Source organism: Papaver somniferum, chromosome 7 (genome assembly GCF_003573695.1).
Source record: "Papaver somniferum cultivar HN1 chromosome 7, ASM357369v1, whole genome shotgun sequence".
NCBI classification, from domain to species: Eukaryota; Viridiplantae; Streptophyta; class Magnoliopsida; order Ranunculales; family Papaveraceae; genus Papaver; species Papaver somniferum.
The window spans coordinates 58,236,315-58,307,588 of NC_039364.1; the positions used below are offsets into that span (position 1 = coordinate 58,236,315).

Sequence of the window (71,274 nt, forward strand, 5' to 3'; positions counted from 1 at the left end):
TCATAAACCTTGCAAACATTGATTGTATTCTTGGATTAGAAAATTAATATTTCGTTGATACTTCGATAACCCCTAAATTTTGTTAATGAGTTAAGTATTTTCTCCAACTCGGACAATGTGATTCTGGGATATCTAAAAAATTTAAGAGGAGTCCCATGTTTATGGCATTCCTCGTCTTTTCTTCTTCGTATTCTTTCTTTTCCTCTTTTCGTCTTGTCTGAGGCTATAAACCTGAGATTTTAATCGTTTTTTATGTATTCTCTCTGTAATGGTAGCTAAAGAAACGGTAAAAGAAAAAGTCTACAACCGAAACAAGGGAGAATAACTTTGGTTGGCAAAGAGTTTGCTGACGCCAAAAATAGACAATGTCTGGTGTACATGCTGCTAAATCAAATATGATCTAGTAGTGCGATAACAAAATATTTTCCAAATAAAATCGATTCTAAAAAACTTAGGTTAAAATATTATTGTTGGACATCGGAAAAAAGAAATCTTAAAGTTAATCATAGAAAAAAAGCGTTCATATCGGGCATGATAATATAAAAACTATTTTTAAGTTCTCGAAATCATACCAAACAATCAAGATCTAACGGATTCTACGATTCTAGAAATATCCCAAACCGTAGAATAAAGGGAGTCGACTACGGTACAAATAGACGAATAAAATGTGATGATAACTTATAGAAATGCCCCTCCCTATGATAAAAGTTAAATGGAAAGATTGATCAAGTAGATCGGTTTTACCTATTTTCTATCCCCATTTTCCCTAATTCCCATCCCACACACACCAACAGTTTGGTAACTCTTAAATTGGGTTAACAAAACTCACTCTCCTATTTTTCATTATTAGAGATCAGGCTGGAATATAATTGTCAAATCACGAACCCATCAGGTTTGAAAATTAAACCAGTTTTATTTCCGTAAATAATATGATGGTATGTGGACATCAAAATAATCCATTAGCAAAAATTATTAAAATTGGGGATAATGATTACAATAAAACCTAACTGAATATATGTTTCAATCGCATTTCTCAGTGAATATATGTTTCCATTGCATCAACAGGAAAGTAAGATAATGAAAGACAAGATTGATTAATATTGTCCGTGTGTGATAGAGATGTAATAGAATAACACAAATATACCAGTAATAGAGATGTAACGTATAAGGTGTCTGTGTGTTGTTGGCATAGGCTATAGAGGTTGGTAATGATATATAGGTTAGATAGATTTAGAGATTCGAGAGAGAAGAGGGAAGAAGATGACGGTGGTGGATGAGGTGGGATTTAGGGTGAGTTTTGTTTACCTAATAAATTATACAAAATCTGGTTTGTGTAGTCGAGATGGGATCTAAGGAAAGTGGGGATGAGAAATAGGTTAAGACAACACCAAAATAGAAGATGATGAAAGAAAGAATTGGTATTAAAAAAAAAAAAAACCTACTAAGATTTAGCTGACAAGAGTTGGCAGAGGACCGAGAGAAAATGTGATGATAACTTGAATTTTAAATCAGGGACCAATTTTTCCATTAGAAAAATAAATTATGGACAAGGACTGACCCGTTACAAAAGTATGGTAATTGGACCTCCGGGTATGTAAATTGATGTGTAGGACTATAGCTTTCACTTACACATAATGATTTTGCACGATTTATAAAAGGGGATACCAGTCCTACTAAGTGCTGGGACCAATTTTTTCATTTCATCGATCCAACGGCCAGGATCGGCGGGATTTTTTTGTCCTATATGAAACGGTATCAGCACTTAATAGAACTGGTATCCCCTTTATAAATCATGTGATTTTGGGACCAATCTTTCATCCCTACAAACACCTATACACAGAAATTAAGCTCAACTCCAAGAGTACCCATAACTTTCATATACTTCAGGATTTCTGCACAATTATTTTTCCTGAATGGATGAACACCAAAGATTGTTACCAGCATGCACCCTAAGGAAAATGGGGTAAAAACAGGGACAACTCCCTACCAGAATTTACAATAAACACAGAAAAGGGGAAAACAAATGCTTTTATATTTCAAATCCCGTTTTCAGGGGCTGAAATTCCTTCAGTGAATCTGAATTGGTTGGCTACGCCGAAAGTGTGAGCAATTTGTAGAATTGCAGTTTGAGAAGCCTTGGTCATTGGTAGGACGGAATCAGGAAGGTGAGGTAAACAGTCTGGAACGAATTCCTTGTTGTTGAAAGTTGGTGCATAAAGTGCAAGTACAGCTCGGCAAAATGTGAACCTGTTAAGGTTAAGTGTAAGTTAACACTGCAACTCGAATTTCTGTTTTGATCTCTAAAAACCTTGAGATATTAGGCAACTAAAAATAACTCGTTACCTCACAAGAATTCTCCTGAGGAAGGGATCACATAAGATTTGAGCCCAAACTGGATCAAGTGTGTCCGATGTTGCCAAGGTTGATCCCCATGCACTCAATGATAACGTGAGCAACTTATCTGCCTCGTTATACGCATCCTGATATATATGTCAATCCATATAGACATCTCAGCCACAATGTCAACAAACTTTTTAACACTAGAGAGAGAAATGAAGTTAAAGTTACCATGTCAATATTAGACCCAGAAAGACCAACCAACCGGCAAAATGCTTGAAGAGGGGCAGTTAAGAACATAGTGAACTGATTTCCACCTGAGTGCCCAGAGGAATCAAATGGCACAGTGGTAGCTGGAGATGGAGAAATTGGGGAAAGAAGCAGTGCAGATGGCTCTCCCATTTCTGCCCCTCGCAAAGTCTACATTTATTGGATTCACGTGTCAATATTAGCAACTAAGCGAGACTGAAATATTAATACTAGAATAAAAGATCAAAGTTAAGTCTTAAGTTATTAACTACGAAAATCAGTTTATCAGGATTGCCAGGAAAGGATGTTTAGGCCTTACATCTACTTGCTAGAAAAGGCTAAGTAATGCTCAGCATATTTCTTTAATGATAAGAAATTCTTAACTCGGGCATCCTTAACTTTATATTCATGTCAGAGTTATTGTTTGTGGGAGCAAATTTATAAGTTATAACTCACAGCCTACGCCTTCATTTTAATTTAATTGGTCACAGATACTTGTGATGCACAAAAGTCTATACTTACTATACTATGATAATACTTTTAAGCACAAGATCACGAGAAAGATAACATCGACCGCTCATATTAGAGTTGACAAACCTGCCTTGAAAGAGTGACTGCTATCGCTGTCAATAATTAAAAAAAGAGGCCTTCTTGTGAAAGGAATTAAGTCAGATGGGCATATGCAGTTTGAACCTGAAAAAGATGGTTTAGGTTTCAAAAATAACACATTTATATAAAGCTCTTGAAGAAAAAAATGTGAGTAGTAAGACACACAAATCATATAAGCTGACAAACAGTACCTATCTGCAGAATTCTATTTTTATTTCCCTTGTTGATGAATCCCCAATATTAACATCTACAAGTTAAAAAGGTGCAATAAGGGATATCTTATCCCTGAGAGGAGACAATACCTCCAGTTCCACGAGAACCCATCCATAGGCAACCTGGATGATTGTGTTTGTTATTGTCATTGCATTGGCTATAAGAGTGGGTTGGAATGTTGTGCTGAGAGGTTGATGTAGAACTGCACTGTATATCAGAGGCCATGTCATGAGATTGGAAATTCTTCACAGTGCTTTCAGAAGCATTCTCAATAGCTCCCGCGCTTAGTGGTGAAGAAACACCCTGTCCACGTTTTCCTGTAGTGTTTCCAGTGACACAGAGATGCCAACATCGTAAGCAGAACGTAGATAAGACTGAATAAAAAATAGGAGATGGGAGAAACCACATTAAAATCATTTAACCTGATGCTGATAGATAGATCAAAAGGATGCCATCAGGAGGAAGGTCCTCGATTATTGTAGCCAGGACCTGTCCAAAGGAAAATACGTCAAAACTGACGGGCACTTTGTAGAGCTAACATCAGTAGTCCAAAAAGATAACAGCAGTAATCTTAAAAATAAATACAAATTACAGAACATGGCATACTGCCAGACTCACAGCAATAAAATGTGTAACTGCAGGATGATACAGGATCGCTTTCCGTGGATTTGGTGGCAACAGTGGATCTGTAATGTCTTGTGAGTAATTAGGACGGTTAGAACCTTGTCCATTTTGACCACTGCTGATGCCATTCCCTCCAGTAGATGCCCCTGCCTGGTAAAAGGACCCACTAGGTTCCCACTCGAGACACTGAAGCATCCTGAAAGTATCCAACGTGAGTTCGGTGAACTTGACCTGAAGTAAGTCAGACGAATTGCATAAAAAAAGAAAAAGGTCAGCAATATGAATCCATTTAAGTAAATAAGGTGAGTGATCTAAGTATTATTGAAAGAAAAGTTCAAGTTAGAGCAAAAAAAATAAAATGAAATGGAATAAAATAAAATAAAATAAAACAATATGACCATAATGATGATATCAGTGAAGACAGTGTGACGTCATCTTATGGGGATAAAGTAGTTATCCTACAGCACAACCCACTTCACGAGCTACTGTTTTCACCTAAGGTGATTCATTGGCTGAAGGCAGTATCATCTTTTGCCTTATAACTAACTACGGAATCCAAATTTTGTACTTGGCTGATATACTTAACCAGATAAATAAAAGTAATAATAAGAAACAAGTGCAAACAATCAATATAATCACACAAATTTTGTACTAGCAGCTACCTCGTTATGATGGTAGCTGCTAACTATTGCTTCTCGTAGTCTGAGATTTCGTCTACCTTCCCATGAAGTTACATGTGGTAAAGAATCAGGATTTGGATCAAGGATCATACTGTATCTTAAAGGCCTGATATTCAAAAATGGCGTATCATACTTTAAAAACCTAGCAATTTCGTGAAGCACCTGCCTCCACTCTTTGAAGTCAGATTCCTGGAAACACAATCACACCAATTTTATCATCAGTCCTGATCATAAATACACACCCTGGTAGAAATGTTTTATCGGAATTCATATATACTATAGGAGCAAGCAGTATGACTTTGAGAAATGGTTATGGAATCATCAAAATATGATTATGTACAGTAACATATTCCTTCCTGCATTTTATCCATACTGTAAACGTAAAATTAACAGTCAGCCTGTGTATGGAGAGATCTCTCGTTATCCCTAACCACTATCTCTCTAACTAATCAAATTTTCCCTTTGCACGCAGACTGCAGCATACTTTGAGCTTTGGACCATTGGGTCCGAGTCCCAGTGGCCTCACATAGTAACATCACCACATGCTTTAACATTTAAGGTAAGTATTTCACTACGCATGGTTTCATCAGAGGCAAGGAGTTTTACGATCATATAGACACTCAACAACAGCACAGATATGAACAACCATCTATATTCTACTTACTAGATGAATATTCAAAAGCAATAAATTTGAAAGGATTTAAGAATTTAAAGATAAAATGATTACCTGAAAAGTTCTTTTGCACTCCTCAACCAATAATTTAAGCTGATTAACAAGATGATTAACCATCTCCCTCCGATTCAAAACCAAAGAAACAATCAAAAACCTAGCTAAACATCTGAATTGTTTATTAACTAAATTAGTATCCTGCGACGACAATGGTCCATCTTTAAAATATTCTCTACTCACAATAGCTTCATAAAAAATATATGATTCAGATAAATAATTAGCTTCACTTGATCGAAGATATTGTCCATAATATAACTGAGCTATCCGAGAAGCTATTTCTCCTATTTCCCATCTTTTCAATCCTGCTTCAACTAGTTTTTGCCTATTCTCCTGTTGAAATTTCCATAGTTGTGTATATACTTTGAATACTTTGTGAAAATATGAATCATACCTAGAAACAACAAGATTCAAACTTTTAATACACAAATTAAATGAAAAAAAAAAATCAAACAAAAATAAATAAAAATACAAAAACAAGGGTTTTACTTTACCTGGTTCCACCATAGAAAGGTAAATCTCTAATCATAGAGAATTTTCTATCAGCTTTATCAACTAGTGCCCAGTACACTTCACTAATTGGAATGTTGTTTTGCGCCATTAAAATTGATTTTTTTCCCGATGAAAAATGAATTTTTAATTGCCGAGAAAATTGCCTTAGGGTTAGATTGAATGGAATTGGAATAACTCAATTCGAACTACCACGGACGATCTACTGAAATGGAGTGTTTTGTGATTTATGGAGTTGGATTGGACAAGGAAAGTATGAGAAATATTGGATTCGGTGTCAAATTACAAAGAATCGAGTTTCTTTTTCTTGAAATAGCGGATCCGCATGACCGAGTTAACCCTTTTCTCTTAAACGTGATGAAGGGTATCCACACACCACACACCGTTCTCGCCCTCGCTTTCAGTTTCTAACCGGTCCATAATTTGACTAATTCCCGAATGTTTGACCTCTTGCAACACAACCAATGTGGTTAATCTCGGCGGAAATGACCGAGATTCCGCAGGAAATTCCAATTTCGGCGTTTAAGGAATATTTAAGTTTGCCGGGACGGAATTTGGCCGGAGTTATCCGGGATTTTTGGTTGAATTTCGGTTGATTCTCCTGGAATTGATCAGAAATCTCGGCTGAAGTATTTGAAATTGGTATGGATTTTGGTTTTTTACTATTTCAAATGACGATTTGTTTTTCTTTTTTATAAAAATTGATGGTATTTTATTATATTTATATGTGAAAAATGTTTGATATACATATTTTAGGTATAAATTCAAAAATGAAATTTCGGTAGTTACTCTGAGATTTCAACCGAGAATCTTTCTGAGATAAAGTTGTCCGAATGTCTCGGTCCCAACCTAGACAGACCGAAATCTGGAATTGACTACATTGAACACAACAAACAATTTCCTAATGCCAAATTTTTTGGTAGCCGAAATCTATTGTTAATCACTCTAAATGGATTCCAGAAGTGGATAGGAATAATAAGATTTTCCACTTTGTTTATCCAATAGAGAAGGAGGAAGAATTACGTATCTGCTTTAAAACGGGATAATGATGGGTGGACAACTAATGAGGAGGTGGTTGCTCAAGATCCCACTTCTCACTTCAAAATGATGTTTCAGCAAGACCCAAACATCCCATTTGCACCAGATTTTTTTCCTGTTAACAACAACATCTTTGCTAAAGAAATGGAGCAGTTATAGAGAGTGCCCACTGAAGAGGATATCTACAATACTCTCAATCACATTGGCGATCTGAGTGCACCTGGACCCGACGACTACCAGACTATCTTTTTTCCAGAAGATGTTGGATATAGTTGGAAATGAGGTAATCTCTCTCATAAAAAATTGTTTTACTTCTGGCACTCTCCCAAAAGGCGTGAACCACACCAACTTAGTTTTCATCTCAAAACGTAAACACCCTAGCACTCCAGTAGACTTTAGACCCATTGCTCCATGCAATGTGTTGTATAAAATTGTTACTGAACTGATTGCTAAGAGAATTGGGACCCTCGTGGATAAAATGGTAGCTAAAAACCAATCCGTCATCAACCCCGGAAGGTACTGCGAAGGAGCTTGTCCACGCCATGAAGTACTCTCACTCTTTCATAGGCCCTTTTGCACTCAAACTTGACATAAGTAAAGCTTATGACATAGTAGATTGAAACTTTCTCAGACATATGCTCATGGGAGTGAGTATAAATGGACCTTTGCTAATTCTTTACATGAATTGTGCCAGTTCTGCCTCGTTTTCTGTCCTAGTGAATGGGCATCCGGAAGACTTCTTCTATGCTAAAAGAGGGATTAGACAAGGTTCCCCCTTCCCCGTATTTGTTTATTTTACTTTCCCAAGGTCTGTCTTGGCTTATGAAAAAATGGAAGAGGCCAATTTGTATAATAGCTATAAAATTAACAAATTTGCACCTGTTGTTAGGCACCTTATGTTTTTGGATGATCGTATGTTCTTTGGGGTCCTTAATAAAAATACCTTCAACACTCTGCAAGATGTACTATTTTTCTACTCAAGTTGGTCTGGGTAGAAACAAATTTCCAAAAGTTTTCCATTCATTTCAGCAAAGGTGTCAACTCAGAGGATCAAAGAAAGTATGTCGATATGCTCGGCCTCAAGATCATGCATGGGAATGAAAAATACCTTGGTGTTTATCTTCTTAAATTCGACAAGGTTGCTGCTTCTTTCAATTTTTTGGAGGAAAAAATAAAGACCAAGATGACTGGATGGAAAAGGCAAGTTTCCTAAATTACGCAAGATGAATAATGTTTATTCAAGGTATGTTGGCCCTCATCTCTCCCTATTACGTATGGCTACTTTCTTAAATCCTAAGAATATGTTGGCTAAGATGACCAGGATTATAAGTTTTTTTGATGGGGTCACAATAAGGATCAACAGAAGTAGCACTTCATTCTCTGGAATAAACTCAATCTTCACAAATAAAATGGTGGTTTAGGACTGGGAAACCTAGATGATATTAATAAGGCGCAAATAAGCAAACTGGTGTGGAGGTTCTTATCTTAAAAAGATGGCATGTGGACTATTATTCTAGAAGATAAATATCTTAAAGGTAACAGTGTTTGGGGATGCAAACAACCCAATTTATGTTCATAAACATGAAGTGATATGTTGTCCATTAGACACCTCATGAAGCTAAACCTGTCCAAACCGGTGGATCCATTCAGAATACTACTAAAGGGGGAGTTGGTAGGCCTCAAAGATATTATATTTAAATGCAAAATGTTCCCCGGCAACGGCACCAAAAACTTGGTGGGCCCGGAGATGTGTATAAAATTAAGCGTAATAAAACGCGGGCCTACAGTAATACCGCAAGTGCACGGTCGTCAGTTGTAGCTCGTGCAAGTACGGGTCGATCCACAGAGACTGGGTGTGTTTTGGAGTGTTTAGCTATTTTGGGTTCTAGTTGCTATTGTTGGGCTTTGGGTACCAATGGATTTTGGTAACCAATGGGTTATGATTGTGCTTTGGGCCTTTGAGTTCTTGAATTAGGCTTTTGATTAAGCCTGAATTGGATTGGGCCTTTAATTGAGTTCAGGCTTTTGGATTAAGCCCACAGTTGACTGAATTGGGCTTTGAGCCTTAACCTAAACTGTGGCTGGGCCTTAATGAACTGGGCTGTGAGCCTTAATGAACTGGGCTTCAGTTTGTACAAACAATGGACAGTGGGCTTCAACTTTTGGTTCAAACCTGGGCTTGGTCTTGAACTGAGAACTGAGCCTTTAGTGGACTGAACTTGAGCTTTGAAGAGGAAGCAGCAGCAGCAGTAGGACTTAGGCCTTAACCAGCTGCAGCAACAGCAGCTGCAGCAACAGCAGCAACAGCAGGGGAAGCAACAGCAGTGGAAGGGATGGCAGTGAAGTAATGGTGGCACTAATCCAAGGTAACAGTGGCAATGAGGCACAAAGGCAGTTAACAGGAAACAATGGAAGGTGACAGACAGCACAAAAGCAAGGGAAACTACAAGCAATGAACAATGGAACCAAGACCTAAGCCAAGGGCAGGGAAGATGGTGAAGCTAACAGTGATGACAATGCAAGGCCAAGGCAGTGGCTCTAGGCATACAAATGGAATGGAAAGGGAATTAGCTTGCTATGAGCACTAATTTCTCCCATTGCTCAATCAAAACAATGCATCCTAAGCATACAAATGGAATGGAAAGATAATCAGCTTGCTATGAGCACTGATTTCTTCCATTACTCAATCAATTCAGTGCTTCAAAGGTTTCTAGCCTAGCATTCTATCACTTCACATGTATCACAAAACGGGTATATTAACATTACATGGAACTAAACATGCATTAACATTAAACAGGACACATGTAAACAACATCTAACAGTAACAACACACATTAACAGAACACATGATTAAACAGGAGCAACAATTTTAACAGGAGCACATTTAACAGGAGACAAACAGGATATGAAAACAGGAAATTAAAACATGAAATTAAAACAAGCACATTAACAGGAACTTAAAATTAAAACACAAATTGCAATAAAAAGTGACAGAATTTAACAGAACTTGAAATTAAAATTGAAACCCTAAATTGAAATCTAATTGAAATTTAAGAACTGAAATTAAACCTAAACTAACCCAATTTTGGGGGAATCTCGGCTAGCCCAAGAACACCCTTAAATTGCTCTACACACTCTCTATTTATAACATACAAAATACCCAATTTTTGTGAACCCTAATTTTGAAATTAGGGTTTTGAAAATCCGAAATTTAATCACCAAATCCGCTGAATTGGTGGTGACCCATGCCTCTTCTCTTCTCTCTCGATCCTTCTCTGCCCTCAATTTCAATCTATAGCCTCATCTATCTCATCAACTCTTCACGCCTAGGGTTCCAGCGAGAAAGAGGGGTGATGGGCTGATGTAATAGATGGCTAGAGAGTAGGGGGATGTATAGGTGATTGAGACAGAGGAGTTGGTGGTAGAAATGGTGGTGACAGGAGCGATGGATGATGGAAGTAGCAGGTGAGGTATGGTGGTGGTGGTAGTTTCTCTGCAGAGGGATGGAGAAGAAGGAGGAAGTCGATAGAATGGGAAGAAGGGGCTGTTTGGCTAGGTCATAGGGTTCGGTCACTATGGTGTGTAGCGAGATCATCGAGTTCGATGTTCGGCGAATCTGAGCGGTGGATGGTGGAATTTGGAAGGAATCGAACGGCGTCAAGGATACTGGATTAAGCGACCGTTGGATTGCGAGATACAACGAATTTAACGGCACCAGATGGAGTTAGGTGCTGTAGTGTGAAGCAGGATCTTCAGACCTCGATGCACTGACGATGCTGCGACCATTGGATGTAGATGGATCCAATCTGACGGCTACAGGAGAATGGGCTTTGGGTCTTGTTATTTGGCTTGGGAGATAAGTTGGGCTTGGGATAATTCTGAGCCCATTTCTTCTTGTGAGAACAATCTCTTCCTTGTTAAGCCCATTGCTAGCCTTTTGGTCTTGTGCACAACATTCTTCGCGGCTTCCTTGCGTAATTTCTCCCGGCTTTTCACTACTTTTCTGCTCTTTTCCGCTCTGCTATTCATCCAAACTTTATTTATTACCTAAAAATGCAAAATTAAGTAAGAAAAATATTTATTCTTGAAAACAAAGAAAATACAGAATATGGGATAAAATGTAGAATTAATGCACAAAAGATGAGTTAAATACCAAGAAAAATATATAGAAATATGCACTTTTTAGCACTCATCAGGAGTCTAATTGATACTCAAGGAAATAGTTGAAATATGGATCTTATGCATTCTCAGTTATTTTACATGGAAAATCAGTGCATCAAATACATCTACATTCCTAAAGAGCTAGGCGAAGGCAAGATTTTGTGGATTCTCAACAAGAAAGGCATATTCACTATTAAAAGTTGTCACAAGCTCCTAAGTGATTATAGAGGTACAAGCTCGACTGACCGTAACAACTTTTTTGAGTGGAAAAGGTTTTGGAATGTCAAAGTTATTCCTCCAAAAGTGCAGTTCTTTATCTGGAGACTCTTTCACAATGGGCTAGAAGTACTTATTAAGATTGGTAAATTTATCATCAACTTCGACAAAACTTGCAGAATGTGTGGTGAATCTGATGAGACTATTAATCACTTATTCTTTGATTTCCCCACAATCCAAACCTTTTTGTTGCGTTTTCTCTGGGAAGTAAAACTCATGAGCTTAACATTCAAAACATTAACAAGATGTTGCTCAATTTATTATATGGTAAAGACAGGGGATTGAGCTTCAACAAGTGTGATGCCTTCTTTGGTGTTGGTGGTAAAATAGAAACAAACTTATGTTTGAAGGAATTAAGCTCTACATCCCAATCATCATCCATGAAGTTGCCAGCATTTTTGGGAAGTTTGTTCAAGCTCTAAACAAGGATTCGTTTTCCGCACTTGGCAACCACCCTGAAAATGGGATTGCCAAGCTTAATATTGATGTCGGGTGTCGAGATGGAAAAAGTGTGTTACTGAAGTTGTGGATAGAAACAGTTCCAAAAGTTTCGTGAGTTGCGCCATTGTACATTTCAGAGAAGATAATCCTTTGGCAGCGTAAACCATGGTCTTTTTTCATGGCACACAGTTTACTCTGGACAATCATTTGAATAAATGTGTTATTGAAGGTGATGCCCAGCTAGTAGTTGTTGCTATAAAGGACCATTCCAAGATCCACACTGGTAACACAGACCAATCCTAGATGATAGAAATAGACTCACTATTAATTTCGCAAGTACATATTTATGTTTCATCAAACGAGAGGGTAGCGACGTTGCTTATTTTCTGGCTCAATATTCTCTCACAAACAAGGTTTCAAGTTGTTGAATATCTTCTCCTCCCTCTTGCATCGTGGATGTTTTGGCATCTGAGATGGCTTCTTAGTTCTTCGTTTTTCCTTGTAATCCGTGAAAAGAAAAATAATATTTACGAGGTGTAATCTTAACCATCTTATGCTTGTAAGTGACTTACTTGTCATCCTGAAAGATATTGTTTATCAGGTCTCTAAGGCCATCTTCTATGGTAATGGGAAAAAGTTTTTTTTCTTCAGTGCACATGAATGATCAAACCAGTTTTTCCACTATGAAAACAGAGGTTAAAATGAACAAAAATGGATGAGTGGTTACATCTGGCTTCACTAGATATACACTAACAAACAAAATCAATTAATATAATATATCAGAATCATTAAAGTTTATTATATATACAATAGAAACTCCATTAATTAATACTCAATTATTTAATAAACTCCCTTAAATAATATTTTTAACCGGTCCCGAGTTAGGGACAACATGCCAAATTAATAATCCGTTAAAATTATAAAATCATATATTTTTTATTACCTATGTAGACCCGGCCCATATGAAAAATAAATTAATAATTCACTATATATATATCCAATTTTATTTATTTATTATTTATTTATTTTGATAATCAAACTATTAGTATTTCATTCCATTAAGAAACGTTTACATGATGGTTTTTAAGAAGAAGCAAGTACATCATAAACATGAAAACAATACAATGAAAGGTGCAAAACGCAAATAAATCGCAAAGAGAAAAAGCGATCCACAACGGTAACGCCCAAATCTTGTATGTAAAGATTGAAGAATGAATGGTATTCGAAATCATAATTCGACCATATTTATTGATTTTCTTCTAGAAAAGATATCCTTCTATGAGAGAGGAGTGATTTGCCCAAAAACTGATGCGTAGCGAGAAGCCTGGAAACCTTAGATCTATTATTTTGTTGAAGAAGAACTTGATCTTGCCTCCACAAATCGCTGATGTACTTGTATCCAAAACCCAAATCACGAACAAATCTATACAAAACACTATCAAAGTGCGGATAAAATCACTCTAATAACGAAAAAAAAAATAATCGCCCTAATAACGATTTTTTTATTAAAAACAACGAAATAGATCATAAAAACAAACAATTTTTGCTCGGATCTAGACCCAAAAGGACTAGATCTTAGCAAATGAGGAAGAAGACGATGGGTTTTTCTAGATTTTTGAGAAGGAGGTGAGAGAAGAAAGAGAAACTAGTTTTCTTCCTTTTTAATGAATTAGTTAGTAATACCTATATCCAATGTTAAAATGATACAATTGTCTTCATTTTTTTTTATTAAATCAATACCACATTGAATTTCATCTGTAATATTACCTCCGTTTTTAAAAAAGAAATACTATCACTTTTTCATTTCAGCCTAAAAATAGGCTAAATTGAAAAGTGATATTATCTTTTTATTTAAAATAGAGGGAGTATTTTTTATTATCGTAAGAATTTATAGTGTTGTTTTCTCATAGCTCAACAAGAAATTATTTAATCCTATTGTAAAACTTTCATCACCTTCTTACCCATCTTTATTAGTTCCCTTAACATTTTTCAATTATTTCTTCATCAGTCAACAAGTAACTTCATTTTCTTCTGGATATTCAGGACATCTTGACATTTATTGAATTGTGATAACCCAACTTTTTGATCAAATTTAATTTGTAAGTCTTGAGTGATATCACTATCTAACTATTCATCCGAATTGTATAAATTTGTGTTATCCGTTGATCGAAGTTTCAGTGAAGCAAAGTCGGAGATTGGAGGATACTTTGAAGAATTTAATATTTATTATAATTTGATTATTTAGCAGAAAAAATAAGAACGGTAAAGTAGTGGGCATTAAGGGGATGGAACGTTTGCGGTTGAAGGTCAATTACATATATCCAGTACGTCAAGAAGTAAACTGTAACAAGAAAAACATACTTAAAGTAGTACATATTTGAATAATCCGACAAGGTAAAGAGAAAGGAAAAATCAGAAGAACTACATAAAACAAGCATGATGGAACCAATTAAATCTGACACGGGATGGTGTTCAAGGGAGACGACCATTTGATAGATTTTTTTTCTTCATTAAGAGTTGCTACATATCTTAACCGAAGATTTGAAGATCCGGTGACCAGAGATCGTCGTCGTACTTGAAAAACTCATGAAATGAATATAACGAAAGTAAAATAAAATCATTGTTAAGGCGAAGGAGAGAATCATCATTAATGGTGAAGGCTAAAAGCACTTAAAATGCAAACAATAAAAGTAAACCCTAAAATCTACTCAAAAGAAATAACTAAATAAAGTAAATGTAAATATTAAAACCCAAAGAACTAAAAATCCTTGCTTAGAGTTAAAGAATATTAGTTTTTCTTTTTCCTTTCGAGGAAAGCGGAGAGAGGGGACCTAGAAAAGTAAAAATCTAAATAAATGTTTTCATTTTCTTGTTAAAAAGTGAATTACTCCATGCATTGGACATTTTATGTAGATGAATAATACTCGAGAGTTTTCCCACGATTATAAAGGGGATACCAATATTAACGGGGGTAATACTATATAGAACAAAAAGATATTAACAAATCCTAACGTCGGATCACTTAATTGGTATCACTCGCTAATAGTGATATTGGTAGTGGTTTTTTTGACAAGGGAAAAACTTGTAAAATCGCCTCTGAACCTGCATCAGAGACATATCTATATAAATATATATGTGTTAAGAATTCACCCAGCTGAACTCTTAGTATTCTATATATGTTTATAAATATGTATATATTCCTGACCCAACATCATAGTTATAGATTCATACTTCTACTTTATATTCCGCAAGAGAATTGAGAATGCGTTTCCAGCTAATGGCAACATTGACCTTGTAACTCTCCCGTATATATATATATATATACTTGCAAGAGTTCAGAGCTTCACCCAACATGAACTCTCGTTATTTTATGCATGGTCATACCGATTATCATGTATTAATCAGAGTATACTGATGATATGAATTATAAATGTTCATATAATGAGCTTATATGTTATTCTTAGATAAAAGTATTACTAAAAGCATACTATTTAATATACGAAGTTACATTGAAAATCACTTCTAGTAGAGGAACTCACAAGACAAATTACTTGAATGTGTTTTATGTGTACTCCAGAGTACTAACAAAGTACCAACGCCAATTATGCATGGCATGGTAGACGAGTTTCCAAGTTGTCAGGCCAACTAGCCAAGTCAACTTGGCCAGCGTCCCGTGTCATATTTGTTAGAGCATTGCTCTGTCGAACTCACAAGTGTTGCTATCTCAAGCTTGTTGTTAAATTTAGTTGTCAATACTATATCTTGATTTCTAGTCTACAATTAGTTAAGTCTCGGATTAGGATAAAAGTGTAGTTGAGAAACAGACATCACGACAGTCATCATTGCGTTCTAAAGTTTGAAGGCAAAGATCAACCGAAGCTTTGGAGAATTTCTTCAACAAAAGGTAAGTGAAGACTGAACCACCTATTTCTCAAGTTATATTCATCTTTCTACATATGAAACGATGTCGCGTAACTAATTAGACTATCGTAAGCATATTAAGAATTTCGAGTCGAGAGCTAATTACCAAGTTAAGGAACTTCTCGAAATATGACTAAGCTTAATGAACATTTATTCGGGAATGTTTCGAATTGATTTAGAGAAATATATAACTACTGCAGATTCGGATATAAGACAGTGTATATACCAGTCTTACAAACTTGGAAAATTGTTGTTAGAGCACTGCTCGGTCGAACTCGCAAGCGTTTATATCTCAAGCTTGTTTGTCAAGTTTACGTGATCAAAACTATTAGTCTTGATTACTAGTCTACTTATAACTATGTCTCCGACTAGGATATAATGTGTAGTTGAGCTTTAAACTTCACGGCGTTCATCGATTGAAGATGAAGATCTACTGAGGAGAGCTTGGAGAAACTTCACCAACAAAAGGTATGTGGAGACTAAAACTTATCTATCACTCAGAAGTCCATTCTATTCTATCTCCTATGGAGACTAAGTCGTATAGCTATATAGACTTTCACATTATACACATTTGATATTTCGAGCTGAGTTTAACTCGCTTATATCTTTCTCGAAATATGTGTTCGAATGTTTTTGCTTTAGCTATATTCATCATTATTCTTGACGAGTTTAGTTGGAATCAATTTGTTTGTTGGAAACTAAATAATGAGTCAAAAGATGATCATGTGAAAATTTCCTTGAAAAATCTTACATGATTTGTGTGAGACAGTCATTTGATGTAGACTTGGAATATTTCGTATTGATCATTTGATCACTTGAATATTACTATAAGCTAATAGTTTGTGTGAGACAGATGTTGTCGTCTTATAAGGATGTTTCAATGATTGAAGTGGGAGTTTAGAAAAATTAACCATTGTCTGGATGTAGCACAGTATGCTGACCGGTTGTCAGCCGTGCAAATATAAATTACTTTCTCACTACTCAAAATATATAATATAGCAAGGGTAAGAAAGGATCGTTCCGACAGAGAGGATCTAGGTTGTCAAATTGTTTCGGTTTCCTATACAAACAAGGGAGGATTTCTGATTTTTATATAAAGGAAAATAAACTAAGAGAAAATAATGAAATAAACAAGCAAATCAATAAGATGAAGATATTGGTCAAGGATTAGTTTTCATTCACAAACATGAATTTGTAACAATAACTAGAATTGATATTTAATCTCAATTTTTATCAAAAGTCCTAGGATACCTTGATCACAAGAATATCCCGCTAATTTTCTCTTGTCATCAACAAACACATTAAAAGATGTGAATGTGAATTCTACCTAGAAAGCAACCTAAAGTGTAAAAGTACAATTAAGTTTAACTCCCTAAGAGCACTAAGTTCTATGAAATAAGCTAATCAATGCAAACGAACGTGTAAAAGCACTAATCCGTTTTAACAAAGGTTATGACTCACATGTGACTACGAGGATGTATCACTACAAGCAATAATCACAATCATGCTACTTGTAATCAGGATTCTATCACTTTTGCGTATAATAAATCCTAATCTAGTAATAGAGATGAAAACTAATTCAACCGATTCGCGACTCGACTAAACATGCATTCAAATCATATAACAATATTAATAGTGAATCATAAGCAACAAAATATGGAGACAAAACTAATTCATTGCATAAATATCATGGTTGGAATTCCAACTTATTCCTTAACCAAAAGAGAGTTATCTAATCATATCCATGGAGTTCATAAACAAGAAGAAGCAATAAAACTATCATGTTCAAACCCTAGGCAAAAATAGAAGAGAAGCTCTCCTCCCATATAGGGAAATTCTCGCTTTTATATCCTTTATGTTCACTTCCAGTTCAATTCCCGTAACTAGCTTAGCACACTGCGAAAACTAAATCTCAGCCACCCATTAGCCTGGTCCAACTCCATCTGAGACATACCTCGGTGAGTCAACTCGGTCACAACCGATCCGGTGGATTTCTGCCTGTATTCTGGCTCATTTCCAACCATATCTCAGGCCATTCTGTAACTCATACTTCCTGCAATCAATAACTCTTACCAGCTCACAACCCGTAGTTATTCATCTCTACAACATAACTAGAACCATTGTCTTGCTCAGCTCCAACTTGTACTGCATATATTTAAGAGCTTGTACCCAAATCCCTGGCAGAAAAAACACAACTGATTGAGAAACAACACCACCTGCAATCAGTTGTAGCATTCCTCTATCCAAGGCAACAACTTGATCTTCCATTACAGTAACAAACCAACTCAGATGCCAGCCTTTGCACACTTCTCCACCTTAAGCCAACTGCACCTTTACAATTCAGTTCCTCCACGTCTCAAGATATATTCACAGCAACAACTTCTCACTTGGTCTCAATTCCATGTTCTCGCCGTCAGCAGTAGCTTATCTTCTTCTGCGCCACCAGTGCCTTCATATCTGATATAAACCCGTTGTACTCAACCATAGCTTCACTGCACCTGTAGCTCTATCTGCAACTCTTTCTCAGCTCAAACTCTCACCGGAACAGCATTACCAGCTCTGAGTCACAGCTGCACTACCTGCAAGTTCATTCATTCAACACAATTCAAGGCCATTAGCTGCTACCAGTATCACCAACACAGCTCAGGAAAGCCAATCTTGCTATCTTGGTACCAACATCACCAGGTGCAACTGCAATCATCTCCAGCACATCACCGCCAATTCAATACATTCCTTGTGACTCATTCTGCTATTGTATTAGCTCCAACTTATAACAATCACCAAACTCCCGCCACACAACCTTCAAACCAACAACACCAGATGCTCTTACTTCCCTGTAAGTCTCAATCCTTATACTAGCATCATTTGCAGTTCAGTTCACTGCATCAATTACTCAGCTGCACCCTCCTTTACAGTACCAGACTCAAGCCTTCATACTTAATCCATCTACGAACACTGCCAACAGTTCATCCATTCAGATCCTTGTTCTTCCTTGTCATGCCTGAGTTCTTCATCACTAATCCCAGCAACCTACTGCCTTCAATTCAACTATTCAGTTTCAGGAACCCCAATCTCCATATTCTCCATCAAAGCTCCAACACAGATTTAACTCACAACCCATTTCAGTAACAATCGACTTGCAGCAACACAACCATCAACTCCATCGATCTCAGACAAACCCCGATCTCTGAAATCCGTCGAAATCATCACCAGATCCTTCAATCGATTTTACTGAAATGCAAACCCTAGCTTCTTCTCGAACTCTGTCATCAACTGAGCAACAAAAACACAATTTATACATTATTCTGAACTCAGAGTCTCTCTTCATAATTTCTCGATCTCTCCCTTCTTCTGAATTTGTGTAATCTTTCAGACAGCAGCCATTTTTCTCAGAAGTTTAGGTTGTTGTACTGAGAAGGGCTTTTCTAGATGCCTAGGATAATAAGATTAATCCAGCCACCCTACACCTTTAGATAAGGGTTACCTGAATGATTATAGGCATTCATCGCACAGATAAGGGCCACCCACTGAAGCAGCAACCCCTGAGTAATTTCAGTTCAATTGTCAGTCCTGAAACACTGACAATTCAGTTAGCAAACTCCATTCTGATATGCTTCAAATGCTCGCAGATCCTTCATACGATGTGGGAATGATCTCATGCTTCTGCCACTGGCTTCGTCTTTTCGTTATTTTCAAGATGTTGAGAAGAAATCTTGTATTTGAGCTAGTTTCACTCTTTTTGGTCCAAATGACTCCATTCCACCTAATAAACTCAAAAACAATTATAAGATACATAATTTACAAGAAAAATAGCAAAGAAAGCATAAATACTAAATATAAAATTAGGTGTTTTAGACACCTATCATATGCATACCAGTATGCAAACTGTTGTGGTATGATTCAGGTCCGTGAACCAAGTATGCACACCAGTATGCGAACGGTTCTACCTGAGTTACGTCCGGGACGACAATATGCATACCCGTTTGCGAACTGTCGGAAAAGACCAAAGTCCGGAACTTAAGTTTGCGTACCCGTTTGAAAAGTAAGTTGGTTTAAGTTCTAAAATCGGTTAAGTATGATTTCATACTCATGAACAAATACATATATAAATTAAGGAATGCAATCTTTGCAAACCGTGGCTTAATGTTCATGAATTTATTCTCTTGAATCAAATCCAATTTTGTTTCGATTGTTTCATTTATACTTCTATGAGAATATAAACAATTGAACAACTCTATAAGGAACACAATTTAGATTCATTTGATTATCATTTGATCTAGAAGTGTTAGATGAATGTGGTTAAAAGAAAAGTGTTCATATGGCTAACTTCGGTTAACTATTGTTGAGCCAACTCAATATACACGTTTAGGTATGGTTACCCATATCTAAAAAAAAGGTATATTTCATTTGTGTGTAACAAGCTAAGACCATCCAACGATGGAGAGATATTGCTTTAGTTTTAAGAAAACTTAGCTTGAATCTAAAATCAGGTTTTCATCTAATGGTGAATATTGATTGCTTTGTTTCAAAGTTATCAAACCCTGATTTGAAGCCTATATAAGGGAGAACTCTAGCAACTGGGAAACCTAATCCCCACACCTCATGTGTGATACTAGCTGCGTACTAGAGTCGACTATCCTTTAACCTAGGTTTTTCCTAAAACCATTATAGGTTAACGACTTAAAAACTTCATTGGGATTCTGAAGCCAGACCCAACTATTTTCTCTGTAGTTGCGTGTTTTGATCTTACTTGTTCTATCGTATTGAGTACTATCTTCTCTAAGATTGGCCCGAGATTTATTTTCGATAGGTAAGATATAAAAATTAATCACAAAGCTCTTCGTCTCATTCTTTGTAATTCCACAATAACTTGTTCTACTACCATATAGTTAAGTTATTATGAGGTGATTGATATTTCTAGGCTGTTATTCGGGAATATAAGACTGGATTATCAATTGGTTCATGTTCACCTTGATATATGAAAACACGAAACAAAAACTTCGTAGGTATTTCTGTGGGAGACAGATTTAACTATCAGAATAGACTTTTTGTGGGAGACAAATTTGTTTATAAAGTCTTCGACTTTGGATCGTAGCAACTCTTAGTTATGGGTGAGATCAGCTAAGAGAATCAAGTGCGTAGAGTCCTGTTGGGACTCAGAGGTGTAAGGAACGCGACTGTATATTAATCGGTGTGAGACTTGGTTAGGGATCAACTACATTCCAGTCCGAATTTAACTTGTAGTAGGCTAGTTCTGTAGCGGCTTAATACAATATGGTGTTCAAATTTGGACTAGGTCCCGGGGTTTTTCTGCATTTGCGGTTCCTTGTTAACAAAACTTCTGGTGTCTGTGTTATTTCTTTTACACATTATATTTGTTTATATAATTGAAATACCACAGGTTGTGCGTAGTTCAATCAATTGGTAAATCCAACCTTTGTTTGTTGATTGAAATTGATTGACACTAGAACATTGGTTTTTGATACCGTTCAAGTTATTTCTCATATCAATCAGGCTCACAGATTTCTATCTGTTCGATTGCATATTGTATTGAGAAATTGATATATAACTCTTGGATGATTTTCCTTGATTGAGTCTGACTGTCTAGTTGATTCTCTCGGAATTATATCGGAGTTGGTCCATACAGATTGCTGAACGAAATATTGGGTGTGGATTGTTAGACCCCCGCTTTTTTAACGGTTATAAGTCTTAAGCCGTGATACTTGTACTCGTATATGTAAACAGAGTATCTATATGTCGACAAACAATTTTTTTGGTACGCATATTATTATGCACACCTTTAAAAGTCTGTGACCTTGTGAATCCGAATCGGTACGCAAACCAATGCACTTACTAGAAAGGAACTGTTGGTTACGGAACCGGTTTGGTATCCATACAGGTACACGTACTAGAAAAGTTTTGTGGACTCCGAAACGTGGCTATGTTTTAATGGTATCCATACCAGTACACGTACCAAAAAAGTTCTATGAACCCCGGAACTCGGTTATGTTTAAATGGTATCCATACTACTACGCATACCGAAAAAGTTATGTAAACTCCGGAACTCGGTTATGTCTTAAGGTTTACATACCGATACATGTACCGTCACATAACTTTTCACGAATAGGTTAAGTATATGTACCTTGTACGCCTACTTACCATGTCAATTAAATTCATATGCACATTTCTTCGAGATAATTAGCATTTTAATAATCTCTAAAACACCATAGACATATTTGATCACATGATTGTGTTTCGAGTTAAGTCTTAAATGTTCATGAAAATTCTCAAGCTTATATTTCAGTTGGCTAGTTTTGAATAACCATTTATGAGCGTGGTCTTATACATGGTTCAGTTACGGTTCATCCTAACCAGAGTGTATATTTTGATTATGTTAATTAGATTCGAAGATTCATCTAACGATGGATATTGTTTGTTTGGTTCCAAAGCTATCTTAGCTTAAACCTAAAGAAACCTTTACTTTGAATGTCTACAAAAGGAGAACTTCAAAAAACTGGAATTTTTGAATCTCGATACTACTGTTCTTGGTGTATCCTAATTATAACTAGAGTCGTCCTCTTCCTAAAACCCTTTAAGGGTTTATCGACTACAAAGACTTCATAGGATTTCGTGAAGTCAGGTCCAGTTATCTTTATCTTGATAACTCAAGTATCATGATCTTGTTCGATTGTTGAGTTTCTCACTTGAACAAGATAGATAGAAATCATCAAAGTTCTCTCCATCTCAGACTTTGTTGATTCCACAAGTTTTGTACTTGTGAGGTGAATAATAATCTAGGCTGATCTTCGGGTTGCATAAGTCCGGATTTTGAGGTTAGCTAGACTTTGTCTATTGCTATCGATATCCATTACCTTGATATACGATCAAAAAGGAGATCCCACATATATGCTTATTTGTGGGAGGCAGATTGGTTTAAAGTCTTCAATTGAGTTGAAGCAACTCTTAGTTGGTGTGACGTCAGCTAAGGGAATCAATTGCGCGGAGTCCTGCTGGGATTCAAGAGGCGTAAGGAGCGCGACTGTAACTGAATTGCTGTGAGGGTTTAATTCGGTCTCAACTGCATTCCAGTCCGAAGTTAATTTGTAGTATGCTAGGTTTGTAGCGGCTTAATACAATTTGGTGTTCAATCTGGACTAGGTCCCGAGGTTTCTCCGCATTTGCGGTTTCCTCGTTAACAAAACTTCTGTTGTATGTGTTATTTATTTTTCCGCATTATATTGTTTATCTTTATAATTGAAATATCACAAATTGTGCGTTAATCAATCAAAGTAGATACATCCATCCTTGTTTGTGGATACGACTTGATTGATTCTTGGATATTGGTCTTTGGCACCGTCTAAGTACGTAATCTCTTGGTAATTAGATTCACGGGCATGGTTATGTAAACGTTCTAATTGAAAGAGTAAAGAGATATAAGCTCGCTATATAATTCCTTGATTAAGTTTCATTAAGTTGAACTCTCGGAATTGTATTGGGTTTAGTCTATACAGATTGCCTAAGAAAAAATTAGTGGTGTATTTTGGTACCCCCGATATTTTCAATATTAGCTAGCTGTCGACTTGGCCGTCTTACGCCACATTGTCTAGCTATCAACTTGGCTGTCTCGCGCTACATTGGCCGTTATCCCAACTTTGCTAGCTACCAACTTGGACGTCCCACGCCACATTGGCCAGCGTCCCAACTTGGTTAGCTACCAACTTGGTCGTCTTGCGTCACATTGTCCAGCGTCCCAACTTGGCAAGCTACCAACTTGGTTGTCCCGCGCCACATTGTCCATCATCCCAACTTACTACCAACTTGGCCCTCCCGCGCCACATTGGCCAGTGTCCCAACTTGGCTAGCAATCAGCTCAACCGTCCTGTGACACATTGGTCGTCCCATGCCACATTGGCTAGCTACTAACTTGGTCGTCCCACGCCACACTGTCTAGCTATTACTTGGCCACTTGGCCTTCCCGCGCCACCAAATTGATCGCGTCCCACGCCATTACTGGCTAGTGTCCCGCGCCACCAACGTCCCAAGCCAACTTTTCCACGTTCCAAGGCCAACTTGGCTAGTGTCTTGGGGCCAATAATTTTGCGTCCTAGCACCTTGCAAATGCTTCATACATGTTTATGACACATATATGCGCTATTAAGCCACGAACATGCCACACGCCACAAATATGCTACAAGTACACCATGAGCATCTTAAGTGGCTATATGTCTGTTTATGATGCCATCCTATGACAAACCTCTTATTTTGCACACGAACCTTGAATCTGAGTTGCCTCTTCAAGCTATATCACTTTGATAAGGTTTGGCTAGCTTAGGTTGAGTATTCAGTCAAAATATATCATGGTTATAATCTAGTAAAGACAAGAGATAGTCCATGACTCCACTAATTCCTACAAGAAATCAAAACATGTTACGTGGGAGAATTTTCATGGAGTATTAGTCTGGTGGTTTACAGCAGCATGTGGCGTGGCAACACCCCGTGATAAGGAAGTAACAAATAGTGGCGACGGTTAGGAACAATTAAAGAGATGATGAAGTAGTGGTTTACAAGCTTCCGGAAACTTCCCTAGCATAATGGGAGTACCTTTACCATTATCTCCACTATCTCCATCTTTTCATGACTTCCACTACTTAAGAGAAAACAATGTGTGTCCCCTGCAACTATAAATAGACTACGTTGTCTATTCAGAAAACTGAACAAGCTTACCATTCTCAAGCTCTGCTTCTTTCATAGTTCAACAACCTTACACACACACAATTCATCACCATTTTGATTCCTCAACTTTCTCAGCTTTTCCTCCCCTAAAATCAACCCATCTTCTCTCCTTGTAACCGAAGCAGGACGTGAACGATCATTATCTTGATTTAGGTTCACCCTGTATGATTTTGATCCCCGAATCTAAATAAAATACATTATTTTACCTAAGAGTAATTTTTAGGTGCAAACAAATGGCATCCCCTTTATAAATCATGAGATTCCCCAGTTACCTCATACTACGGAATGGCTAATTAAGGCATAGAAATACTCAAGTCGCACAGCTCTCAAAGTTGGCCAAAGAACAACGGTCGTCGCCAATATGCCAAGTTGCCAACGGATAACAATTATCCATAAGGTGGGTGAATCAGATATTCAGACACCTCTTCCTCTCTCCTTTTTTCCGTCTTCCCTCTCAAAATCCATTCTGCCAGACTACCACAGAAAAATATAAAATTGAAAAGAATAAAAATTTGCATCCCCATTAATTCTCTACAGATTTTTCTCTCTCTCTGAATTTCTCTATCTAGATTCTATTGAAAAGAAGGGTTTACTACTTTCCACCATAGGGAGAGGTGTCTATCGATGAAGTATTCAGTTTCAAGTTTTTTCTTACAAAAATCTCTTCTTCATAAACAGTTGATTCTAGCAGATGGAAAGCAAAATTGAATCTCAAAAGGTGAATTTAAAACGAATACCCATTTTCAATGTTTAATTTTATAATCTTTCTCTTTCAATACTAAAGCATCGATTTTTGTTAAATTTAGGGTTTCTGCTCTTGAACTGTTGATTTTTTGCTGAAGCGAAATTTTGTGTGATATCAATTCAATGCTACACAATTAATTGAGACTTTGCTTATTCTATTGAATATTCAAATTGTATTTGTGTATTCAATAATACAATCAAAACATAGGGGTGCATTAGATGTACACTGATATCTTCAAATGAATGACTGCACTCGTGTTTTCATGCACATAGTTATCAATCCCTGTGGTAAGCAAGATGATGAACACAGATGTGAACCGAGGTTTCTGGTATACTAGTTGCATCTAGTATTTGTTTTCTTATATATGAATGTTAACTAAGCTGTGAAAATGCCTAACGGGGTTCACTATTGTTTTCAAGGATTACTATAAGGTATTAGAGGTTGATTACGACGCAACAGATGAGAAAATCAGAATAAATTATCTGAAACTAGCGCTGGTCAGTGATACTACCTTTTGTACTCAACTTTTTTTTTCCTGTTTTCATCAGAAAATTTAATGCTAGTAGGAATGTCAGTGGACTTAACTTCATAGTATTATGCTTCACAGAAGTGGCATCCAGACAAACACAAGGGTAACGACGCAGTTACTGTGAAGTTCCAAGAGATCAATGAAGCTTACAAAGGTACTTTTACTTGAAAGTGTTATCTTGGACCATGTTTGGCTCTTTTCAGTATCATTCTGTAGTTGATAACCACTAGCCGATTGTATTTTAGGTGACATATGTGTTGTTAACCATGTGCATGCGTCAAATTTTTACCAGCCAGATATTAGGCAACCTGCATTTTGGTACAGGGTCAATCTCTTCGTATGAAAGCAATTTCCCTTCTGCATAGAGCTATGGTGGTCCATAATTTGGTTGGTTGTTGAGCATATAAACTACCTATATGACATGTTACACTAGCAAGAAGAATATATAAATCTTGAAATGGTGATGAATATAAATGAAGTAAGAGACAAGTGAGCAATCGTGGTATAAACCAATGCATTGTTATACACGTTTTTGGTAGTCTTGATGTCAGGTCTCTATCTTGAGGTCTGCAACATCACATGTGGTGCTACCATGCTACCTAGAAAGGCCATAATGACAGGTTCAATCATGGATTCTAATATGGAACAGGAAGTTGGCTCTTCATTACTAAATCTCGAAAAGAGGAATTAAGAGAGTTGGATATCATCTACCAAGGTCATACCAAAGTTTATTTTGTTTTCTAGAAAGCTAATTAGCTTCTTTCAGAACAAATGATTCTGAGATTATATTTTGTTGACAAGTCCAGACTTACCTCTGAGTGGCCAGGCAACAGTGAGATTCTAGTATGCAAATCACCATATTGATAGCAAATGCAACTCTCTATTCTTTCTTGTTTGGCAGTGTTAAGTGATCCAGCTAAACGACTTGATTATGATCTGACAGGAAACTATGAGATTGATAAATACAGTTTAAGGGTAAGTAATTTGTATGTTCTTCTTTACGTCACCACTAAGTGAAATTAACACCTACTTAACTCATTTGGAGTTTGTTAGCTGAGACATCTTTTTGATGCATTCTAATTGTGGGAGGTGGAATATCATTCTAATACAGGAATATTTAACAAGATTCAAAGGAATGATACTCACCTGCAATGGGCTTGGTATCGATCATGCTGCCATATGGTAATTTGTTGCGTTCATGATTCTCTCAGTCCTGAGGTCCTAAAGCATGTCTGTGACATATCTTTCAGCAAGAGCTAGACTTACAAATGAATCTCGTGATTTGTGTGTGCAGGACACACCAGCTGATGGATACTAATGAGTTAGTCGATAAATAAGGTTAGAACAATTTCTATCCTTTTGGTTTTCCTGTATTCTTTGAATTCCAATAGTAATGTTTTGTTTCCGCTGATAAACCAGGATTCTATATGAACAAATGAGGCTGATACATGATGACCATTCATTTCAAAGCATTTATTGACGTAGCTCTATCGTGGATTTAAAGCTTGGAATCAGTTTGTAAGATGAAGGAATGGTATGTTATCGCTCAAGTGTCATGATACCAGCACTTGGCTGATTTTGTATTATTGAATAATGTCACCCCATGTATGAGTTAGGTTCAGTTCATATATCCGAAAATACTCAGTGAGCTCATGGAGAATGTGAAATTCGGGTTACAAAATGTACACTATCATTCGAGGGATATGAGTTAGTTATTACTGCCCCTTGCTGTTGTTATGTATACAAATTCATGTATATGGATCTATCTAGTTATTCGAAACTCAAATTGGTCAGAAGTGAGCTTTTTTCAATTTCCAGTCTTTATTGGAAAAGCCAGGCTTCGGTTGATTTGTCTCCTCTGTTTTTTTGATCTCTCAATAGTAACTACCCAGATAGTAAAGCATTTACATGTATGAATGTACGATCCAAGGAGGATGATCATCATCTATAAATGACCATATACATTACTTCGTTAAAAACAAAAGAAATTACAGACCGGAAATGTATCATTATTTGCTTTATGGCCTTGTAAGGCTTATACAAAACAGTTGGTAGACTGACAGAAAGATGCCTTCCCAAGCATCATATTTTTTTGGAAGGGTTTAAAGGTATAAACAACTTCAGTTGTAGTATTTATTACTTCCTATTTGGTGAGAGGTTTTTCTTAAGTGAATCTTAACTGCTTAGCTAAAAACAACTTCATAAGATTTTATGAATCTTATGATTGTTGGCATTTCAAGCTGATCAAAACCAGATTTGGTAACTGCTTCGCAAAAAGAGGAGTAAAACTTCCTAGTTTCCTCCACAATTTTCTTCCTGTAAATAACACAAATTACCATCAATCATAAGACAATTGATGCTATTTACTCCTAGAATCGAGTAATATTTACCATCTCATCCAAAATAGCCAAAGCCATGCTTCTGTCGGGATACAAAAAAAACAATCTTTCCATAAAATTGGCTTGCATTTAGCATCCCATCTATAATCCGTTTATCAGTATAAAAACATCCTGGTAATCAGAAATTAGAGATGGCACGACCATGTGCTCAGACTGTCAGTTGGCTATAAAGCTAAACTGATGAGCTGGGTAGATATAAAATACGAAGCGAAAATGCTTTGCCCGTCAATCATTGGTTATCATGACATTTCTTAAACAATTCACTATTTCTCTTAATTTATGATTTGGATTGGGGACACCCACATGTTGCAAAATTTGGATAAGTTTTAATGCTGATAGGGGTAGGCGAATCTAACCATGGTAAGGCTAATCCCTATGGGCTAGATTGAACTGCTAGATTGGCTAAAAAGTGTTGCCAAATCATGAAAAAAGTGTGGGGAAATTTTTTACACTGCTAGTTGATAGTTCTCTCTCCTAGCAACTGCTCGCAGTTCAACTATCAGCGAGATTGAAATGCTGAACCGTTCAGCGCTCAAAAAGTGGTCTAAACGCTGAACCATTCAGCGCTGGGAGAAAATTTTCTGATCTAACGGCTGAGATTTAAAGCGCTGAACCGTTCCGCACTGAGCGCCGAACGGTTCGGCGTTATATGGTGGTCCCGCTGCTAATCTAGCTGCTAGATTAGCCATCCCATAGAACTTAGGAGGTTGCCCATGCTGACGTGGATGACCAATCTAACAACTAGATATCTAGCCCATATGACTAAGCCTAATATTTCTAATAGATCAATGCGTAAAGAGAACTTTGTTGTTTAGTCCACTAAACCCGATCCGGGTTAATGGCTAGTCCGGCGGGAAAATATATTTACTCGTTAGTCCAATTTTTTTTTGAAAAGAGTAAAATTACTCTACTAACCCTAACATATAACACTATATATGTTACTACATATATTACTACATACTACATATGTTACTAGTAGTATAGTATGTTACTACATACTAGTAGTATGTATTGATACTACATATCAATATGTTATGACTACATATAAATAAATACTGTTATGTTAGATATTGATACCACATATCAATATGTAGTGTCAATGTAGTATCAATATGTTATGTACTGCATATAAATAAATATTGTTATGTTATGTATTGATTGATACTACATATTAATATTGTTATGTTATATTACATATGTTACTACTAGTAAAGTACTAGTTACTACTAGTTACTACATATTGATACTACATATTACTACTAGTTACTACATATTGATACTACATATTACTACTATATATTACTACTAGTAGTATACTAGTATACTAGTTACTACATATTACTACTAGTTACTACATATTGATACTACATATTTACTACTAGTTACTACTAGTAAACTAGTTTACTTTACTAGTATACTAATAAAGTAGTTACCTAATTTACTAGTAACATATTTTTGTTACTACTAGTATAGTACATATTAATATGTAGTATTACCATATTGATATTACTAGTATGTAGTAACATACTACTAGTAACATTTACATGTGTTGATACTAATTAGATCTGGAAGGGTGTTTTAGGCATTTAGAAAACACACTTTATAATCTCCACAAAGTTTTTGGACTAGCGAGTAAATAATCTAGTCCAAAAACATGTTTTTGGATTAGGGAGTAAATGTTTTTCACGGATGGACTAGCCATTAACTGGGTCATGAAAACTGGATTAAACAGTAATTCCTACATGCGTAAACGAATTAATAAATTTGTAAAAAGACATTGCTTAATTTTAGCTAATTTAAACACCACATGTCACATTATAAATTTATGAATCACATGAGACTTTGAGACGAGCTAGAACGGGACCAGTCACAACAACAAATCCAGAAGAAACAGAAGCTTTAGGGTTGCTTGCTAAGTGGGCTAAGGAGAGAATCATGTCATTTTAGCATTGAACGTGGCTTCAAAAGCTTAATAGATACTTTAGAAGGGAATGAGACTTTAGTGACATGGCAAAGCAATGCGATTTTGGATGAGACAAGGAAGATAACAACTTCCTGTCCAAATTTTCTGGGTTTTCTTTTGTTAATAAATCAGGTAATGGAGTAGCTGATGCCTTCGCCAAACAGGAAAAACACTACAATTGAAATTCCATTAATTAATACTCGATTATTTATTAATCACTCTAAAATTATATAATTCTCCGATCCTAACTAAGCTTATAAAAGTTAAAATTTTAACTCGTGAAATTAACAATCTTGCGTAATTATTAAATTTTGCTCGTCCTAGGGACATTAATTTACAGAATTTCGACTATATTTATGTAATATGGTCTTGATACATTAATGCACCTCTTTATATTAAGCCCCAACTTCAAATAGAAGTCGAGGAAAGGCCTTGTCTCCCATATAAAACCGATATACCGCAACATCAACGCGTCTTCCTCTCTCTCCCGTGCTTCTCCTTGAAGATCGGTGGGTGGATCATTGGTGCTTCCATCTTCTTCAAAACCAACTGTCTTTTTATTTTCTCATTCATTATTATCACTCTCTGTTGGTATTTTTTGTCTTTCTCCATCGACGAATATCTCTCTCTTTCCTTACTTGTTTCTCCCCATCTTTCTTGAACTTCTTGCATCACTTTTTCTTATCCACAACCGGAACTCATCTTCATTTTCAATCCTTTGTCCCAAAGTCTGATTTCCTTCTCTTTATGGCTATCTCTTATTCTAAAACTGACATCAATCTTTCTGCCTCCTTCCTTGATAAAACTTCAAGTGCTCATCTTGCATTCTCAAATTCAGGAGAAGGATTATCATTTGCTTGATTTATTCCAATATTATTATTGTTTGCAGCATTTCTTGGTTCAACAATTCTCTAATTCTATTAATTCTGAAGACTTTCTTTCCTCTTTTGGTTTAACTATAAGTAATTGCAAATTTATCATATTCTCTTGCATTTATAGATGGTTCAATTAAGTATTAATGCTCACTCAAGGCGCTTGGTTAAACGTCTCATCCCTTGGCAGACCACGCCTCTCCATACCCAGACACACTTTTCCCATAACCATCATTATTCCCCAATAGCCGATACTCTTATAAAGTCTCCAGACTCTTCTTTTCCCTTAACCACTACCAACATTACCATTAAGAGGTTAATGTGCAGCTTAACTGATTTGAAATGCCATCAATAGAATGCTAATTATCTTAATTGATTTTTTGCAAATCCTGAGAAGGTAACACATGTTGAGAGGCATTATGACTCACCAAGGATTTTTGCTGGGTTCATGCATCATGCTATTTTTCAACACCTCTATACATATCTTCTCATAACACCCAAAACCATCCACATTTCATATAATCACCACTCACACGCGATAAAAACAATCATCCTTTAGGGATAGAAATGTTCGTCCCTAATTTGACATATAAATCATTTTATGGCCACCTTTTTCTTTCTGCATTCATGAGCTTTGTCAAATTGAGATTGGTTATACTCTTATGGTCTTGAAAAAATACCAACTATCTTAAATGCTTAGCAACTCTAAGTGGGGCTCAAAACTTGCACTTTACTTCGGTAAAGACTTCAGATACAAGTGAAAATTTTTGTTTGAAAAGGGAGATACATTACGTCAGGCCTATTTCTGGATGAAGACATTCCATGCACCGACCTGAGGATTCGTATACGGTCAAAATATGGTCTCCCCATAAATATCATTCTTAAGTTTTTTTCAAGAATCCTAACCTGCCCGTATATGCACTTTGCCCCAAAAATAGTAAATAGTAGAAGCACCAATATGGTATAATCATCCACGCTATCAGGTGGAATACCTTTACAAAGACACTTCATAACGACATGCATTTTCATGTGTGGCTATGGCCTGGAATTCTTGCAGCATCTCTTCGTTGTAGAAAGTCTGGGCCAACCTCTTATGCAAAATCCTTTAAAAAAGTGGTCGATATATACCTAAACGTCCATGAAACTTGTTTGGTCCCAAAGTACAAACATCGTTGAAATAATCCTGCATCATCCTTGCATATGCTTCTACAATCCTCGATAAATCGATTCTCGCGTGACTTGCTTTGGAATTGGTTGGTAGAGATTCTGTGTACATTGGAGCATAACCTAATACAAGATGAGAATAATTTCATTTGTCTCTTCATCATCATAATCTTCTCCAAGACGAACCCCATACTTATTTGACACATATCTTCTTGAAGACATGTTGCAATTAACAATAATGCAAAATTACAATAAACAACTAACAATTCAAAAATTGGAATGAAACAGTAGTAAGGCTTACAACCAACAATAGCTGCCATTGATTCCAAAAAAAGTGTAGCAAATTACATACTAGATATTATCAGTATCTTACAAATTACCAACATAATTGTACATGCAACCTCAATTGGACTCTTTTTTAATAGATAGGTTACTATGTTCATCAATAAATAACTAAAACTAATGATTCACTACTTGAATTCAATTTATGTTATTTATCAGAAAATTCAAAGAAAATCATATCAATCGAACAAAAGTATCAAAATTAGGGTATAAGTTTATATTGGGTTACCTATGGTTGTGATACATATGTGTGGGTTGGTCAACCGTACTTTAACCCCAAAGTGTCTATTTACCCCTCACAATAACATTTACCATTCGTGTTTACAATACATTCTATCGATAAATCTTTTCCTTCTTCGTCACCATCTTTTTTAACTTCAATTATGGTTCGAAATGGAATGGAATCACATATTTACGTGAAGTCCCCGGTATTTTCGACCGCAACAAGATCGACAATTCCACCTCTCTCTAATAAATTTGTTTCAAAAACATATTTATTTGATTTTACATAGACTCTATTCGAGTGGGTTCATTATATAATAGGAAACCTGTGAGTGTGATGAGTTTCCATTTATAACAAGAAATCAAATCGAAATAAATTTCCGAAACAAGAAAAAATTACGCAATCAAACTAAATCATCATTTCTGTATCTTGTACAATCACACCAAGATGCTAACTACAGTAATTAATCTTCACAAAATGTGTCCCTTGATAAATAATTCAAGCATATTTGTAGCTCATTGGAGTTGAGAACTTGAGAACTGAAACGAATCAAACCTTTATGGTTTAATCAACAATTGTTGCGTTGTCATAAGAATACACTTAAACACTTAAACGAAAGTTGGGAGCAAAATTTTAAATTTGATCCCGACTTTCAAAAATTTCTTTAGTACTAAAGCTAGCGGTTTTACGCTTGGACCAGAATTTGTCAAGATCATGAGATGAAAATTCACTTTCACCTATTTTGTTCGATCTTCTGAATTCTCATGGATAACAGAACTTTGTTTCTTAACCTCAGGACGGTCGTCCTGGTTTATCTACTAAAAAAACACGACAAGAGATGGGGTGTTAGTGACGGTGATGCAAGGTGGAGACGCTAGAAAACATTTGGGAAAGGAAACAACTACAAAGTAATCTTGTTACTTCAGTAAAAAAAATTGTGGTCAACCATTATTTCTTCAGAGTGATGGGTAAAAGAGATGCTTTGATTAGAAGACAACAAAGAAAAGGTGTGAAATATGACTATTCTTAGGGGTTATTTTAATTCCATTTATTAACTTCTCTTTTTCACCGGATAATAGCAATCTGGAGAAGATTTCCATGCAAATTATGAACAGATAGTGGGAAAGAGGATCCCCTTGCCTAAGACCCATGGAAGGATTGAAATAATGCCCAGGGAAGCCATTAAGTAAAACTGCAATGGATGTAGTTGATATGCATTGAAGAATGAGGTTGCAGAAATTGTTGTCAAAACCAAATGCCTTCATTGTAGTAATCAAAAACTCCCAATCTACTCTATCAAAAGCCTTAGACATATCAATTTTGATTCCCATTCCAACATGTTTCATTTTTTTTTCTTAAAGGAGTGTATTAACTCTTGAGCAATAACAATATTGTCATAGATTTTCCTTTTAGAAAGAAAGGCAGACTGGAAAGGGGAAATTATGGTGTTTAATAAAGGTTCATCCTATTACCTAGGATTTTAGCTATTATCTTATACATGGTATTGCAAATACCTATAGGTCTAAAAACACTAGGGTATTTGGGATGCCTACTTTTGGGGATAAGAAAGAGAAAGGCTTTGTTAAATTCAGGGTGAAGCACCCATGATTCAAAGAAGTGCTGGATAGCAGAGACCACTTGTTCTCCTACTGTTTCCCAGTTGAGTTTGAAAAAACTAGCTGGGAAACCATCCGGTCCTGGTGATTTATTTGGTTTTAGTTTTTTAATAACTAACCAAATTTCCTCAGCAGAAGGTACAGAGTTAAGAACAACATTCTCTTCTAAATAAATGCAAGGATGAATGTATTGAAATAAAATGGGATTAAGGGTTGGAGGAGGAGAAGGAGCAGACAAAAGATTTAAAAAATAGTTAGAAAGAGTTTCTTGAATTTCAGATCTTTTGAATGTAATTTCATTATTACTCCTTCTCAGGCATCTATATTGTTCCACTTCCTTCTTTTCATGGTTTAAGTATGAAAGAGTTTAGTATTTTTTTCTCCTAATTGTATTAAACTATCCCTAGATTGTTGTTTTGCTATTGCTTCCCGGGTATCATAGAGATTTTCTAATTGTGAAAGTTTTTCCTTTATTTTCTCTTCTTTTTTGTAAACATGGCTAGACTTATTCATGGTATCTATTTGTCTTAAAATATTTTTGATTTGTTTAGAACAGAGACCAAAGATATTTTTCTTCCAAAACCCTAGGTTGGTTTGAAGAGTTTCAAGGTTCAAAGTTAGGGAACTGGTAGGATTATCTCTAATAACATGATTCCAAGACTCTTTGATAGTTTGAAACAAGAGATTTCCTTTTTCCATGTGTCATAAAATTTGAAAGTATATTCTAGTTTGATGAAATTAGTGTCTAAGTTTAGAGTTATAGGGCAGTGATCAGAACCAGCTCCCACTAAGCGTGTGAGCTCAGCATTATGGAATTGAGAACTTCATTCTGCATTAGTCAGTGCTCTATTTAATCTCTCTTGGATATTAGCAGCATCCTCTCTATAATTATTCCAGGTATAATCATAATCTTTGAAACCTAAATCAAGAAGACCTGCTTTACTAAGAATATTGTGATAGGGGCTGATCTTAAAGAATGTCATAATATTATAGCTCTGATTGACTCTTTTGGTAAAGCTTCAGGACAGTTAATAAATTTTGATAAGTCAGGGGTTTTCTTTAGCAAAAAAGTCCAACCCAAACACCAAAGAATGATTAGTAAATTACTGAAAATAAAAAAATAGACCTCAAAAACTCTTACTTAGGAACTCCTCTCTTTATTAATAAAGCAAAGATAAAGCTTTTTGAAGGAATAATTGAAAAAATGGAACACAAAGTACAAGGGTGGATAGGTAAATTACTAGCTCAGGCTAGTAAAATGCTTCTTAATAAGGCAACATTGGCTAGTATGGCTAGCTATCAAATGAGTTGCCTCATTTTACCAAACAAAATCACAAAAAAAAAAATGGATGCCTTGCAAATAGATTTTTGGTGGGGCAAGGAAATTAATTATAAAGGATACTACCCAAAATCTTATTCTCGTCTTTGTAAACCTATAAGCAACGGTGGATTAGGATTTAGAAATACTCATAAATTTAACTTAGCAATGATAACCAAATTATCTTGGAGACTACTAACAGAGCCTGAAATCCTTTGGGTGTCACAATTAAAGCCTAGATACTTCAGAAAATCCTCTGCTTTTAAAGCAAAAATTCCGTCAACTAGTTCATGGATTTGGAAATGTATAAGTAAGGGAATTAATCTTGTTGAACAAAACAGCATTTGGGAAATATGAGATGGCAATAATATTAATATATGAAATGATATATGGATACCCAAATTAGAAGAAAACCTTAGTGCTTTTAGAACTGCTACCAACTCTCACTTAACACTTGTGAAGGATGTCATTGATCCAATCACTAAGAAGTGGAACTCCCCTTTAGTCTTTGAAATATTTCCAGAACATATTGCTAGGAAAGTCAGTAACATTAGAATAGCCTTAAACAAACCAGATACTCTCAGATGGCTTATTACCAACTCAGAAATCTTCACTTTTAAGTCTATGTATAACAAACTTAATGAAAGAACAGTAAACCATTACAATTTAGGACAGCCAAACTCCTTTTGGAAAAATTTATGGAGCCTTAATGTGTCTCAAAGAATTACAATATCTGCTTGGAAGTGTTTACAAAATGATATTTTTACAAATCTGAAATTATCTAAATTTATGAAGAATATTCATCCCAACTGTTTGTTTGGTTGTCAAGATTATGAACCCATAGAACATCTACTGCTTTTTTGTCCCTTTGCCAAGTATGTTTGGGCTGCTGAGCCATTCCTAGTTGAACTGAATTTTGACAGCTCTATTACTTTCTTAGATATATGTAAGGAATGGTTAGGAAAAAAAGACCCAACTATACCCATAGAAATAATATTGACGAAATCCTGGCTCATTTGGAAGGAAAGATGCAATAAAGTCTTTGAAACACAACAACAATCAAGCTCTCAATCAGCTTTAGAAATACAAAGATATCTAGATTTATGGTATAAGGATAACCCTCCTTTTAGACAAACAACATATAAAATTCAGATTCCTAAATGGATTCCTCCTAGGAGAGCACAAAAGAAACTCAATATAGATGCTGCTTGGATTTCTATGGATATGCATGCAGGTTTTTTCTTTAATCCTTAGGAATGATGCAAGCAAGTTTGAACAAGGCAGAGCAGGACTATTCACAGCTTCTACCCCAGAAGAAGCGGAAGCTTTAGGACTGTTGCAGGGAGCTAAATGGGCGACAGAAAAGGGATTGACAAACTTCAGCGTGGAAGGAGATTGCATGAACCTGTTTGACTACTTAAATGGGACACCTTCTCAAATTTCCTGGCAGAACCAAGCAATTATGGATGAAGTTAAAAGATAATTTAGTTGTTGCCGAACTTTTTTTTTTTTTACATTCCTAGATTAGCTAACAATGTGGCAGATACTCTTGCAAAAGAGGCAAAAACCTTCATTAATCTTGTGGATTGGATCAGTACTCCACCTACTTGTATTTTGCAAAGTTTAGAAGTAGATACCTCTAATGCAAGGGATGGAAACCCTAATCCAGCATTAGAAGGCTCTACTATCAATGATGTAAGGGTTTCTAACTCCCTAAGTTAGACTTTTGAATGCATTTAAACTTACAAAAAAAAAAAAAAAAAAAAAAAAGATTAGAAGACACGTATGGGTTGCACAAACGTAATAAAAGGATATTTCTGTCGAAAAATCTATTTAACAGTTAAACGGAAAAGTTGTTAATATTAACAATCAGGGAAAAACTAAATCACTAATTTGTTTAGGGGTGAACTCAAAAACCCCTAAAATAAAATTTTCCAGAAGCTAATAACAAAAATAAACTAACGTCCAAAATTTGGAATAACAAATACATATGGATACAAAAGATTACTGATTGCCGTACAATTTGGTACTGCAATCAGAGACTGATACAAAAGATTACTGATTTCCAGCGTGGTGTAGGAATCCGGTTGATGGCTAGCATTTTCATCTTTGTCAAGAGTCAGGCTGCTCCGTACCACACACGAAAAAAAGCCAGGTCCAACCTGCGAGTGGGTATTGTACACGTACCTGCAAAATAATTTTTTCATGGCCAACCAAAAGCCAGAATTAAAACGGATAAATTTTTGATGTGGGCGTTCTTTGATGGGGGCATGAGGGACAAATCAGGAGTTGACATGTGTTTTTCATATTAATTGATTCAACTAATTTTGCTTCCAAAAATATCAAAAATAAAATATAAGCAATTAAGATAACCAATATTTTCTCAAAAAATAAACTTGTCTTGTTTTTTTTGGAAACAAAATTTGTTGGAATCAATTAATATGAAAAACACATGTCAACTCCTGATTTGTCCCTCATGCCCCCATCAAAGAACGCCCACATCAAAAATTTATCCAATTAAAACTAGTTTCACGTTTTCACACTGTCTTTAGTTGGTGAGGTTCACCCAACTTTCATTTTCATTTTCTAAAACTGGACCCATTCTCTCTCTCTCTGACTCTTGATGAACTATAACAAACCATTAAGATCAAACCCGCTTTTACACAGAGATCCAAATCAGGTAATATTTTCGCACTACTAATTCTATGTTTTCACTAGATAAAGATTCAATTTTCATTCAATTCAATCATTAGTATAAATAGTCATGCTTGAATTTTCATTCTTCATTTGAAAAATCAATTTTTTTTTCTTTTCTCCTTTTTAACGATTCTGGGCAGTATAATATGATAGGTATGGAGGAAGAAGAAGAGGAAAAGTCTTCTCGGAATACTACTAATAAGATGTTTTTAAGATTGCCCACAATTACAAATAATACGATATCATCAACTATGAGTTCTAAGAGTGGAAACAGTGATGACGGATTTCCAACTCCAAGCTCCGATTCTCCAAATAGGTACAAAATAACTACTAATCATTTGAATGCAAAATTTTATACTGCACTATTTCTTAAAAACCCATGTTTTTTTTATTTGTTCATCAGGCAGATAACTGAATGGGAAACTCGGCCAAGGAATATGCCTAGCGATGACAATGTAAATGATGTTGTGGATCAACGTGCCATGGTAATATGGTTGGTTTATTTTACGCATTCATCTAAGTTTCTTTTTGTAGTCATACTTATTGGTGTTATGTAATTGATTCTATGAAGGAGCTTTTTTCAAAAAGGAGACAACAACAAGAGGAGATTCTCTTACTCAGGAAGCAAATTGCTGATGCAGGACTTAAGGTATGTCATTATTTGAGAGGCAGTTAGTTCACGAACATAATGAATGATAGCTCTAGTAGTGGCGGTAGACATGTCTCACTGAAATAGAAGAAAAACGTTTGCAATTGATTCGTTTACAGGAGCTTCATGTGCTTAATGAGAAATATACGTTGGAGAAGAAAACATCTGATTTAAGAATGGTGAGTGAGAACTGTTGCATTTGTTGTATTTTTAGGTTGTTCTAGTTTTGGATCTGAGTTGCTATGTATAGAGGACATTTTAAGTGATCTTTAGTTTGTCTTTTGAGCAATAGGCATTGGATGAGAAGCAGAATGACGCCATAAAATCCGCTTCAAAGGAACTGGCTCATAGAAAAGGTGACCTTGATGAAAATATAAAATTGATCCATGAACTAAAGGTAATTCATGGCTTTGCTTCCTCTGAACCTTTTTCTGTTACAGTTACACCTTAGCTGTTTCTTAATTATTATATGCTTCTTAAACAGGCTGTAGAAGACGATAGATTGATCTTCACATCAGCTATGCTTAGATTATTGGATGAGTATGAGATTCTCCCACATGTCATAAATGCTTCCTCTATTTCCAGCAACATAAAGGTATTATATACATGGCATAGACTTTTGATATCAATCCACTGTTTCATATAGATCACGGCTCTTTTCATCCTCTTAATATAGTCTCTCCAAATGGTTTCACTTCCATGTTATTTCTCAAATCCTTTTGACTGATATCTTGTTTTATTTTTATTGCGATCACAAGTATTAAGCTTCTTGCTAGTAGTTGCTTTATACAGATGGGAATATGAAATGTTCAACTCAAGCTTTATGATCTCTTCTGTTAATCTTTTTGCAGCATTTGTACGATCAGTTGCAGTGGAAGATTAGAACTTCTCATGTAAGCGTAGTTTGGAGTATAATCTATTTTACCGTTAATTGAGTTCACGTTAGATGGTAGTCGTTTAAAAGCTCTCTAAGGAGATGATTATCTGTTACAGGCAAGTATAGTAGAGATAAATTATATGCTTGAAGGTCAAACCAGAGATAGGCCCTATAATAAAGAGAAGCAGCCTCGAGGTGGCTCCAAGGCTCAACTCCTTGAAATTGAAACTTCAACGGTATTGTTGTTTGGCTTGGGTTTTATACTAACTTTTAAACGGTTTCATGGTTATTGAATTGCATTTATCTTTTCGGTATGTAGATTCCAAATGTCTCTTTTCCCTATAACCACATCCAGGAGCCACAAATGGGTCGCACCTCTATTCCAATGCAGTATTATCCATCTGAAACTGATAAGTTAGTATCTTTCCCAATCACTCTTCAATGGAAACCGTTTATACTACCTTTCATCTATGTCACTTGACTTCTTTTCTGTTTTATACAAACCCTGGATTGAGTTACTAGCTTCGCTTTAAACTTTGTCTTGTATATATTAACGAATGTGATCTTTCCAGGGAATTTGAAAGTCAAGGAACACGGACGCCTTTTGGAAACTCAACTGATTCATATTATCCTCCTAACATGACGGAGGATCATTATTTTTCAGAAGGTAATGACTATGTCTTCTAAGTTATCTGTGGAACCTGAACCCTAGCTCAATTGGTTGACATTCTGCACCACAGCTATGAGGTTGAGGTTCGATCCCAAGAAAAATTAATGAAGACTCATTTCTACTAGGAGAAGGCACCTTACCTGGCATAGAAGGATTCCAAATTCTCGGTGATGCAAAGCCAGGGAACACACTGCGAGCATGTGGATTTCCTGTACGTGGAACTGCTCTATGTATGTTTCAGGTATTTTTTTCTGTAGTCATCTTTCACAACTTTTTCTATATAGGATGACAATTTGTCAAGGTGCAATGACTGATTATTTGTATCATCTAAACAATGCTGGATTTAGTGGGTTCGGCATCTTCATAATGGCACTGGGCAGTACATCGAAGGTAAACACAACATTGAGTTTTCAAAGATGTTATTAGATTAAGTGTTTCCAATAATATTTTAGCCTGTGTTACATGCATAGAGTTCTCTGTTTTGTGATTCAGGAGCTACAAATCCAGATTATGTAGTCACTGCTGATGATGTTGATAAGTTTATTGCCGTTGATTGCATTCCAATGGATGATAAAGGCTGCCAGGTAATTATTCCACAATCCTTTGGATCACATTCTACTACTCGTATAACACTCCTAATCACTTTTCTTTCCAGGGAGAATTGGTGAGACTTTTCGCCAACAATCAGAAGAAAATAACTTGTGGTTAGTATCCTTTTATTTGAAATTATCGCCCCTTAAGTTTTTCGCTTGGTGATCCTTTTGATTTGGCTACTTGGATACAAAAGCAATTTGCGGTGCAAATCAAGGAGAAATGTTTTCATCTAGTGCTCACTGGAGTATGAAGGAAGACACTTCAGTTCGTTAGGTGAACTAAGAATGTTGTAAAGTTTGCTGTTTACTGCGCTGTCTTGGGGAAAAAACTACTTGTTTATTCACATAGGGACATTTGTGAAAATAAAAAAACCAGATGGAACCATAGCATCCATATGTGCTGTGAATCCTTTGTTAATGTCTTATTGTTTCTTCTAAATGGAATGTATTGGTCGTATTTAGGTTTTGACCTAAATTATCTCTACTGCAGATCCAGACATGCAAATGGAGATCGAGACTCACTTATCCGAAGGTCAAGCCACGTTCGATGTCCTACTATGGGTAGGTCTGGTTAGTCTCTTTTCCTTTTCTTCTCTTTCTTTCGTGCTTATGTGCTCATATCTTTTTGCTATTTGTTCGAGCTTCATGCAGAACTCTATGACTCAGCTCTGTAGCCATTTCAAGTCGGTCAATACAAATTCGTTTTAACTTTTAAAATTGACAATTTTTTTTTTCTATTGTCCTTGTTTTTCATCAAACATGCTAAAGTACAATTTTCTGATGCTACATGTTCAACAGAAGGATACATCTGGGGTTTGGGAACCAAGAATTTTAATTTTGAAACGCTACAGCTACCAAATTAAGAACGTAGATGATGTTGTATTCGAGGAGCACTATTCAGCGGACTTATCTGTATGTACTTCTTTTTTCATCATCTTGTGCTCTATAATCACTAAAATGCATGTGTCTTTATGGTCCTTATACTCCTCATTCTGCATCTTGGTAGCTAACCAATGACACGAGTAACACATCAAATATAACTCACCTCTTTATAAAGATTACGTGACTATTCATTTCATTTTGTAATCCATTTTCATTCTAATCCAAGTTGAAAAACAGAATTCCTAAATGAATCAGCTTCCTAACTTTTTTGTCGTCCAGATTCAAATACCTTGTGGGCTCACAACACAGTTTGTGTTAACATGTTCTGACAGGAGTTCTCATCCGTTTAGCACACACAACGATGTTCGGTATGAAATTCATCTTTCCATCATTAGTATGTGTCTGTTTTATCTTTCTTCATATTTGATTTGCTGGTGAATGTTAATACGTGAAATGGCTCATTTTTAAGTACTGACTGCAGTAGTTTCCTAGAAATCACGAGTCCTTTAAAGCTAGGTTGGAAATGCGTATTTACACATTATTCTTCCATAAATCCATTCTTATACAATGCCATTCAATATTTTCTTTTGTAGAATGCGCGATACTCTTGTACTGACACTGAGAAGCTTCCAAAGCAAGGTATCTCTTTCTTTCAGCATTGCTTTTACGAAATGACTTTTTCTTCTTGAATACATACTAACATGTTTTGCTCCTCAATGCAGGCAATAGATGACAAGAGAAAAGGAAAAGCATAGAATGAAAAAGGTGTTTCCAAATCAGCTCAAAACTTATTGTTATTCTTTCTTGTAAAAATGAAAAAAGAAAAGATGATGAATGGGCATTCGTAATACAAGTAGTTTGCAATAATAAAGAGATGTGTGAGTTCTGTTACAGTAATAGTAATAATATAAAAACTGTATAATTTTCCCTCTTGCTTTTACTGAATTTTTTTGTGTAATTCCAAAAGTACAGATATCAGCAATTTATTTAGCAATAAGTTTTCTTATAGCAACTTAGTGCAGCTGCATTTTTGAGTTTTCTGGTAGAATAGGTTCCCCTCTAAGCTATCTTTTGATTTAGTTAACACGAAAGATCTCAATTCTACATTTTACAATTGTTGATGTTCAGGCCTAGTTGTCTGCTTTAGGATACCTTTGGATTCCCATTAGTGGATTATAAAGTAACTTACTTTCGGTGATTCCGCTAATTGCGTATGCCCTTTAGACAAAATTCTGATTGTGGTTTCTAATCAATCAAACCCCACGCACAAAAACGGATCAAAATTAACAATTGGTTTAACAAAAGTACTAGAACCTTTTGCACACCCGAAGCCCCAAGGCAAACAATTTTTTTCTCCTCATCACAAATCAGATCGAACAGTCTTTTGTTTCCTAAGTATAACCTTGTTTGTACTTGCGAAACAGATCTTCTGTTTTGGCATTTCTAAATGCACAACAACCTACTAAGTAAACACAGATTAGAGCAATCAAAGTGATCAACAAAATGAGATCTACTCTTCTCCATTCACTCTTAATATTGGCAAGTAATCCGGCTTTGCATGAGTCACATCCATAACAAAGTTGCGTTTGCTCGTTATTCCAGAGTAAGCAATCCATGTCTGCCGCTGTGTTTATCGGACTAATCCAATACGTCGGGTTTACGAACGTGAATCCACATTGCGTTGGAGGCTTGCAACAGCCAGACTGAAATATCAAATAGAAATCTGGGTTAGCAGAAACTAGGATAATCTCTATTGTCAGCTACATATTAGACTGTTGTGAACAAAATACATGCTCTCAGAAAAAAGGAAAAAAAAATAGACCTTGCTCACATACGTTAAAGCTTCAAGGCCAGTCTAATCATGATGTAAGGAAATGTGGCGTGAGCAAATGGAAATCTTAACCAAATGACTAAATATCATATAGATCTTCAAATTCTGAAATACCAGGACATGGTACGTACCTGTAACGGAGTGATGCGTGCATTGAAGAAATCTTGAGCGAAATGGTAACTTTGATTCAGTTCCGGGCACATGCTTGTGGTGCTGAGACAAGCTCGAATTTGGTCCCATTTGTAAGAAACTTGGACTCTTCGACGTAACCATCCGGAGTAATCGTCGAGACGATATTCCAAGTAAGATCTACTAGGAGCAAGGTGACCAGCCCCTTTAAGAGTAACCATATAAATGAATACAACCATACAACCTAGTAGTATTATGAGAACTAGCATGACCACCAAGTAGAAAAGAAGTAACCATGGAATTCTCCAGAATCCTCCTACGAACCCTGCAATTCCTACAACTAAGATCAAAATCCCAATAATTACAACAGGCCACTGAAGAATCTTCACACAAGAATTATCAGGTACTGTTGTCAGCCAAATTCCGGCGCCAATGATTGGAATTGATAGAAGTGTCGCTATGAAGTTGATCATGCCAATAACATTATGGCTTAGTGCCATATTTGGAGATGGGGATGTTCAGATTGGGTTTTAGCCAAGGATTAAAGGAAGTGAAGATCTCAAAAGCGAGCTTGGGTTGATGATATATAAAACAGCGCTGAAAAGAAAAGCGTGTCGAATTGCTTTGGGGTTGGAAAAAGAAAAGATACCAAAGCAATTTGTCATATGGCTTTTAAAAGTTAATTTTCACCTTTCATGTGTAATAAAGAGCTCCCTTTTTTCGACCCATTCTCATGACAAGAGAGATTAACATTCTCATTTTCAACTAACGTTTTGTGTTTAGAGGACTATTGCCAAAGTTACACTGGTTAGTGGTTACCTAAGGATAAGTTAGATATCATCTGCCAAGAGAAGCTAATGGGATTACTGATCACTTAACCAAAGAGGCTAGCAGTACTAGTTTTGGGGACCAAACTGGTTAAAAACTCTTTCGCGCGAGAAAAACATCATGTAAATTTGGATTCAGTAACGAAATCTCTAAGATGAAGAATCGGGTTTTTGCGGGTTCTGATGGTGGAACATTTCTTGTTACATTGTGAAACCTAAAGTGGATCATTGGTTCGGAGATGGCTTGGTTCATTTGACAAATGCACCTCTACAGTGGACTAATTGTACCAATAATACTACCTGCATTTGCAATGCTAGGGAAAGTCAGCGATATCATCACTATCTGCGGATTTAGTGAAATGATGTAGATTAAGGTTAGTGTAAAAAAATTGTATTGACCTAGTTGATAATAATCGTTACAAGTTTCATCTACGACTCGTCAGGTTTGTCAATAGTGTCCTCCGCTTCTTCTGGTTCCGCATTGTCTTCCTTTGGCTCACTTACAACTTGACCAGTACTTTTTTCACTAAATTTTAGACGAATAGGTCGACCCATCAATTCCTGCAACATGAAGATTTTTTAAACTTTTGTTACAATACATGATAAGAAATTGTGGCAATCCTATACAACATAAATACATAAATCAACCAACAAATATCCAAAAGGTGACGATAACGAACTCCATCAAAGCACTTACGATTCATGTTTGGAGCTGTAAGATTATATATAGCTGTGCTATAGGAACCCCAAATTGACTAGTGTATTGTATAATACTACCCTTTTCACAAATTTCTTTCTTTGTTGGAATATAGGCATCTATGTAGTCTAAAGATGCATGAATATGTCCACTGGCACTGGTATATGTTCTATTTGTGTTGTTTCACTTTATATCTGTACGCTATGTCGCAACAATTTTGCCATCTTTTCATTTACAGTATATAAAGCACTATAGTAAGTTATAGCAATTGAATACTGCTCATAGATCTATGTTGTTATAAACACTCCAACTTCAAGCAAAAACCAGTAAATACCAATATTAGAATAGAAAAGAGTAAATACAAAAAAGGGACATGCTGGATTTAGATACCTTTCCCTCCAAGGCAGAGAGGGCAGATTCTGCCTCCTCCCTTGTCGCAAATGAGACAAATCCATACCCAGCTGATCTTCCTGAAGGACTGTCAAAGACAACCCTAGCTGAAACCGGACTTGAACAGGTAGAGAAGAGTTCTCTAAGATGACTTGCCCTAGCTTTCCATGCAAGATTGGACACGTAAAGCAAATGACGTGTCTCTTTTACACCCAAGCCAGGAGGAGGAGGAGGAGAAGGCTTCTTTAATCTTTTAGAGAATTCCACTCTAATAACTCTTCCGGAAATTTCCTGCACCACAAAATATCCAGGTCAATTAGCAATCCATTCAACTAATAGCACATTTTCAAGGAGATAAAAACCACGGAGAAGAACGACATTTATGTCAATAATTCATAACAATTTCCTCCAATTTCTCACTATCCAAAACACATTTCGGCAGTACCTAAAATTACAGGAAATCAAAATAAACAACTCACAAGTTTGAATGGTCTTATGAGTTGCTTGTATCGTAACCTTGCTGTGTACTACACAACTTGCAAACAAAGGTGATCAATTTCAGACATCCTATCTAGAATGGAATCCATTTTCCCACCCAAATGATGCATATCATGTATATCTTGGAAGATAAAAACATGCTCTAACCAAGGCTAACCTTTTTAGCCTTTTAGGGAAACAACTTATAACATTCAATGTAAATGCATTGGCTTATTGGCATACGTCTCATCTGATTCCTCACTTACCTAGAAACGTCATTGCAGTTCCTTTTTACAAATACTCTCTCCCTCTGCTTTATATAGGCTCATGGTTTTTCTCACATATTAAGAGAACACCTAGATTTTATCCTAGTTTATTTTATCATTTGGCAAAAAGATTATCAAACGCAATTTTTGATACAAATGTAAATCATAAATAAGGACAAAAAAAAAAGTTTACCTCCTTGACAATTGAAGTAGGCCTATCTAGATGGACAACAAAATAAAACGGAGGGAGTAACTACTAAATCACACAGTCAGTCATTCAGATACTCACTGAGAAGTACAACCCCAATATAAATTACATTTAACTTAAAGCCCATACAATTCAATTTGTGTTTCTTAATCCCCATTCACAACCTCTAAAACCCTATACCAAACTCTCTTGGCTACAAACCTTAGAGAAGTTCAATAGAAGCAGAAATGTAACTAAGAACTCATTTTCTCAAACACCTTAAAGTTGTAAAAGTGAGAAACCCAAACCCAAATTGCTCGTTTATAAAACAGAATCCCAATACTCACAGCACATTCAAAATCACAAAACAAAACAACAACATTCATCCGAAAAAGTACTCACATATTCATTAAATTTATCAATAACAACACGAGCTTCTTCCCCAGTAGACATTGTAATGAAAGCAAATCCTCTGTTCCTTCCATCCCTTTGCTTTATGATCTGATAAAATCCACAAAATAAAACAAATACATTTCAGTAAATTACCCAAGAAATCCATGAAATGTACAGAGAGAGCGAGAGTGGGAGAACCTCAACATCAGTGACAGTACCACATTCGCCAAAAAGACTCTTCATATCGGCAACAGATACAGTCCAGGGTATGTTAACAACGTAAAGCTTCTTCTTATTTTCTTCTTCTTCTAGAATTTCATCATCTTTAGTTTCTTGTACTGTTATTTCTTCTACAACAGAGTACAGTTGAAACCTAAACTTCGTACTGGAAAGAAGTGGGAAATTAGATATTGAAGATTTAAGAGAGGTTTTGGGTGTAGAGGGAGCAAATTGAAAATTTACAGACAGAGAAGAAGGCTTTGAGAAACAGTTAAGCTTCAAAGAAGAAGCAGAACAAAGTAGAGAGTTTGAGGCTATTGAAGCCATTTGAGGTGCAGAAGACTAGTGTTAAGGCCTTCTTCACCCATTTGTGGATATTGGAGAAATAGTTTCTGAATAAGTTCTTTCAGATGACTAAAATTACCCTTTAACTTTTTTGATATTATCCTGGTATCCCCTACAAAATGATATCGGTAGTTGGCACGACTAAAGGGGATACCGATACCATTATTTAGCGCTGCACATTTCCATATTGGACAAAGATCTGAAGCGATCCTGATTGGCTGGATCGATTATATCGCATTCCATGCTAATTTTGGTATCCATTTATAAAGAACGGGTGATTGGGATATAGGAAAGGGAAAATTAGGCTAAGACCCAACCCATGGGTAAAAGAAGTTTAAATTTAGGCCCCAAATTATTAAAAGACGTTCATACCCTTATGTATATTGTCAGGCCCTAATTAATAAAATTCAAATTTAGGCCCAAATTATTAAAATATGGTAAAATGATAACCCCACCACCACCGCCTCACACCACCACCTCTGACCACCAACCGTCGTCGCCAACCACCACCTACTAACACATCCATATGGCATGTGTAACGAAAAGTTACATATCCATATGATATATGTAACGAGAAGTTACACATTCGTATGACATGTGTAACCAAAAGTTACACATTATATGTCATGAAACAGTTAATATGGGCATATGGCATGTGTAATTAAAAGTTACACATGCATATGACATGTGTATTTTGAAGTTACACATCCATAATAAATGTGTATCCATAAGTTACACATCTGTATTCAGTTGTTATCAAAACAATAATTTCATTTACAAAAAATTCTTTGTTTATCAATTGTTTTGGAACACAATAAACGAGCTAAAACACGAAATACGTATAACGAAATCCAAGAAATAAGCAACGAGATCTTCTAATAAAATAAAAATGTTCTCTTCCCTTCTTATCTTCCTCCATTCCAAAATGCTTGTGTATCTGCAACAAAATAAATATACACGAGTTAGGTTGGATGAAAAAAATCTATAGAAGCAAAATTATAGAACAATTACAAGGCGAATAACAAAGATCATACAAAGATCATACAAAGACACTTGATGACTTATCTAAGCAAGTGTAATTAGGAGTTACACATACTCTGTGTAGTGTAACTGAGAGTTACGCATGCATCTTCTAATAATATGACGTGTACTCAGTAGTTACACATCCATAAAAGCTTGTGTACTTATGGTGAAAAATACACTAACAGAACAAATCCAATGCCTAGAGCACAATATCCATTCGTCTGGTTAAACTAGCAGGATTCACCTTATATCGCTATATCCAATGCCTAAAACTCATAAAAGACGAACATGGAGCACAATATCTTATAAAGTTCATATAAACATAAGAATATACACAAAAGAACTTCAGCACTGTAATAAGATGAGTTTATGGGTTATAGGATATACCTTTTCAATAAATAATAAGCGAACCATGTTCTCAATGTCCGCAACGATGCTATCAGATTGACCATCTACGGTCCCAGGTTTACCAGTCAGTCAGTTTCATGGTAAGAAAATAAATTAGAATCATAGTACATCATATATTACAGCAAGAGGACTGCGAGCATCAATCCACAACTGAAACCTAAAGAAAATTTAACTGAAACTTACCAATGGCAACTTTCGTCAATCCAGGAAGATCCATCAGGGTCAAATTCACAACTGCGAAGGTTCGAAAAACAACAGAAGAGATGAGCCAGATGACCAAAGAAGCAACAACTACAAACTCGTAATCATTTTAGGTATTCAAACTTAAGGCACCACTTTACACGAGATAATCTTACCATTCGGAGAGTAAATACTAAGATGAATAGAAAAACTAGAAATTCCATTGCCACGTCCTGTCTCTCGATCAGTCTCATCTCCAATCTCCTTCCTCACAACAGCTGACACACATATGATACAAAACAAATTAATAAAATATCGAACAGTGAAACAAATATCATAACTACCTAACCAACATTTGTGTTTGGAGATCTAGTGAATTTACCAAAATCAATGAATCTCTTTCTAGGAAGATGCATAAATTTAATCAGCAGTTACACATCCATAAAAAAAGCTTGTGTACCCATGTAATCTTTCCTTGCAAGGTTTTTTCGTTTTAGCATGTGTAATTACGAGTTACACATGCATATGAAAAGTGTAATTAGAAGTTACACATGCATATGAAAAGGTTTTTGTGTTTGGGTGAGTGAGGTGAGAGCATAAGGAGGATGATTGTGAAGAGAGAATTGTTGCGGCTGAATCTTTAGCTCAACTACAACAAGGAGCATATCTTGAATCTTCATCCAATGACAACAACTCACAATTGCAAGTTTTTATGGAACCAACACCTTTGGAACATGAATTTTATGAGCATGAAGTGTTTCGTGAGAAACCAACCCAAGATAGTAAACTAGCTCAACATATCCCAATACTCAGGTAAAGCTACGAATATGTTGAAAAATTGATTTTTTTTTCTTTGAATCCACCATTGCTGCTGCTGTAAAAGCTCGGTACCGGCATGGTCAAAGTATGAATACCATGCCGGAACCACAAATACCGGCATAGTATTCATAATACGACCATGCCGGAACCTTGATGTCCCCCATTTTGAAACTAAAAGTGGCGTAGTTTGCAACCAAAAAATTATGCCGGTATAGAAGTTACTTTTTACCTACCACGGAATATTCTATCGAATATGCTATCAGCATGGTTAAATTCTAAGGTTATCATGCCGGTACTGTATGAGAAACATACAGGAAGCAATGTCTTCCGAAGCTATATACCGGCATGTAAAATTAATTAACTACCACGCCGGAACTGTGTACCGGCGTGGAACCTTTTCATATGCATGTGTAACTTCTAATTACACTTTTCATATGCATGTGTAACTCGTAATTACACATGCTAAAACGAAAAAACCTTGCAAGGAAAGATTACATGGGTACACAAGCTTTTTTTATGGATGTGTAACTGCTGATTAAATTTATGCATCTTCCTAGAAAGAGATTCATTGATTTTGGTAAATTCACTAGATCTCCAAACACAAATGTTGGTTAGGTAGTTATGATATTTGTTTCACTGTTCGATTTTTTATTAATTTGTTTTGTATCATATGTGTGTCAGCTGTTGTGAGGAAGGAGATTGGAGATGAGACTGATCGAGAGACAGGACGTGGCAATGGAATTTCTAGTTTTTCTATTCATCTTAGTATTTACTCTCCGAATGGTAAGATTATCTCGTGTAAAGTGGTGCCTTAAGTTTGAATACCTAAAATGATTACGAGTTTGTAGCTGTTGCTTCTTTGGTCATCTGGCTTATCTCTTCTGTTGTTTTTCGAACCTTCGCAGTTGTGAATTTGACCCTGATGGATCTTCCTGGATTGACGAAAGTTGCCATTGGTAAGTTTCAGTTAAATTTTCTTTAGGTTTCAGTTGTGGATTGATGCTCGCAGTCCTCTTGCTGTAATATATGATGTACTATGATTCTAATTTATTTTCTTACCATGAAACTGACTGACTGGTAAACCTGGGACCGTAGATGGTCAATCTGATAGCATCGTTGTGGACATTGAGAACATGGTTCGCTTATTATTTATTGAAAAGGTATATCCTATAACCCATAAACTCATCTTATTACAGTGCTGAAGTTCTTTTGTGTATATTCTTATGTTTATATGAACTTTATAAGATATTGTGCTCCATGTTCGTCTTTTATGAGTTTTAGGCATTGGATATAGCGATATAAGGTGAATCCTGCTAGTTTAACCAGACGAATGGATATTGTGCTCTAGGCATTGGATTTGTTCTGTTAGTGTATTTTTCACCATAAGTACACAAGCTTTTATGGATGTGTAACTACTGAGTACACGTCATATTATTAGAATATGCATGCGTAACTCTCAGTTACACTACACAGAGTATGTGTAACTCCTAATTACACTTGCTTAGATAAGTTATCAAGTGTCTTTGTATGATCTTTGTATGATCTTTGTTATTCGCCTTGTAATTGTTCTATAATTTTGCTTCTATAGATTTTTTTCATCCAACCTAACTCGTGTATATTTATTTTGTTGCAGATACACAAGCATTTTGGAATGGAGGAAGATAAGAAGGGAAGAGAACATTTTTATTTTATTAGAAGATCCCGTTGCTTATTTCTTGGATTTCGTTATACGTATTTCGTGTTTTAGCTCGTTTATTGTGTTCCAAAACAATTGATAAACAAAGAATTTTTTGTAAATGAAATTATTGTTTTGATAACAACTGAATACAGATGTGTAACTTATGGATACACATTTATTATGGATGTGTAACTTCAAAATACACATGTCATATGCATGTGTAACTTTTAATTACACATGCCATATGCCCATATTAACTGTTTCATGACATATGAATGTGTAACTTTTGGTTACACATGTCATACGAATGTGTAACTTCTCGTTACATATATCATATGGATATGTAACTTTTCGTTACACATGCCATATGGATGTGTTAGTAGGTGGTGGTTGGCGACGACGGTTGGTGGTCAGAGGTGGTGGTGTGAGGCGGTGGTGGTGGAGTTATCATTTTACCATATTTTAATAATTTGGGCCTAAATTTGAATTTTATTAATTAGGGCCTGACAATATACATAAGGGTATGAACGTCTTTTAATAATTTGGGGCCTAAATTTAAACTTCTTTTAATTAGGGGCCTCATATTATGGGTAACCCATGGGTTGGGTCTTAGCCTAATTTTCCCAAATGAAAATATCTCCAGTGACTTTTGCTTATAAATGGGTAGTTTAGGTAATATAAAAATTCCAGATCTAAAATTTTTATTGTTAAGCCCGATAATTAAAAGTTATGGGCCTAGAAATATCAAAAAGTGAAAGTATGGAGTTGATAGTGAAAGATCCATTTTGTGGGGCTTCTATATGTTGAACCCATATAATAAGGGGGTCCTAGTATTTTTCACTATAGGAAAAGGACAAAACGGGATCTAAATATCAAATCAGGGTCATCCCTTATCTAAGTATTTTATGTAATTTCTAATCTACCCCTCACTAATCAGGATTAGTGATTAATAATAATTAGTAAAATCTTAAGATTTTTGATAAATGATTAGTGTGTGTTATTATTTGTGTTTGGGTGAGTGAGGTGAGAGCAGAAGGAGGATGATTGTGAAGAGAGAATTGCTGCGGCTGAATCTTTAGCTCAACTACAACAAGGAGCATATCTTGAATCTTCATCCAATGACAACAACTCACAATTGCAAGTTTTTGTGGAACCAACACCTTTGGAACATGAATTTTATGAGCATGAAGTGTTTCGTGAAAAACCAACCCAAGATAGTAAACTAGCTCAACATATCCCAATACTCAGGTAAAGCTACGAATATGTTGAAAAATTGATTTTTTTTTTCTTTGAATCCACCATTGCTGCTGCTGTAAAAGCTCGGTACCGGCATGGTCAAAGTATGAATACCATGCCGGAACCACAAATACCGGCATAGTATTCATAATACGACCATGCCGGAACCTTGATGTCCCCCATTTTGAAACTAAAAGTGGCGTAGTTTGCAACCAAAAAATTATGCCGGTATAGAAGTTACTTTTTACCTACCACGGAATATTCCATCGAATATGCTATCAGCATGGTTAAATTCTAAGGTTATCATGCCGGTACTGTATGAGAAACATACAGGAAGCAATGTCTTCCGAAGCTATATACCGGCATGTAAAATTAATTAACTACCACGCCGGAACTGTGTACCGGCGTGGAACCATAGATAACGAGAATGCCGGAACTGTGTACCGGCGTTGTTCAATTTTAACGTTAGCATGCCGGTACCTACAAAAAAACATACAGGAAGGAGTGTTTTCCAAAGCTAAATACCGGCATGGTATATTAAGTATGGGCCACGCCATAACCTCCTACTGGCGTGGTAACTTAGGTTACGAGCATGCCGGAACCAGTATTTTCGGCATTGCTTTCAAATATATTGTTAATGCCGGAAGCGTCTCAAAATTGGTCTTCAGTTTTGGTGCAGTTCGACTATGCCGGGACTGTGATCGAGCATGCCGTAACTTCATACCGGCATAGTATTAAATTTTTCTTTTTTGGAACTAATTTATTTTCTTTTCGCTCGATCCTTAGGTTGTGACATATATTGATCCAACAAATGCAAAACCGCTCGGTCGGGATACGTCGGAATACTATAAAATGCCTCTGGTATGTTACCAAAGATTTCTTTTTCACCTAATATCTTGAATATTACCAATGGATTGCTTGTAATGAACCTTATAATCTCCCATTGTTGTCCTTATGTAGGGAATAAAAGATCCAAAGGAATCAATTGTTTGGGCTAAAGAGACTGCTCTCAAGAACATGTGTGTGTTGGTGAGGAATACCCAAGGTTCAAAAAGCCGTTTTGAGATGGTTTGCGAGAGAAGTGGGCAATACAAGGAGAAAAATAGCCACAAGAGAAAGGATTATGTATATCCAAAGAAGACTAATAGGGTATACAAGACTCAACGAGGAAGGATAATTGCCCCTTTAAGCTTGTATTCCGTTTAAATGACAAGAACAATGAATGGAATTGTGAGGTTTCCTTCGGCCGTCATAACCATCGGGATCCGAAAGATTTTGTTGGTCACTCCCTAGTTGCGAAGCTAAAACCTCATGAAATGGAGGATGTAAAGAGATTGACCAAAGCATTTATCAAACCGAGACAAATTCTCAGAGGCTTCAAGGAAAAGGATAATACGAACGTGTCTTCTCTAAGTACAATTTATAGCGCACAAGAAAGTATTAGAAGGGTGGAATGTGAAGGAAGGAGCGTCATGCAAGAATTTGAGAAGATAGTTTGGGATTACAACTACACGCGTATCATTAAAGAGGGTCGGACAACAAGCCCCTTCAAATATTTATTTTGCATCCTTTGCTTTCACAATTGGCTCATACATGTTGTGGTGTTATTATGATGGATTGCACCTATAAGACAAACAAATACAATATGTTGTTGTTGAACATCGTGGGGCACACATCGGACAAGGTAACATTCACATTGGCTTGGTGTTTAATGGAAAACTAGAGGGATTATAATTATCATTGGGCATTACGTCAATTGAAAAGATTCTTCCTTCCGGGAAAATCAACTTCTGAGGGTCATCATAACAGATCAAGATTATGCATTAATGAATGCAATATCCGACGTCTTCCCGGATGCACAAAATTCCCTATGTACATACCATATACGTAATAATGTGATAAAAACTTGTCATGCCTTGTTTGAACTCACAAAGGCGGATATTAAGAAGAGAATGATTGTTCAACTAGAGGAAGATGTTCGCAAGAACAAACTATCACCCGAAGAAGAGGAAGACGTGAGAGGCAAGATCAAAGAGCGAGTGGACAAAGAGCATGAGGAAAATCATAAAAAGTGGTTGGAATTTTTAAGAGATTGGGAGAAAGTTTATTGGTCTCTTACCGAGAATATGTATGAAAATAGATTGGACAAGTTTATTGCCGATTGGAATGAAGTTTATCCGACTGCCGTCTGGTATTGTCGGACTTAATGGTTGGATAAGTTCAAGGAAAAATTTGTGCATGCATGGACAAACCGGTATAGACACTACGGGAATGAAGCAACTAGTATAGCGGAGGCCTCTTATGGGATATTTAAAGATCTAATCCGGTCCGGCCAAGGAAACGTGGTTACGGTCACCGAGGCAATGGAGCAATACTTTAAGAGTGATATCGATAGGATCAAGAAGGCTTTTGAGAAAAGCTCAATGGAAAGGATGAATTCATATTTACCATATGTTAAGTTGCTCCAAGGAATAAAGTTCAACGTCTCTCAATGGGCAATAAAATATATGATGATACAAATGATATGGGAGATACACTACGGAAAACTGGGTGATGTGTGTATTTGTCCCGACATGTCTCATTTGGGGATTCCGTGTCATCATATGCTTGTGAATTATGAAGAAGTGATACCTATTGGGGTTACCGATCCGTTTTGGAAGCAACTATCTTTCGACCCTCCCCCTACGGAAGATCCCGGACAATCACCTTGGGATACGAACGAAACAAAGGAATTCTACGAAGCTTACTCACGTGGCAACTCGGTTAGCCGGCAAGTCTTGTTGAGCCAACTAAGGATAATTACACGCCCATGGACAACACAAAGTGAAGAGCCAACAAAGGGAGATCCTCCCGGTAGACCATAAACCAAAATAGCAAGGAGAAAATAAAGGAAAGAATTGAAAGAAATGAGTCAACGTGAAAATGAACTCAAGGCAAGTAAGAAACGAGATCTAACCGGATATGAGATTTCAGAAGCAAGGTTCGCGGAAGCGCCGGTTCCAAACAAAAGGGGTAGGCCTAGAAAGGAACTGCTATCAAGTCAACAACAAACGACGAATTCCGTATCCACACCAAAAACCGATAAATCGGAGGTTCCAAAGAAAAGAGGTAGACCAAAGAAGGTACCACATCGATCGAACAAGAACAACAACATGAAAATTCTGAAGCCCCACCCATAGTCGTTGTACCGGAGGTTCCAAAGAAAAGGGGTAAGCCGCCAAAGGTACCAACATCAAGCTACTAAGAACAACAAGGTGAGCCTTCCGAAGCCACACCCATAGTCGATGTAGCGGAGGTTCCAAGGAAAAGGGGTAGTCCGCCAAAGGTACAAACATCAAGCTACCAAGAACAACAAGGTGACGAGGCGGGGGTTCCAAACAAAAAGGGAAGGCCGAATAAGGAATCTACATCAAGTCAAGTAAATCAAGGTGAAAATTCCAAAGCCGCCCCAAAAATAAGTGATAGCAAAGGTAAGCGTCCCATATCTAGTCAACAACCACATGATGGTGAGAACTCCGTAGGCACGACCAAAGTTGATGTAGTTTCGGTTCCAAGGCGAAGGGGTAGGCCAAGGAAGTACAGACTCCCAACACATACTGAAGACATTGGAAATGTAGAGATTTCAGAGGATGGAATGGATATGATTAAGCTAAAAGTTGGTAATATGAAGATGTTTAAGGATTCCAAAATAGGTAGGACTTATAGACATTACCATACCAAGATAGAGTCTTACGTAGACCAACTTCCTGAGACTATTCACAAGTTTATTGTGTATACAAATGATGTCAATGGAGATGAAATTTGTGGCTATCATGCCGTGACCGAACAATTAGGAATCTTCGAGACGGCGGTTAGTAGAGGAATAACACCATGCCGATATGCTAGAAAGAGGATGGCCGAACAAGTTGTGAAAAAGAGGAGCTTTTATGAGAAATTGGTTGGTAAAGGTTAGGGGTTTGATAATATGTATGCTCAAGTGTTAGGACCCGAGCAAGAGATGAAGTTTCTTCCTTCTGAATATTAGATGAGAATGCCGCTTTGTGGGCATCTAGTAGCGGATACATTTAATTGTGTTGTTCATTATTTTTCCCCCACCGTAGAAGTAACATTTACACCAAAGTGGCAAAAATGCGAAGGATCCCTTAAGAAGATAAGAGTTGTTTTGGCGTTCGTGAACGGTAATCATTTCGTTATTCTAAAACTCAAGGAAAATTATCTATTGCCACCTGTTTGTGCGATGGTTAAAAACAAGGATCTAGATCCCAATATCTGGAAGGGATGGATGGAATTGTATGAGGAGAATCACCAATTTTGGGATGCGTTGGCCTTATCAAAGAAACCTCTCCAAGGAGGAGATGCAACTTCATACGTGTGGAAGCGATGATGAGTAATTTGGATATATGTGGTTCACTAATACACAAAATTTTCTTTTCTTTTTGGAAGTGAGTTGTAAACATTAAATCATATTTTGATGCCAATGACGACATGGTTATGTTTCATTATTACAATGCCGGGACTTAGGTGCCGGCGTATAACTTACCTTTTGAAACAGTGCCGGAAATTCTGAAAAACATCCAGAGATATTAGTAAATGTGCCTGCATTAGAAGTAGAATAAAAATAGTGTCGGTACTCAGACAAAAATATTTTGCACCTGGAGTTACAGACTACCAGCATGGTAGGCCAAAATACATTCAATGCCGAAACTCTGCAATTTTTGGGATTTTGAAAATTCTGAGTGCCGACATTGATATTACGCTTTCCGAACATGCTGGTACTTAAGAAAAACTTGGAAATTTGTTAAGTCTTGGCACATTCAAACTCTGTAAAAGAGGTAATTTGACACTGGTTTATCAACATAATAAATCAAATAACAACACTAGATTGTATAAAAAGACAAACTCCAATTTAAGAGGTTCCAAACCTAAAACAAATTGAACATAAACCAAATCAAGCAAATAGTTTAGCAAGACACACAAACAAACACATTTTTCAAGACACACAAACAAACATAAACCAACACTACATTGTTCAAGACCAAACTAACACTATAGAAGAAACACACGATCACTCGGTCCTTGGATTCTTGTGTGCCCTCTTCTTATTTTCGCCCCACAATTCTTTTGCCTCTGGATCTTCTATTTTGTCTATATTTTGCTCGACTTTCTCCATTTCTTTCTTGGTCAACACCTCTCCTTTCTTGTTCTTTTTCTTAAAGAACGTTGCCAAATTTCCTATCCGCTGACGCTGTTGTCATATTTTTAAAAATGTAATTAGTATGTGTAGACTTATATAAGTTCATAGATATAGATTGAAAGAATAGGAAATGAATAAGAAGTACATACCAACAACGTAAGGATCTTTTGTAGTCCGGGTACAGTAAGTTCAGTCGCAGTTGTGGAGGGAGGTGTTGCTTGTGGAGAAACTTCTATGTTAGCCGGGCATACAACATAAGGATGCGAGTACTTCCAATGACTTCTGAGGAAGGTTGGTTCAGTCTCATAATCGTTTTTCGCCAATTCCCAACCAACCCTATCCAACACAAGTCCTCGTTCTCCCCTTTCACTCCAATGTGCAAGAATGGGTTTTGGATCGTAAACTACCAGAGTATGGTTCTCATTTGCTTCGCATTGAGGAAATTCATGAGAGAATTTCTGATAAGATGTATCCGTAAGATCTTTCTGCTTGTACCCAAGTTGGCGCATTACACGACGAGGGTTGTGCATATCAAATCCTTTTGGATAAAATAACGGTCCGTCGTAGAATGAAACATTCTCACGCCTTTCAAAGTAATTGCTTATATCCAAGTTGCCGCATCACACGTCGAGGATCATCCATAACGTATCCCTTTGGGTGGAACAACGACCCATGGTAAAATGCAACGTTACCAAACCTCAAAAGTTGGTGGTTTCCTCTAGCTTTACTGTAAGGGTCGAACACAACATCTTTGGTACTCATCGCGTCCAGAGCCAATCTCATATTGATCAGTCGACGATTGTTACCGGGCTTCGGAATATTGTTGAACTCGTATCTCTTGGCTCTAGGCTCCTCGGGATCGTCAATGTGTGTGGTCTTCAAGAAGGGGCAGTCCTTGAACAATGTTGGGAAGTGTTCATAATCCCACACCTATACCAATGTGGAATGATACATATAAGAATCAGTAAATTTTGTTTCTAAGTTCATGATAAGGGTACATGTGAACAATATACATAAGAACATAAGTTTAAAAACAAAATTACCTGCAGTAGAGTGAAATTCCCGACAAATTGGTTTGTTTTAGCCTTAGAGGCCCTTCTCATCTCCGTCATCAAATGTGCCATTACCACGGTGCCCCAAGAATAGTTATAGACATCTTCCAACGGATCCAAGTACTGAAGGTAGTTTGCACTAACCCTGTTGCCACTAGTGTCAGGGAATACCTTAGTGCCCAAGATGTATAACAGGTACACAACGGCTATATAACGAATTTGCGTAGGGTCCCATCCATCCTCCAAACTTTTTTCCTTTGTTTTTTCAAATTTCTTATTAAGCAACGTCAGCTTGAATATCTTTGTCCTACTAGCCTTAGATACATAGAATCTCTCTACAGATTTTTTGTAGTCCCAACCAAACATCTTGTTAGTCATATCGTGCAACTTCGACCATTCTAGGTCCGGAGACTTATCTCCTTATGCAATTGATTTGTCGATAACATTCAAGCCTAGAATGTTCTGAGCATCTTCAGGGATGAAGGTCATCTCACCAAAAGGGAAGTGCATGGTATCAGTTTCACCATGATACCTTTCGACGAAGCAATTGACAGTCACAGAATCAGGCTTCACATAATTTACAACCAAAGCATATAGACCAGAATCCCTTACTATTGTTTAGACCTCTTCACATTCCTCAGACAAATTCCAACCATCCGCAGCTTGGTTTCGGCAAACACGCACAACCTTCTTATGATCCTAAAATTAGGAGACAATACAATTAAGAGATTTTACAGATATACATAACAATACATATACACAAGATAAAAAATGCTTACATAGGTTTGATAGATAGTACGAGCCCACGAGTCCTTGTATCCAAATAGCATTTTCGGTTCCGAAGCTTCACCCCAAATTCTACCACGAGCAAGGTCAAGTATCATGTCATCCTTATGAGGAAGGTGCGAACCTTTAACTTTTACTTTGACTATTTATCACTGTAGTAGGCGTCAAAAATAATTACACTTTCTTACTACTCAAAATATATAATGAAGCAAGGGAAAGAAAGGATCGTTCCCACAGAGAGGTCTTAGGTTGTCAATATGTTTTGGTTTCTTAAAGGTAACAAGGGGGGTATTTTCTGATTTATGTAAAATAAACTACAATAAAAGCAAATAAATAAAAGTAAACAAATCAACTCAAGGATATGTGAAAGTATTGGTCAAGGAATTCGTTTTCAGTCACTAACATGTTCTTGTCTTAATAACTAGAATTGATATTTAATCTCTCATTATCAAAATCCCTAAGATACCTAGTCGAAAGAATATCCCGCAATTTCCTGATTTCATCACACATACATGTTAAACGATGCAAATATGAATTCTACCAAAAGAATAACCTAACGCCTTGCGCTAATCAAGTTCAATTCCCATGGAGCATTAAGATTCATGAAAATAGGATAATCATTGCAATTGAAATACATTGCGTAAACAATTCGAACAAAGGTCATGGTTCTCATATGATTACAAGGAAATATCACTATAAGCTATAACCATATTTATACTACTTGTGTTCAAGGATATCGCTCGATGATAAACCCTATACTAGCAATAAATGTGATTACAAGTTCTACCAATTTGCAACTTGAAAAAACAAACAATCAAATCATGTTATAATACGTTATTCATATAACTATATTTCCAGAGAATCATGAACGATAATTATTGAAAAAGCGGGGGTCTAACAACACCACCCAATATTTCGCTTAGCAATCTGTATGGACTAACTCTGAAATACTTTGCTAGAGAATCAACTAGACAGTCAGACTCAATCTAGATAAAAGTATCTCAAGGAGTTAATATCTCTCTCTTGATTTGATTTTTACTCAAGCTAAAATCAATAGTGAGTCTTTATCAAATACAAGGAATAAATTGGACGGTACCAAAGACCAATGTCCAAGGATCAATCAATATCAATCAACAACCAAAGGTTGGATTTCCAACTGATGATCACGAACGCACAACCTGTATTATTTCAATTATATAAAATATAATGCGGAAAATAAATAACACAGACACCAGAAGTTTTGTTAACGAGGAAACCGCAAATGCAGAAAAACCCCGGGACCTAGTCCAGATTGAATACACACTGTATTAAGCCGCTACAGACACTAGCTTACTGATTTTTTTTTAAGTTGTTGTAGTAAAAAGGTTCGTTGAGACTTGTGAAGGAAGATTTTTTTAGACTTAATTTTTATAAATAAAAAATATAACAAACTCGAATAAAAAGTGTTGTGAGAATTATGGAGAGACTGGGGCTAGGATTCCGCTATTTACCAATTCCAAAGTGATACTAATTATAATAATGCAATTTCACACGTTCAAATTGATTCTCAACTATTGCAAAAGTAGATTTTTAGAAACAACAAATGTTAATCCAAAGCATGAGACATCAAAACCCTAGGCTAAGCATGTTCCATCAAAAGAAAATACAATTGTTTAACAAAAATCATAAAATCTATTTTCAATCTAGGCAAATAATCATAAATAAAAATTGCACAAATTAAATAATTAAGAATTACCACTTTTCATTGGAAAGATAACATCCTCCGTCGCCCCAAGGATTGGGGTCTAGCTCATCATGTTGTTGGAAACACGCTCAAAAATCATTATTATTGCTCAAAGGGTGTTTACAAATGATGAAAAGGGAGAAATAATTCAAAATCGGGTTTGTAACAATTATATTTGTTACAAACCAAAGAACGATACATAGGATGTGTCACTGTTACTGTTTCTCTAAGACCCACGGCTCTCTGTCGCAAACTCTGTAGCAAATAAGTCTGTCTTCCTTTGTCGCTGTCACTGTAGCATGAACGACAGTGCCTGTGGGTCAAATGTTCTTCGTGTTCTTCGTGTAACAGCAGCAATAGAGGTTTCTGCAGCTTGATTTTTCGACTCTGTGGTGCTCTATTCCTCTCCCAAACTCTCCATCCCCCTTTATGAAACACCAGCACCCTTTATATAGCCAGTAGCACCAAGAAATCTCGCTATTACTCAAGATCATTCTCTCTTAACTCGGCCTTGATGAAAAATATTTTGGGAATATTTTCTTCCCTGATTTAGCTTCTCACGCTGTTTCCCCACGCCAAATTACTCTCAACGCATCCAGTCATTGTCCAGAAGTGTTCCAACATGCAGCAGCCACGCGAAAATCTCTTGGTCACTCAATCAGGACTCGAAATGGAAAACCAACCCGTGATGCTCTGATTTCATATCTTGGGTTATCTAGCCAAATTTGATCGAAAAAAACACCCATACCAGCTTTGTTATGACAAATCACATCTACCCATGAAGTTTCAGGGATTGAATCACGTCCAAACATCCGATTGAAAATATGCCAGTTCTCTTCACCATTTTCATGCCAAAACAAAATTTTGAATTTGTTAAAGAAGGTCACCCCTTATCCAGTGGTCGCCCCTTATCCGTTGCTGGAGTCCGAATAACATATGTCCTCCGGGGTTCCTTTAACAACTTTTTGAGACGAATTTTCCATCAATATTTATTTCCAAAAAGTACCTACAAACACACAAAACACCATAATAAGGACGAAAACAAGTACTAACAATACGAAACATTGAGGACAAATTAGACACATAAATGCGTCTATCAAATACCCCCAAACTTATTATTTTCTAGTCCTCGAGCAAAACTAAAAAAATAAATAAAACCGAGTGAATCTCGGGAGGGTTTAACAGAGGTGTACCCATAAAACCATTACTCCAGACCCTAGCTATCTACGCAGAACCTTGGAAGGCACTAAAGAATCTCCTTGGTTGGCATACAATCACTGACTACAAGAGGAAGTACCCTGATGCGAAATTCCAATTGTTGTACACGAGTTTGCACTCAAGCATACTAAAATTCATATAAAGTGACAGATCTCTACTCAGATAGTTTCTAGACATCATAACCGGAGTCAACCAATCACATGGAAATATTAAGAAGATGGATAAAGAAAAGATGGTTTAAAGTGAACGGTGTTTCCCATATCTGTCTGAAGGCCTCTGCCAGGATGAACCTATCCTAATGGACTGAGATACCGGTCAGACTAATATCAACACAACTAGCATATGCAAGGGGACCAGCGGTCGATAATCCTAACTCTAGGTCAACACAACAGGCATATACAAGGGAACCAGCGGTCGACTTTATTGAATTTATTCCGGTTGGTCTGATGGTCTGGTCTCAATACTCAACTTTTTTTTTTTTTTTTGAAATCTCAATCACTCTATTTCACCCTAGCAATGGTAACAACTTGAATCGTGTGCCCCACCAAATCACTTAAAGAAAATAAAAATAGAAGGATTAGGATTCAACGAGAAATGGCGAAACTATCATGTTTTTTTTTATTTTAATTCTAACACCTGAACTCTGTGCTTTTATGAATAGACTCTTTAGATGTTTCTATCTAATCAGATTGGTTCCTCAACTCCTACAACCAAGATGTTCCCATTCACTTAGATTGGTTAGTGCCAACCTTAATCAGCATAAATTTCTAGGCTCTGGAGTTTATTTATTGCAACTTAAAGCTAAAAAGTTTATTCTCCACCCCCAAAATTAAATCTAACATTTTCCTCAATGTTTCTAATGAAAGAGCAATACCAAAAAGTAAAGTAAAACGAGGAATCAGTAAAGAGAGAAGTCGGAAAGATAGTACCTGGGTGAAGAGAGAAATCAAAAACTAATATACAACATACAATCGCCTCGATGGTCAATTAAGGGTAAACAGGGTCCTCCATAGGGACCTCCTCAATATCACCTGTAAGAAAGGGCTCTAAAAAGGGTTTCAATCTCTGACCGTTAACCTTCGAAGAACTACTACCATCCGGTGTCTCGATTTTAACAGATCCATGAGGAAAGACAGTGCGAACAATAAAAGGACCCGTCCACCGAGAACGTAACTTCCCAGGGAAAAAATGCAAGCGGGTATCATACAGAAGAACTTTTTGACCTGGAGAAAATGACTTTCTTAAGATATTTCTATCATGCACAAGTTTCATTTTGTTCTTATACTCCTTAGCACTATCGTATGCATCTCTACGAATCTCTTCCAACTCATTGAGCTGGAGTTTCCTATGGGATCTTGCCTTGTCGAGTGAAAAATTTAGCTTCTTAACAGCCCAATAAGCTCTATGTTCTAACTCAACAGGTAAGTGACATGCCTTGCCATAAACAAGCCAATAAGGAGACATTCCAACGGGGGTCTTAAACGCAGTACGGTAAGCCCATAAGGCATCAGTAAGCCTAGACGACCAGTCTTTCCGATTAGGATTAACTGTTTTCTCTAATATACGTTTTATCTCCCGATTGGAAACTTCTATCTGACCACTAGTCTGTGGATGATACGGGGTAGCTACCTTATGTGTAATACCATTGTAGATGGTGGATTTTCGACAAAGGCTAAATTCGCAAACTCATACGAAGCTCTGATTCAGCAATCAGACGTGAGTATCGAGACACGGGTGTCTCATCGAATTCTCAACGGAGAGTACCTTCTCTCAGAGTACATGTGGATATGTAGTCTCACGAATGGACAACGACATATCTCATGAATGTTGAATATTTTCAGTGATTATTTCTATATAGTATCACGAGATGGACGGCACCTAGACAGCTTGCTATGGTAGTATAGAGCGATAACGTCTTCAAGAACAAACAATGAGTTTACCCTGACTATATAACTTACTGACAAGCTCGTATCAGGATAATTAATGCTCCTAGACAACTTGCTCTGCTAGTATAGAGCCACAAAGTTAATTATTCCTAATTACAATCGCTCTTATTCCATGGTCGAATCCACGACTGGTCCCATGGAATGGCAATAACAATTATTCTGATTCTATGATCGAATTCACGGCTTGATCTCATAGAATAACAATAACTATATTATCTCATTACTCCGATTTCATGATCGAATCCACAACTTGTCTCATAAATGGCAATAGATAAATCTTAATTACTCTGATTCTATGGTCGAATCTACGATCCCATGGAATGGTAATGCTCTCTTTATTATCCTGAATTCGTAGTCGAATCCTCAGCTGATCCTATGAATTAATAATAAACATCTTATTACTCAGTTTTGTGAATTATTCTCCACTGAATTCCACAATTAGTAATAAATAATCAACAACCGGGTGTCTGAGCTACCTCTAAGTAAGCCCTGATTCAAATGGTGAAAGTGTATTCAACGACGATACACTAACAGTCACCGCACGAACGAGTATTTCAAAATACAACGAAACGATGAACCTATGCAAAATAGAGAAGAAAATAATAAATAATTAAAAATATTGACCAGGGTGCTGGGAGCACGGACACACGACCAACCGACCATGTCGTGGTCAATCCCACGCCAGTTTTATATTTTTAATGCATTTTTATTATTCTCCATGATTTGATGAAAATTCTCTCATTTTATCAAATCTCCTTCGTCTCGAGGAAACTCCTCGGTTTCATGGTACTTCCATAAATCCATACAAAATAATATAAAATTAAGGAAAGGAGTGTGGGGCGTGACCATTGGCCGACCGGCCATGCCTTGGTCCCAACCGACCCCACACCCCACGGTTCCTTATTATTTTTTTTTTATTATTATTATTTCTCTAATATCATGAAAAAACTCCTTGATTTCATGGTATTTTTGCTCAAATCATCAAATAATAATAATAAAATAAAATAAATTATGAAAACTTGTTGGATCGGGCCTTGTCCGGCCGGCCATGCCCTAGCCGGTCCCACACGCCCCTTTGTTTTATTATTTTATTATTAGTTTTCCTTGAATTCATCAAATTCCTTGATTTCATTGTATTTCTCTCAAATTAGGAAAAATTCCCTCATTTCATCAAAAATACCTAAAAAATATTTAAAAATCATGAAAACTCGTGGGACCGGGCCCAAGCCGGCCGACCATGCCTTCCACGGTCCCACACGCCCTTGTTTTTATTATTTTAATATTTTTTGCTTCCCTGAACTCATGAAAACTCCTTCAATTTATGGAAACTCCCTAAATTCATCAAATTTCTCAAAATTCATGAATTTTTCATAAAATCATCAAAATATTATAAAATTAAGGAAAAGGCACCACGGGACCGCGGTCACGACCGACCGACCGACCATGGCTTGACCACGGCGGTCCCACGCCTCCTCATCCCTTATTTTATAATTATTTTTCATCACCTCATGGTGTTTTCCTCAGTTTCTTCGAAACCCTAATTTTGTCATATTTTCTCGAATGGATGCTCAATTGCACGCCAGAAAATATCAAAATTCTCAGGACTGAGACGCGGACGCCTTGGGACACGAGCACGCTATCTTGACCGACCAAGATTGGCTCTTTGGCTCACGGAAGCCGGTCCCATCAATTTTCACAGTTTTGACCTAATTTGCACAATTGCTCGTATTAGGTCCAAAACTCTTCCAAACACTTTGGATTTTCATGAAGTGATCGTCAGGCGGTCACGGACAACCCAGGGCCGGTTTCATGACTCCATGGTCGGTCCCTCGCCTCGTCATAATTAATTAGGTTTTCTCACCTAAGGCTCAGACGAGCATTTTCGAATAAATGATTAAACAGCATTTATCATTCTTTCACCAACAAATCGTCAACTCTTCAGGTTCTTGTATTTGCTCACGTGAGCATATGGACACTACATGGTTGATCCACGGTCCATGTAGTCGCTCCCTCCTTCGTCCCATGGTTGAAATTCTGACGAACCATGAATTGATCATCAATTGATCAAATTAGGGTTTCTGAATCCAAGGATCATCATTCCAGATTCCAACCTTAATAATTTTACGACGACCTCATGGTCATTAATTTTATTAATTATGCTCGGTTCAACGACCAGTATTCTAATTAATATTTTTGGTACGCTGCCAATAATCCATCAGATGAGCAACACATGCTCAGACGATCAAATATTCAACAATTCATCACATGAGCAACACTTGCTCAGATGATAATATTTGCTCAATATTGGTTCAACAATCAATATTCAACGATCCATCGAATGAGCAATACTTGCTCACTTCATCGTAAGAACTATACCTCTGTCTCATGACATGTTCAATTCATGAGTTTCAGAACATCATGTTCAACTCAACGACTACATGGACTCATCGTCCCATCAAACCACGAAGTCATCAATTGACTAACAAACCACGAGACGTCAATCGTGTCACTTGGGGGGATATCACTTAGGGTTTTGGTCTGGCGGTCTACGACACGTGTGTTCAAACACACGATGGAATGTGAGCAAGTCGTGCAATCAGTTGAAGGAATTCACGAGGTAGTGGGTGGAAAATCGACCAAGTCTCCACACGTTGAGCAACTGGTTTCAAACACGATCTCCACTTCCCCACTCCTTGATTCCATCAACTGTCACACTTCATGGAATCATGGTGTCTACAATTCCAGCAATATAAATAAGTCTCTGAATCATGATTGAATCATCGACATCATCAGTATCATCAATCTCACGTCTCATCGACAACACGAGATCATCAACTCATCAATTGAGCAACTACTCTCAATTGAGCAATTTCAATCACTCAGAGCTTATCGTATTCAGAATTCACACACCCACAATCTTTGATTACCATTGATTCCACACATTTTCAGCTTCCCCCTACAGATCAACCCATCCTCTCTTGTGACCGAATTTACTCTGGAACGGTCATTGTCTTGATTTAGGCCGAGTACTACAGATTGATCTCTCGAATCTAAAGCACCCCCTTTGCAGCGGTGCATCTGTGTGAGGTTTAACATTTCGCTCGGTTTCGAGGAGTCTCCTCCGTACGGTCGTCTCCTCAATTCCTTAAAAACCAGCAAATCGTTTTTCCCCATCTACAGATTGGCGACCACAGTGGGAGATCATTCTCTCGGTTGCAATCTCACAATCTCACAAGATGGTTGGTCTTAGGACTAATTCAACTAATTCAGATCAGAATATTTCAAACGGCAACATTCCTCATGTTACACCTGGCGGCATGGAGGGCAGAGGGATCCCGACTTTGGCAGAGTTGGCTCAAATCCTAGAGGTCCATACCAGGAACATGGACCTGATGAAGGAGACGATAAACCACATCCTCGACTTTCTCATCAGATTGACATCCGAGTTAGGCAGTATCTCCGCTCCAGAAGCCTCAACACCGGGGACTGAAGCGTCATCTGACCCTCAAATCAACAGCTTCACCACATACGAGAAGCCGGTGGAACAAGAGGTCACACATTTGATTGAAAATCTATGTGAACTCCTGCACTTCTCCAGGGATCAGCGCACAGACACATTTTCAGCACTCAACCAGATATCATCCAGCGTGCAAATAACGCCACCAACACCATCAGTTGAAGAAGTCCCCTAGTGCCTGGGATTCGATCGACAACATCTCTTTTGGAGAAGAAGATCGCATGACGGATGAAGGACACAACCGAGCATTGTATGTCACTGGTTTCATCAAAGGCACCAATTTAGAAGAGCTCTTGTTGACACCGGTGCTTCCACCAACATTGTCACTATGAAGACTCTCAGGATGGCCAGGTTCCCACAAGGTAAAATCGTTCGCTATCCCATCCTAATGACAGGATTTGAAGGAAGTCAAAGCCATACATATGGATATGCATACATAGATTTGAGGGTGGGGCCGATTCGATCGAAAGCAAAGTTTCATGTGATCGAGCAAGAACCTGACTACCATATAATACTGGGACGCCCATGGCTCCATGATAACAAGGTGGTTCCTTCAACATACCATCAATGCATGAAGGCCCTGCTCGACAACAAGATCGTTCGCATTCCGGCTTCATCATCTCCTTATGCTCCCGTCTATGATACTGAGTTCCTTGAATCTCAAAAAGGCGTCCCGGAACCTCCAAGCAGGATTCGCAGTACTCCACTTCCAAGCTGGAAGACTATCGAGAAGGCTGATAACGATCCGTCATCCTCAGCTGCTAAAATGATCAAGTCACCTACTACACCGACTAAACGCCATAATGATCAAGTCTCAACTCCAGGGACAAACTTCACGACCGATCGAGACGTAGAAGGGAGAGTCATTTATCGCCGACGGAAAGATTAGCAATTAATCGGGGAGAACGATGAAAAGTCTCCCCACCATGAAGAATCGTGTCAGAGTGAGCATCACTTGAAGAAGAAGTCCAAGATGCCCCACGACAACTACAGGACGACACTGACTCTACCACTGACGATCTTGAAACAATCAACATTGGGACTGAAGACGATCCAAGGCCAATCCTGATCAGTTCAGCGCTATCACCAGAGGAGCGGACCGAGCTGGTAAAATTATTGAAAGAATATCAAGATGTCTTCGCCTGGACGTACGAAGAAATGCCGGGTCTGGATGACAAACTCGTCACCCATCACCTGCACATCGTCCCTGGTTCCAAAGCTGTCAAACAACCGCCCAGACAATTTAGACACGAAGTCGAGGAGCAAATCAAGGTCGAAATCCAGAAACTGTTGGCAGCAGGGTTCATCAAACCTATTCTTCATCCAACGTGGCTAGCAAATGTGGTACCTGTTAAGAAGAAAAATGGTCAAATCAGATGTTGTGTCGACTTCAGGAACTTGAATAAATGTTGTCCAAAGGATGATTTTCCTCTACCCAACATTGACATGCTCGTCGATGCAACCAGTGGTCACGGTATGTTCTCATTCATGGACGGCTATAGTGGGTACAACCAGATCAAGATGTATGAACATGACGCCAACAAGACTGCGTTCCGTACTCCCATTGGGAATTTTCACTACACTGTGATGCCCTTTGGATTAAAAATGCTGGTGCCACCTATCAACGAGCCATGACTGCCATATTCCACGACATGATGCACAAGCAAGTAGAAGACTATGTTGATGATGTGGTGGTAAAATCGAAGACTCGAGCATCTCATCTCGAAGTTCTAAGGCAGGTGTTTGAAAGATGCAGGAATACAAATTAAAAATGAATCCTTTAAAGTGCGCATTCGGAGTTTCTTCCGGAAAATTCTTAGGATTCCTGGTCACGGCTGAAGGGATCAAAGTCGACCCAGACAAGGAAAAGCTATTACCACCATGCCTCCTCCACGTACCGTGAAGGAACTACAGAGCTTTATGGGCAAGGTAAATTATATTCGACGCTTCATTCCTGGATTAGCTCAACTCATTGCTTCGTTCACACCTCTGCTGAAGAAAGGAGCAAGCTTCACCTGGACAGTGTTCAACAAGAAGCTTTCCATAAAATACAAGATATTATTGTCACCGGCCGTCATGAGGTCTCCAGTGCAGGGACGACCCTGATTCTTTACACAGCCTCCAGTGACGTCGCCATCGGCGCACTCCTCGCTCAGGAAGACGACGAAGGCGTCGAACGACCGATTTACTACTTCAGCCGCACAATGAGAGATGCTCAACTCCGATATCCAAAGGCCGAAAGGGCATGCCTGGCATTGGTACATGCAATCCAGAAGTTCAGACATTACTTACTATCTAACAGGGTCGTACTCATCTCCAAAGCTGATCCCATAAAGTTCTTGCTATCAAAGCCAGCCTTGATAGGGAGACCAGCGAAGTGGCTACTCCAGATGTCAGAATTTGACATAGCTTGCACGCCACCTAAAGCCATCAAAGGTCAAGCGGTCGCAGACTTGCTCGCCGCTTTTCCAGGGGAAGACACAACAACACTACATGAAGAAGTGCCCGGCGAATTCCCAGACATCTTGGTCATCAAGGAAGAAACATGGCTTCTATACTTTGATGGATCTGCCACCCCTAGTAGTGACACCGGAGGAGCGGGCATAGTGCTGGTGTCTCCATCTGGTGAAGTTTTCTCACATTCGTTCAAGTTGGATTTCCACTGCACCAACAAC

At 37.0% G+C, this 71,274-nt stretch overlaps 5 protein-coding genes and 2 long non-coding RNA genes across 14 annotated transcripts; 3 read left to right on the forward strand and 4 right to left on the reverse strand.

Moving 5' to 3' along the window:
- Positions 1-1,843: 1,843 nt before the first annotated feature.
- Positions 1,844-6,318, reverse strand: LOC113297391 (protein SCAI-like). 2 transcript variants are annotated; one of them, XM_026545840.1, is made up of 10 exons: positions 5,934-6,318; positions 5,440-5,551; positions 4,695-4,901; positions 4,027-4,263; positions 3,831-3,897; positions 3,498-3,725; positions 3,188-3,279; positions 2,569-2,757; positions 2,344-2,480; positions 1,844-2,247 (listed from the first exon to the last, which is right to left on the reverse strand). In XM_026545840.1, the coding sequence occupies exons 1-10, from the start codon at positions 6,038-6,040 to the stop codon at positions 2,037-2,039; spliced, it is 1,587 nt and encodes a 528-aa protein (XP_026401625.1). In that variant the 5' UTR covers positions 6,041-6,318; the 3' UTR covers positions 1,844-2,036. The 2 variants fall into 2 exon arrangements, with proteins under 2 accessions (XP_026401625.1, XP_026401624.1); XM_026545839.1 differs by having other exon boundaries at positions 5,440-5,833.
- An 18,575-nt stretch (positions 6,319-24,893) lies between these two features.
- LOC113297393 (chaperone protein DnaJ-like) lies at positions 24,894-27,610 on the forward strand. 2 transcript variants are annotated; one of them, XM_026545842.1, is made up of 7 exons: positions 24,894-25,237; positions 25,684-25,761; positions 25,872-25,947; positions 26,737-26,768; positions 26,905-26,975; positions 27,088-27,131; positions 27,213-27,610. In XM_026545842.1, the coding sequence occupies exons 1-6, from the start codon at positions 25,211-25,213 to the stop codon at positions 27,128-27,130; spliced, it is 327 nt and encodes a 108-aa protein (XP_026401627.1). In that variant the 5' UTR covers positions 24,894-25,210; the 3' UTR covers position 27,131; positions 27,213-27,610. The 2 variants fall into 2 exon arrangements, with proteins under 2 accessions (XP_026401627.1, XP_026401626.1); XM_026545841.1 differs by having other exon boundaries at positions 24,909-25,237; positions 26,695-26,768.
- A 10,639-nt stretch (positions 27,611-38,249) lies between these two features.
- Positions 38,250-43,066, forward strand: LOC113297394. Of its 6 annotated transcripts, none has more exons than XM_026545846.1 (20): positions 38,250-38,370; positions 38,541-38,703; positions 38,791-38,872; positions 38,959-39,036; positions 39,156-39,215; positions 39,329-39,433; positions 39,521-39,631; positions 39,888-39,929; positions 40,030-40,149; positions 40,233-40,327; positions 40,486-40,580; positions 40,709-40,824; positions 40,931-40,973; positions 41,076-41,167; positions 41,239-41,287; positions 41,667-41,746; positions 41,975-42,088; positions 42,338-42,426; positions 42,652-42,697; positions 42,781-43,066. In XM_026545846.1, the coding sequence occupies exons 2-20, from the start codon at positions 38,543-38,545 to the stop codon at positions 42,811-42,813; spliced, it is 1,611 nt and encodes a 536-aa protein (XP_026401631.1). In that variant the 5' UTR covers positions 38,250-38,370; positions 38,541-38,542; the 3' UTR covers positions 42,814-43,066. The 6 variants fall into 6 exon arrangements, 4 of the variants coding, with proteins under 4 accessions (XP_026401631.1, XP_026401628.1, XP_026401630.1 ...); XR_003333461.1 differs by having other exon boundaries at positions 38,279-38,370; positions 38,528-38,703; positions 42,391-42,426; XR_003333462.1 differs by having other exon boundaries at positions 38,279-38,370; positions 38,528-38,703; positions 41,667-41,737; positions 42,391-42,426.
- Positions 43,067-43,256: 190 nt separating this feature from the next.
- On the reverse strand, positions 43,257-44,727 carry LOC113297396 (protein TORNADO 2-like). Its single transcript, XM_026545848.1, has 2 exons — positions 44,021-44,727; positions 43,257-43,761 (listed from the first exon to the last, which is right to left on the reverse strand). The coding sequence occupies exons 1-2, from the start codon at positions 44,516-44,518 to the stop codon at positions 43,450-43,452; spliced, it is 810 nt and encodes a 269-aa protein (XP_026401633.1). The 5' UTR covers positions 44,519-44,727; the 3' UTR covers positions 43,257-43,449.
- A 451-nt stretch (positions 44,728-45,178) lies between these two features.
- LOC113297395 (29 kDa ribonucleoprotein A, chloroplastic-like) lies at positions 45,179-47,851 on the reverse strand. The gene is made up of 4 exons (XM_026545847.1): positions 47,454-47,851; positions 47,265-47,363; positions 45,933-46,223; positions 45,179-45,406 (listed from the first exon to the last, which is right to left on the reverse strand). Exons 1-4 carry the CDS (start codon positions 47,799-47,801, stop codon positions 45,275-45,277), a joined length of 870 nt encoding a protein of 289 aa, XP_026401632.1. The 5' UTR covers positions 47,802-47,851; the 3' UTR covers positions 45,179-45,274.
- Positions 47,852-48,571: 720 nt separating this feature from the next.
- LOC113293709 lies at positions 48,572-49,664 on the reverse strand. Its single transcript, XR_003332489.1, has 4 exons — positions 49,607-49,664; positions 49,434-49,484; positions 49,230-49,294; positions 48,572-48,756 (listed from the first exon to the last, which is right to left on the reverse strand). It is a non-coding gene; the product is annotated as an uncharacterized LOC113293709 (long non-coding RNA).
- Positions 49,665-50,974: 1,310 nt separating this feature from the next.
- On the forward strand, positions 50,975-51,365 carry LOC113297242. Its single transcript, XR_003333403.1, has 3 exons — positions 50,975-51,032; positions 51,155-51,205; positions 51,345-51,365. It is a non-coding gene; the product is annotated as an uncharacterized LOC113297242 (long non-coding RNA).
- Positions 51,366-71,274: the final 19,909 nt, after the last annotated feature.

Excerpts from the sequence above, each read along its gene's own strand:
- LOC113297391 (XM_026545839.1), bottom strand. The coding sequence starts at position 6,040 with ATGGCGCAAAACAACATTCCAATTAGTGAAGTGTACTGGGCACTAGTT. Across the intron at positions 3,898-4,026 it reads CAGTTACACATTTTATTGCT|GTCCTGGCTACAATAATCGA; the intron begins GTGAGTCTGGCA and ends TCCTTTGGACAG. Across the intron at positions 2,248-2,343 it reads CTCAGGAGAATTCTTGTGAG|GTTCACATTTTGCCGAGCTG; the intron begins GTAACGAGTTAT and ends TAACCTTAACAG.
- LOC113297393 (XM_026545841.1), top strand. The coding sequence starts at position 25,211 with ATGGAAAGCAAAATTGAATCTCAAAAG. Across the intron at positions 25,948-26,694 it reads GATCAATGAAGCTTACAAAG|TGTTAAGTGATCCAGCTAAA; the intron begins GTACTTTTACTT and ends CTTGTTTGGCAG. Across the intron at positions 26,769-26,904 it reads TTGATAAATACAGTTTAAGG|GAATATTTAACAAGATTCAA; the intron begins GTAAGTAATTTG and ends ATTCTAATACAG.
- LOC113297395 (XM_026545847.1), bottom strand. The coding sequence starts at position 47,801 with ATGGCTTCAATAGCCTCAAACTCTCTACTTTGTTCTGCTTCTTCTTTG. Across the intron at positions 47,364-47,453 it reads GTACTGTCACTGATGTTGAG|ATCATAAAGCAAAGGGATGG; the intron begins GTTCTCCCACTC and ends GGATTTTATCAG. Across the intron at positions 45,407-45,932 it reads TCTCTGCCTTGGAGGGAAAG|GAATTGATGGGTCGACCTAT; the intron begins GTATCTAAATCC and ends TTCATGTTGCAG.
- LOC113297394 (XM_026545843.1), top strand. The coding sequence starts at position 38,314 with ATGAACTATAACAAACCATTAAGATCAAACCCGCTTTTACACAGAGAT. Across the intron at positions 38,371-38,527 it reads TACACAGAGATCCAAATCAG|TATAATATGATAGGTATGGA; the intron begins GTAATATTTTCG and ends GATTCTGGGCAG. Across the intron at positions 39,930-40,029 it reads GGAAGATTAGAACTTCTCAT|GCAAGTATAGTAGAGATAAA; the intron begins GTAAGCGTAGTT and ends TATCTGTTACAG.
- LOC113297396 (XM_026545848.1), bottom strand. The coding sequence starts at position 44,518 with ATGGCACTAAGCCATAATGTTATTGGCATGATCAACTTCATAGCGACA. Across the intron at positions 43,762-44,020 it reads CACGCATCACTCCGTTACAG|TCTGGCTGTTGCAAGCCTCC; the intron begins GTACGTACCATG and ends TTGATATTTCAG.